Source organism: Adiantum capillus-veneris, chromosome 14 (genome assembly GCF_014529385.1).
Source record: "Adiantum capillus-veneris isolate H3 chromosome 14, ASM1452938v2, whole genome shotgun sequence".
NCBI lineage: Eukaryota > Viridiplantae > Streptophyta > Polypodiopsida > Polypodiales > Pteridaceae > Adiantum > Adiantum capillus-veneris.
In genome coordinates, this window is record NC_140944.1 from 98,654,675 (window position 1) to 98,726,763 (window position 72,089).

At 40.9% G+C, this 72,089-nt stretch overlaps 2 protein-coding genes across 2 annotated transcripts; both read right to left on the reverse strand.

Moving 5' to 3' along the window:
* Positions 1–42,053: 42,053 nt before the first annotated feature.
* Positions 42,054–45,653, reverse strand: LOC147442822 (ferric reduction oxidase 6-like). Its single transcript, XM_086529713.1, has 5 exons — positions 45,516–45,653; positions 44,955–45,291; positions 44,269–44,536; positions 42,902–43,692; positions 42,054–42,371 (listed from the first exon to the last, which is right to left on the reverse strand). Exons 1-5 carry the CDS (start codon positions 45,585–45,587, stop codon positions 42,193–42,195), a joined length of 1,647 nt encoding a protein of 548 aa, XP_086385839.1. The 5' UTR covers positions 45,588–45,653; the 3' UTR covers positions 42,054–42,192.
* A 338-nt stretch (positions 45,654–45,991) lies between these two features.
* LOC147442823 (uncharacterized) lies at positions 45,992–48,586 on the reverse strand. Its single transcript, XM_086529712.1, has 5 exons — positions 48,185–48,586; positions 47,530–47,762; positions 47,358–47,442; positions 46,506–46,533; positions 45,992–46,049 (listed from the first exon to the last, which is right to left on the reverse strand). The coding sequence occupies exons 2-5, from the start codon at positions 47,717–47,719 to the stop codon at positions 46,038–46,040; spliced, it is 315 nt and encodes a 104-aa protein (XP_086385838.1). The 5' UTR covers positions 47,720–47,762; positions 48,185–48,586; the 3' UTR covers positions 45,992–46,037.
* Positions 48,587–72,089: the final 23,503 nt, after the last annotated feature.

Here is a 72,089-nt window from a genome sequence, read left to right on the forward strand (position 1 = left end):
TGGATAAGGTCTACATATGACTTTTTATACATGGCACTTCCTTCATGGTGTGGGCTTGCATTTATATTAATAATCTTCATTGTAGTTTGATGGGAAAAATACTTCCTAAACATCATTACATGACTTCGGATCACCGACAAGCTATATCATATGTCACTGCACTTGGCATGGAGTATGATTGCATCCATGCATTTGTCAACGATTGAATACTATACTACAATGAGTACGCACATGCTACGTCATGTCCCGTGTGTGGGGAAGCATGCTAAAAGACCAAAGTGAGTGGGGTGAACCTACCCCGCAAGTTATTGAAACATTTTCCACGAATCCCTTGCATTCAACACATGTTCAAAAGAAAGTCTACAATGGAGATTCTCACATGCCATGCCAACCACAACTCAAATAATGGAATGATCCATGTCCCTACCAATTCACATGCATGGAGGCACATAGAGACTCAACTTGGCTAGAATTTTGGCTAGATACTTGTGTTACCATATACATGTGGTAGTGATGTGTGTGAACACACTAGGACCGCCGGGGCATTTTTTCCCTCTTTAGGGGTTTTTTCCCCCCGTGCATTGTGTATACACCCATCACTCTAGGGCTATCTATCTTTCCATTACACACTAAGTAATACACTCTCAGCTGTGTGCCTTGAGCTTCCTTCATCTTCTCCAAGCTGTGTGCGTTTCTCTGTAACCCTAATTCCAACAATTGGTATCAAAGCAGGTTGCATCCTCCTGGGCTTAGTTTCCAGCAGCTCTAGCACACACACCTGCTCAATTTCTCCAATTTTAGTGAGCTTTGGTGAGCGTTCGCAGGTCGATAAAAATTATGGGCACGTTCGTAGAGCTCTGTCTACTCAGATTTCTGATTCGTGCTTATTTCGGCCTCCGTTTTTACTACAGGCAGTATTGCTTAGGCTATTTTGTCATTTTGTGCAAAATTTCTGTCAATGCCGTTTTTTGCATAACAGGTCCTGTACAGTCTTTTGCAAGTTGCACTATATGGAACGTGCTAGTCTCACTTAGTTTCTCCTCATTTTGGGCAGTTTTCACATCAGGTACAGACATTTTTCATGGCTGACAACAACACAGATGTTTACAAGATGTTTGTTGTTGAGTACAGGCTGGATGGGGACAATTACCCTATGTGGGCTTACATGATGCAACATTTTCTTGTGTCAAAGGGCGTTTGGAATATTGTGCAGGGCATTGATGTATGTCCTGGATTTGAGGATGTAGGCGATATTGAGGATGTTGCAGGTCTTGTTGCAAGGATTGCTACTGTTAGAGTTGTTTTGCCTATGGGGGTAGAACAAGCTCGTTGGGATGTAAAGGATGTGCAGGCTTATGCATTGATTGTGCTGTCTGTGAAGCACACCATTACTCCTCACATTCATTCAGCGAATCTGCAAGACATGCTTGGAATATTCTAGCAGGTCTTTATGCAGATGGAATCAAAGATTATGCATGAGGAAGATGATATGGACACTTTCCTTGCTGGTGTTAAGGATACCAATGAGCAACTTATTTTTGTAGGTGAAGTCATTTCAAACAATTCCCTTGTGCGGACTGTTCTTGATGCCTTACCAGATTCTTACCAGACTTTGGCTAGTACTTGGAGACTTATGACCCAAGGAAATCCTGAAGTTGTCAAGTTTGATGCATTATGCATATTGATGCTGCAAGAGTCACTTTCTAGAGAAAACAGGCCTAGGAAGCGTGGAGTTGAACAAGCTTTTATTGATTCTCAAAGAAAGGGTGGTAATAGCAATGCAACCACTTCTTATGGTTCTGCTCCTGCGAGTGGCAAAACCTTTGTTCCTAATGCTTCTGCTGGCAGCAATTCGTCTGGAAATTCTGATGATAAGGGCAAAAAGAAAATGCATTTCCATTATTGTAAAGCTAATGATCACTTGATCAAGCAGTGTCCTAAGTTGAAGGCCAAAGAGGCTAAGAAGAAAGAGGGTGGTTCCACTACAAATGCTGGGTCCACTACAAATGTAGCCATTGTTGAGTCTTTTATGAAAGGAGATTGTGATGATGATGTTGATGCAGAACGGGATTTTAGTTTAGAGTCCACTTACAATCTTGTTGTCCATGATGCATGCATGTCAATTGCTGTAGATTCATAGGTGTGGTATTTTGACAGTGGTGCTACAAAGCACATTACCTCACATCATGAATTTTTCACCTTTCTCGAGTCTGTCCCTCATGGGAATTCAATCACTTGTGCCAACAATGCCTCTTATCTGATTCAGGGAGTTGGAAAGATTGTGCTTACTACTGCAAATGGCAGTTCCTTCACACTTGTTGATGCACTTTATGTACCTGGGATCAAGAAGAATCTTCTTTCTGTATCTGCACTTGCTAGACTTGGACTTGTAGTCAAATTTGTGGATGACAGATGTACATTTTATGATCTTATTTTTGGTGATGAAATTGTTGCATCTGGCCTTTTGTGTTGTGGGTTGTATAAGCTCAATTTGTATGACAAGTGTGGACAAAATTTTGCGAATGCAGTTGTAGATTCAACGGTTGTTTCAGATGCAAAACTGTAGCATGCATGTTTTGGGCATCCGAATTTTACCAGTTTGTTGCATTTGCAGAAATTTGATATGGTCCTTCTTTGCCGCCTCTTGAAGCACCTATCAAACATGTTTGTGAAGGCTATATTTTGGGTAAAATGCAGCGTTGTAGGTTTCCAAAGGATGGTTTAGCTAGGGCCACATGCAGGTTGTAGCTTCTGCATAATGATGTTTGTATACCCATGCAAACTCCATTCTTGGGCAATTACCTGTACTTCGTGACTTTCATTGCTGATTACTCCAAGCATGCATGGGTATTTCATCTTAAAGGTTGTAGCTTCTGCATAATGATGTTTGTATACCCATGCAAACTCCATTCTTGGGCAATTACCTGTACTTCGTGACTTTCATTGCTGATTACTCCAAGCATGCATGGGTATTTCATCTTAAAGCGAAGTTTGAATTTTTTAAGTGCTTCAAAACAATTTCCTGGCTATGGCAGAAAATGTCTTGAAATGTACTATGGGCACCCTCCGTTCCGATCGAAGGGAGGAGTATATGTCTCATGAATTTAATGCATTTCTCGCTAGTCACAGGATAAAACACCAATGTACATTGTTTTATATGCCTCATCAAAATGGTGTAGCTGAGAGGAAAAACGGGTTACTTACAGAAATTGCACGATGTATGGTCAAAAGTCAAGCTTTTCTGCATTCTTTTTGGCTTGAGGCCATCATGTGTGCCACTTATGTACTTAACAGGTGTCCTAAGAAAGCTTTGCAGTCTATTACTCCATATGAAGCATGGCATGATAAAAAGCCTTCTATTGAGCACATTCGTGTTTTTGGCTGTTTGGCATATGCTTTGGTGCCACAAACACAACATAGAAAACTGGATGATAAGGTTGTCAAATGTATTTTTTTTGGTTATAGTGCTGAAAGCAAAGGTTACAGGTTGTATTATCCACAAACAAAGTGTATTCTGGTTTCACGGGATGTAGTGTTTTGTGGAAGATTTTGTTCATCCCTTGCTGTCATGTACTAGAGATAATAATGTAAGCTCACAGGACATTTATTACACTTTGCTGCCTCTTTTGAGTGATGGAAGTTTGAATGTAAATTCCAATGAGGCAAATGTACAGCCTATGGTGGTTTCTTAAAATGTTACAGATCATCCTATTACTAATGTAGATGTACATGATGTACTTGATGAGGAAAGGGCTGAAAATGAGGAGGCTAGAGGTATGCCAAAATGGCTCGTGCATACATTGCGTGATAGTAAATTGAATTCACCTTTATCTAGCCATACTTGTTCAAGCTCTCACCATGCAACTTATGCATCATATTGTTATGCTTTGGCTACGTCTAGTTTACATGAAGTTGAGGAACCTCTATCTTTTGATGAAGCACAAAAATCAGAAAATTGGATGGCTACCATGCAATCAGAATATGATGCACTTATTGACACATGGACTTTATGTGATTTGCCTCCTGGCAAAAAGGCCATTTGTACAAAGTGGGTTTAAAAGTTGAAATGCAAGCCAGATGGTGAGGTTGATCGCCATAAGGCTCTACTTGTTGCAAAAGACTATGTGCAGCAAAAAGGCATAGATTATGAAGAAATTTTTTCTCCCACTTGTTGTATGACTATTGTTCGTTTTCTATGTGCATTGGCAGCTCATTTTGGTTGGGATGTACATCAATCTAACATTGTTACTGCTTTCTTGAATGGTGACATATTTGAGGAAGTTTATGTAACGCAGCCTCGCGGTTTTATCATGAAAGGACAAGAGGACAAAGTATGCAGTTGTAAGAAGGCTTTGTTGGGGTTGAAGCAATCTCCTCATGCTTGGTATGAGAAAGTTGACACTCATTTGGTCAAACAAGTCTTTCATAACAATCCAACAGAAAGCACATTGTATGTCAAGCATGAGGGCGATGTACTTCTCATTGTTGTTCTTTATGTGGATGATTTGCTTATCACTTATCCCAATGAGGCACATATTGGTGAATTTAAGGCTGATTTGAATGCTATTTTCAAGATCAAAGATTTGGGGCTATTGCATCATTATTTGGGCATACAATTTAAGCAATGTGATGGTGGTATTGCCTTGTGTCAAAAACGTTACATAGAGACATTGCTATGTAATTTTGGACTTGGGGATTGCAAACCTGTTGCCACTCCCATGGAAATAGGTTGGAAGTTGAGTCTACATGATGCTGGCGATCCTACTGATGTCACTCTTTACAAAACTCCTATTGGCTGCCTCACTTATGTATGAAACATGAGGCTAGATATTCAATTTGCAGTCTCACAAATCAGCAGATTTATGCATAGCCCAGGGTCTAAGCATTGGCAGGCTGTCAAGAGATTTTTTGCTAGCTTAGTGGCACTTTACATCTTGGCTTGTTTTATCCCAAGGGGGGATCATTGCCGCCAGACTTACATGCTCTTTTGGACTCAAATAGGGCTGGTTTTTTTGACACAAGAGTGTCAAAAAGTGGTTTTTGTTTCATGCCTAGCAGCTCTATGTCTCTCTCTCTCTCTAACAATCAATGATTCTCTCTCTCTCTCTCTCTCTCTCTCTCTCTCTCTCTCTCTCTCTCTCTCTCTCTCTCTCTCTCTCTCTCTCTCTCTCTCTCTCTCTCTCTCTCTCTATCTCCCTCTAACTGTCTATAAGATTGCACACTAACAATCTCTCTCTCTATCTATCCATCTCTCTCTCTCTCTCTCTCTCTCTCTCTCTCTCTCTCTCTCTCTCTCTCTCTCTCTCTCTCTCTCTCTCTCTCTCTCTCTCTCTCTCTCTCTCTCTCTCCGTGAGTAGCATTATGGCATGCGGGAATGATTTAGGGACTGATAGAATAAAATCCACACGCCATTGTGCACACATGGGCTCTAATTTAAATTACAACATTAATTTTTTTTTTATCACACATAGGAAAAAATTGTGATTATCGTGCGTGTAAGACATTTAGCTTAACTTAGAGATGTGTCCACACGCCATTGTGCAAACCAGGCAAATATTGGGAAGTTTGTTATTTTGGCTTGTGTATCAATCCCAATAACATACCATTTCGAGTGAAGCTTTCAAATATACACCAACAACACTACTCTTTGTCTCACCCTCATACCTGTAGGTATATGTGGATAGCAATACTTTCTATGCTTCTCTTTGAATTGTTGTCCTTCACTATCTCTCTCTCTCCTCCTATCTCTAGTGATAGATGCTTGCACTATCTTCTTCTCCGTCTCCCTTTCTCTCTCTCTCTCTCTCTCTCTCTCTCTCTCTCTCTCTCTCTCTCTCTCTCTCTCTCTCTCTCTCTCTCTCTCTCTCTCTCTCTCTCTCTCTCTCTCTCTCTCTCTAAGGTGCTACAATAAGCCTACCAACGAATATTGTGCAACCATTTAAGTGTGAAAGTGACATTTCAATCAAAAGTATACGATGCAATAAATGTGCAGTAGTTAGTTTTAGCCGTTTTCCACGTGTAAAGCATTTAGTTATTCTCTATGCATGTTGGCAATGGTAGTATGAATGATATGAGAGAGAGAGAGAGAGAGAGAGAGAGAGAGAGAGAGAGAGAGAGAGAGAGAGAGAGAATCATTTAGGTAGATTGCAAAATTTGTAAGCCTATTTGCACATAGAGAGAGAGAGAGAGAGAGAGAGGCAGAGGGATAGGGTGGTTGAGACACACACACACACACACACACACACATAGAGAGAGAGAGAGAGGTACACATAAATTGCATCATGAAGGTCGCCATGCCAAGCCCACAAAAAGGTACCCCTATGATTTTTCTTTTGTTTGAGAGAGAGAGAGAGAGAGAGAGAGAGAGAGAGAGAGAGAGAGAGACACAAAGAGAGAGAAAGAGAGAGAGAGAGAGAGGGAGAGAGAGAGAGGTACATAGAAATTGCATCATGAAGGTCTCCATGCCAAGCCCACAAAAAGGTAGCCCTATGATTTTTCTTTTGTTTGAGAGAGAGAGAGAGACAGAGAGAGAGAGAGAGAGAGAGAGAGAGAGAGAGAGAGATGTGACAATTGGGAGGACTTTTGGCACATGGAGTGGTCTTTTATGTAAGCCAATCGTCGTTTGCGCGCCGTGGCGAACTTAGTGGATATGTTTAGTGATAAGCAGTCATATAAGGCCAACACAGAGTGAGAGATAAGCCCATCCCTCTCTACTTGTTGTCCTATGGCACACATAAGTGTAGAATTGGTCTACCAATCATTCTTCGTGCACCGTGGAGCATATAAGGGGTAAGACAAAAGGGAGTTAGAGGAGTTTAAATCAAATAAAATGAGTTGCGCTAAGTAACCTCTATAAAAAAAAAACTTGTGAGACCAATTTTTCACACACACACACAATTGAACCAACCAACCTTGGCGATACTTACCAATACTTACCTTTTTTCCTTGTATTTTGTTTTTCTTAGGATTAAGATCCCATAGAATGAAGATACAGAGGGTGGATCCAGAAGTTGTCCTAGGTGAACAGGAAGCAGAAGAGAGACCACCTAAGTTACTGAGAGGATCTTTAAAGAGAGATGTGGACTGTGCTCTTGCTAAAGATACATTTCTTGGAGATGGTGTTGTGGGGACAGAGGAACCCCCCAATGAATTCAAAGCTTCAAAACAAGAAGAAGTGCCTATAAGCCAGAAGCTTCAAGTGACTAGCACCAAAAAGAGAAACATTGATCTTTCTTCTTCCAGTGAACCAGCTACAAAATGTAAGGAAGGGGTTGAAAATCCTGCATGTGTGGATGAAAGACTTTTTGATTTTGTAGTATCTGCAGGAGCTGCTGAAATGTTCGACAAGGTCTCTTTATCTTCAATGCCCCATTCATTCTGGATGACCTTATAGCTAAGCACAATGATTTCCTCAAGTCTGAAAGAGACAAGTTTGAGCTTGAGGTCCACAAGGGTAGGGTGGTTCTTGCTGACATGGTGGTGGTGCACTTAAAAGATTGTGATTCCACAAGAGGGTCATACAAGAAGTACTATCAACTACCCAATATCTTTAGACCCTCACGGTGTCCTATGCATGAATGAGATTGCAAGCTAATTAAAGAATACTTTGGGTTCCTTCTATTATTAAATTCTCTATCTGCTAGTCTATTGAAAGATCCTTTAGAGGTAATGGATGAGGAGGATCTACCACCCGATGAACAAGATGATGAGGACTTGGAGTCCAATGAGGTTCCTCAGATTGAGGAGGATATTAATCTTGAGGTAGAGGCTAAAGAGGTGCAACAAAGCAAAATACTTACAGTTAAAACATCTGATATCAAACTACCTTTAGATGTCTCTAGCTTTAATGAGAAACAAGTCACATTGATGCTTCGTGGACTGCCGGACTTCAAATTTGGTGAGAGATCTTACATTTTCCTCCATGACATTCAAAAGTATATTTTCTTTAAGGGAGGACTTTGCACTTGCAACACTCTCCAAATTTCAAGAGAGCAGCAGTGGATTTGTATCTGATGATAGCACTGATGACAAGACAATGGAAACCTCTAGTACCCCAATGGAGTGCCTCAAACTTTGCTTTGACAAGGCAAAAAAGTATAGAGAGACACTCCCAGATGAAGCCACATTCCAAGCTATTAGAAACAACCTCAGGCCATCAACTAGTACTCAGGAAGTAGAGGGCTAGTTTATGCGTCCCGCACAAGGGTCCACGAGGTCAATGGACCTATGGAAGGATGGCTTATTTATGCAAGATGAGAACTACATGGTAAGACCCCCCCCCCCCCCCCCCTCCTCACAAAAATAAAAAATAAAAAATGTAGACGACACTGTCTTTCTCTAACTCATACTTTTATGTACAGTCATGGATTGTTGAAAAGGATGACTTTCTTCACCGTCGGACAAGAGAGTTTCATGGAAGGGATGCAGCACTAGGATAATATCTTCCCAGACTCGGCGAGGCACCCATACTAGTATTTCACAATGGAATGTCCCAAGAGGGAAGTACTGCAACATTCGCCCTCAAGATGCTCTCGTGCTTCCTAGGTGGACCAATGCTACCATAGAATGCAAACAAAGTTATCCTTGTCGATAAAGTTTTTGCTACAAAATGTTTTGGGTATTGTCCAGGGTACACTGGTGATCGTGCAACTTATTATTACACATACATTGCAATGGCACTCACTTTGGGGAAACAAAACCCAAATGAACTATTAGATTATGGCAAACATTTAATGATCTGATACAAGGATAATGAGCCAAAAGATATCCACAATCTGTCATCAAGTTGAGAGGCTTGTGACTTGTACTGTATCTATTAGCTCATTAGGCATCTCTTGTACATGTTGTTACCTAAAATCAAAATCTCTTAATCCACCTATGGCTACCATATTGCATTGTCTCTCTCCACTTTCTCTGGCCTTCACGAGCAGTGGAGTTGTTGAATGTCTCTACTCGTTTCCGTTTCTTTTGTTGCAAATGCCTAATTGCTTATGATGTTTCCGAACAGTCTAATACATGTTTTTGCTGCAGTCGATGAAGGATTCTGCAACAAAACCACTGGAACAACTATTTCAAATTGTTTGCCTTATCTCGAGAGCCTCCATGACGTGTGTGTCTGAAATATGCATTCCTGACCATGTAATGAGACTTTTCCAACCCTTGGGTGTTCCATATGCCTGGGTTTCCATACTTTTGAATGAAGTATGGTAAGGATTGAAAATGATGTGCTGCAAATAAAACCAGTTGTCAGGAATTTTAAACAACCTTTTAGACCTTATCATTTAAAAGGGTTCGTTAACAATACCATGTAACGAGTAATCTGAGTTTCAGTTCAAGCTGATCTAAATGATTTTTTAGTAGCTGAAGGTTCTCCTTAAATTTGTTTAGATCATTTTGTGTCCACTCATCTTTGTCACACATCTCAAAGAGCACATCAATGGAATGCCACACTTCACCCTTGGCATTGCAAGTTGTGGGTTCCTGGTCCTTCACTACCATATGGAAATTCTTCCATTGCTGAAACTCAACTTTTCTGACATAAGTGGACTGATAAATCCTTCCTTGCTTGGTTAGCTTCTTATCTTTGATGCATGTTGGCTTTGATAAAAAAACGACGTGCCTTGACCTCACCAATAGATGGTTTTCAAGGTACATCTTTATCATTGGTTGACCTCTTCTCGTCCCACTGGATTTTCACATTGCCCCCATGGAGACCCATCTATGACAAAACTAGTTCAAGCGCCGCTATCGCAACCTTCTGTTCTTTTGAGTTCTTGATTTTCCAAGAAAACCCAATGTATAGATATACCAACTTCTCCACAATTGTGCAAAGAGCATGCATTGTACATGTGGACATTGGCAAGTGGAATATCTAGAACTGGGTGGAAATGAGGATCCTCATTGAGGCAAGTAGGTGCCTTTCTCCACCATTTTGGGTCCATGGTCTTTACAGGCTCCATACAATACAAGCATGGAGCCTTTACCATAGCGCCCATTCCACAATTATACATACACTTCAGTGTTTTAAGGTCACCTACAAGATGCCATTGGACCTGAAAGTCTCCTCTCCCATTGACAACCAGCACCTTTCCTTGATTCATTTGTTTGTCAATGATATCAAGGATATGGTTTAATGGAACACCCAATATAAAATGTCGTGGTCTTCTTTCTTTACCTTCAAGATTAAATCCGCATGAGAAGTTAAAGTACATATAAATTTAATCTCAAGAGGGCTCACCCAAGATGAAGAGAAAGTGGAAATGGAATACCTGAAAAGCACCAAGCCACCATATGTTTGTTTCTGATTCAACACTGAAGTATGAACGATCATCAGTGGGGCATTTTGAAAGAGCCTTATTCATACATGCTCTGTCCCCTCATCGGCAGTAGACATTTCAACATTCGTTGCGACTTGTTTGGTAGAAACACTTTTCTTTTTAGTTGCAAGAATTTGCTCTGATATGCGAGCGTACTTTGGCAATCTAGCATGAATATCTCTTGGTGGAGCCGTACACTCTGACACATTATCAGGGACTTTAAACATATGCTCTTTGATTCTGGTCGCATTACCATTGAACTCGTGTTTGAAGGTCTTGCATTTCAATCGAGATGTATTCTTCTCGGCACGCAACTTATGGATGTAACTCCACTCATGTCCTTTCACCATGATGACATATGAATTTAATTTGCTAGCAACAAAAAATCCAGCTGTCAATTTTGAGGTCAAAAACAATTCGAAGCAACAAACTACACAAGCAATGCTCTATCAATCAATATAATGATCAAAATCTATCCATATTATCAATTAGACTCACGTTACATTATCAATTAATAATAAGCAATGATAGTCTTATCGTTCTTCATGTATAAACTCATGTCAATCAAATTATCTTTCAAACGCAAAATAACTTCATCATTTAAAACAAAACATTTCAATCATAATGCTCACATTGCACTACATCGATTTATCTTAAGTGCAAGCTTTTGGCTTTCACAAATTACGATAATCAATAATTTTAATCACTTATTAAAAACAATATAAATACATCTCATCATCACATTGAACTATATCGATTTATCTAAAGTGCAAGCTTATGGCTTTCACACATTACAATAATCGATAATATTAATCAAGTATTGCAATTTATTCTCATTGTAACATGAGGATTAATTGCAAACCTTGACGATTGTCATATCTATCCGAAGTGCGAACATGAAGTTCCCACACTCCATGGTAGATCTTTGAGTGCTTATCTACCTGCAGTTGCTGCACGTGTACGATCACACAGTACGATAGACATAGCAATCCAAATATAGATAATTAAATATCAATGTATTTGGACATGAGATTTCTAAATTTTAATTCTAGTGAGAGCATAGTGTGATGGCTCTATAAAGGACAAAAAAAATTATACCTATGTTCACTTTGTGGTGAGAAAATATATGCACGTCAAAATCAAACATACCTAAATAAAAATGACCTCTATTCTATCATATTTTGCAGAGTGATTACCTTATTTTAGAGTACACTCTTCACACAATGACAACATCTAAATTATATCACTAATTCATTGGGCCATATGTCAGTAAATTGAGGACATAGCAAGTGACTCCTATAAAATAAACATTTTGTATGAGTGAGACTCTAAGCTCTACACAACATACAAGGGTGATGACATATATAGGTGGTACCAAAAACGAGTGTCTTGGACACCTCTTTTGGGAGGAGAGAGGGGAGAATAAGGCGGATTGTCAAAAGAAATTATAAATTCAAATATAAGCAAATGGCTCAACCTCTTTTCATTAATTCCAATTGAATATTCTAATTTCATTCTTCTTCACTCCTGGTACATGCCTCAGCTATCATCAGTATTGTGGATCTCTCTCTCTCTCTCTCTCTCTCTCTCTCTCTCTCTCTCTCTCTCTCTCTCTCTCTCTCTCTCTCTCTCTCTCTCTCTCTCTCTCTCTCTCTCTCTCTCTCTCTCTCTCTCTCTCAGTAGCCTCTACTTTTGAATTTCACAGCTCCATGCTTGTCTTCCCGCCTGAGGCATGGAGGGATGATGATTTTAATGAAGTCCATTCGACCATGACGGTTGCATCTTCTCCAGTAAACAGCTCATCACCTTCTCTCTCTCTCTCTCTCTCTCTCTCTCTCTCTCTCTCTCTCTCTCTCTCTCTCTCTCTCTCTCTCTCTCTCTCTCTCTCTCTCTCTCTCTCTCCCATGAGTACTATGGCTGTGTTTTGATGGTCCTCTATGCTATATCATCAGCATCATAACTTGCTCCAAATGGACCCTCATAGTGTTGAGAATGGCAGTATAGGCACCCATCTTCCTACAGTGTCTATTACACAACACATCTTGGGGTATCTTCTGCTCGGTCTATGAAACTACTGGGTTGAAAAGAAGAGGGAACAAAGAAGCATTGAGAAGAGGAGGACACAAGCCCGTGAGAATGATTACATTGGTGAGCGAGAGGCAAAGAAAATATGCAAGGTGGTTGCTAAGTGTTGGCGTAAACAAACAAACGCGCTTTTCGAGCCTCTTCAAATGAGGATTCTACAACAACTCCTCCTTCATCCAACCATCTCAGTTTTGCAACACACATCAAAGACATTTGAGAGAGTCATTTTCTCTAACATTCATCATATATTATATAAGGTGAAGTCACCCCATTCAAATAATGAGTTGTTTTTGAAACGGGCTACTATCATGGCATGCATAAATGGAGTGGGTGGTGATGATGATGATCCCTTAGATGCTTGTCACCATCAAGTGCATAGAGAAAGCATCACAATGACCGAAGTTAGGAAAATTGTGCATCTACTCAATTTGCCTCAGGTATATCACCCCAAAAATGTGAGAGTGTGTCATAATTCTTTATTCTGTGCTTGTAATCCCTTCCAAATTCTTTATCAACCTTAAAGGTGCCTCCAATTTCTTAATTGCTTTCATGTGTATGTTAGTCGAGTATAGTTTGTTGTACTTTCAAGTGCTTCTAAGTCTTTGAGTGTTTCCAAGTGCCTCCAAGCAGACACAGATTCTTATTAGTGAATTACTATACTTTACCAATATTTATGGTTTTTGATAGAGATTTTTAATGCTTGTCCGTGCATTAAAGCTCTTGCCCTTTCTCTATGGTGCTTGAGAGATGTTTGTAGGTGTTCACACGTGTTTCTCAGAATTGTAAGTGCTTTATGGTTTTTGAGAGGTTTATAAATGTTTACATGTGCCTCTAAGAGCTTGTAAGTGCTTTCAAGTGCCTCCAAGTGCTTTAGATATACTCATATTTTTAGAATGCTTCTGAGTGATTTCCACATATGTCAAGTGTTTAAAATGCTTTTAAATACTTCTAAGTGCTCTCAAGTGCTTCCAAAGGCTTTCTTCAAAATACTTATGAGTGCTTTCAAGAGGTCATAAGTGATCCCTGATGCTTTAGACTGCTTGTATGTGCTCATGGGTGATTTTGAGCTGGTCAAGTGCTTCAAACTGATTCCAAGTGCTTTTTAGTGCACTCCAAGTGTTTTCTAGTGCTTTCAAGTGATTCTAATTACTTTCAAGTGCTTGCGAAGGACTCTATGTTATTCTAAGTGCCTTTGAGAGATTGTAAGTGCTTTCAAGTGGCTTGGAGTGCTTTAAGTAATTTGTATTTTAGAATGCTTCTTAGTGCTCTCCACATCCTATTAATTGCTTCAGAATGCTTATAAATGATTTTGAGTGCTCTGAAGTGCTTCCAAAGGCATGCTTTAGAATAGTAATGAGTGCTTTTAAGAGGTCACAAGTGATCCCAAGTGCTTTAGAGTGCTTGTTTGTCCTCATGGATGATTCTAAGTTGGTCAAGTGCTTCAAAGTACTTTAAATTGCTTCCACGTGCTTTGTAGTGCAATTCAAGTGTTTTCTAGTCCTTCTAAGTGATTCTTATTTCTTTCAAGTGCTTGTGAGTGACTCTATGTGCTTCTAAGTGCCTTTGAGTGCTTCTAATTACTCTAATTGCTTTAGAAAGACTGCTTCAAAGTGATTCTATGAGTGATTTTTAGTAATTTGAAGTGCTCTAAAGTGCTTCCATGTTCTTCCACGTGTTGTCAATTACTTTTATGTGCTTGTGATTCACTCTGTGTGCTTTGACACACTTTTGAGGGCTTTCAATCACTTCCAAAAGCATGTCAGAGGTACCCAGACGTGTCGTACTATGTTTGCAGAGAGACTTCTACATGCGATTCCAGGAGGCTTATCCTAACATTGGGATCTCCCTCCTATGCTTTGAGGGTCTGAAGCCATACTTCGTACACAAGTTGAAGGACCGCAACATTTTCTGCTATGAATACCATGTTCAGATTTTCTACCTTAAGGAAACCTTCAATAAAATGTGACAGGGATGATGTGGGCTACATGGAAAGTCATGATTTTGTAGGTGCCTTGTTTGTAGCCACCATGGTGAAACAACACAGTGCATAGCATCAAGTGCCACATTTCCAAGTTTAACAGACCTATGGGAGTTTGTATTGTGCCCAAAGCCCATTGGCTGTGCTTATCACAATAGAAAATGTCTTTTGGGAACATGCCAACATAGTGGAATTGAAAGGATTTCATTGTGTCCAGGTAAACAGAGTGATGACATCTCTTTGATGACTGTGAAGCCTTTTGAGGAGGTTCCTATACAAGAAGTGGAAAAGACAAATGCAAGAAAAGATTGAAAAGACCTTGTGTTTTGCGAGATCAGTTCAATGAGTTTCATTTCCTTGATTCAAAGAAAATCGGGGAACTTTATCAAACACAACTACAAGTACAAATGGCAAGCTCAATAGTTCAAGGAGTGTTTGGATAACTTTTGTGACAATGTAGTGGTGTTTGTAGAAAATTACTCCTTCAAGGTGCAGAATGAGATTCAATCAATGCATTGGTATTCAACTCAGGTCACAATTTTGATTCAAATTTCATACTTACATGATGCGCTTGGTGTCATTCAGAAGACGACCCACTTCTACATTTCCAATGACAATATACATGACACTTTGTTTGTGTGCAACATTGTTTTTTGTTACACAATGACTGGCTGAAACCTCAAGGCTATAGTGTCAAGAGACAATGGGTTTGGTCTCATGGTGCTGCTTCATAGTTCAAAGCAAGATTGCCATTCTATTTGTAGTCCGCTACTTCAATATGACTGGCATCAAGATGATGCACAACTTCTTTGCGTCTGGCCATGGGAAGGGTGAACACGATGGGGCTGGTGCAGTGCTAAAAATAGCATTCACACAAGAGCAGCTAAAACTTGAGGGATAGGTGTTGCATAACGCTTCAACTGTGTTCGCATTCCTCAATGCAACCCTTCAAAAACAAGAATTGCAAACAATGAAGAAAGTTGATCCTTTATTCTGGGAGCTCAAGCTTGGTGATGTATATAGATACATAGAGTGGGATTGCATGCAAATCAAAGGGTCTTGATCTTTTCATTGTGTCAATGGATATAGCCAAGAAAGTATGTACGGGCTAAGGTGCAGAATATTGTCTAAAATTTTCCATCTGTGCATGAAAGGTCAATGGAGGAGATGCGCAAACAAAGACCATGTGGAGGGGTGGGAGTACTTGCAAATACAACCCATAGTCAGGGATGAAAATGATAGTGTAGAATCTAGTGATGATGAGTATGAATATGCCCCCATAAATATTGGCTGTGTGCGCTTTGTCATAGGTGTCGGAGGCTGGGAACTTGCCAAAACATTGTGTGCGAGCCACGAATGGTTGCAAGCACACAACTAGACAGTCCTAGCAAGCTCAAAGGGGCAATGGTGTGTTACTCACTGCTCAATGCTTCCGTTGTGAAGGATCCTGTGCTGCGAAGAAGAAGGAGCTACCGCCACCGCCACCGCGCTCAACCGCCTTGCCACTGTCAATGCCACCACAATGCTCAATTTCTCTCTCTCTCTCTCTCTCTCTCTCTCTCTCTCTCTCTCTCTCTCTCTCTCTCTCTCTCTCAAGCATACACACACACATACACACCTGAGCATACGAAGGAGGAGAAGATAGAGGTAGAGCAAGATCACTTCTTAGCTTGCACCTCCAAGAATGAGGATTTTGGGACAAAATAGATCTTTTATAACAATCTGACCCATTCACACATGGGCGCCTAGAGTGGCCGGTCATAGTAAAAATCATGTAAAAATGGGATAAGTGGTGCGCCTCTCATCGGCGATCACCTACACACCTATTGGAACAACAAGCCTGATCCATGACTCAAAGAAGTAATAAGGCATCTGTTGAAGGTGATAGGGTGTCCGTAAGTGTTAACATGCCCCCCTTCTTGATGTAGATTCCGTCCTCGAAAGCTGTTGAGATGAATCTTGTTCGTGGAGGTGGAAGAGCATCTGAGATTGAATGTCCTTAGCCTTCTGCAAACACTGCAAAATCAACCAAAAATGGCATAGTAATTGTATTCTTATGTACAATTAAAAAGCACATGCAGTGAGTAGGCACAAAAATTGATTGGTAACAGAATATTAAACAATTTGTTAACAGTAAAAAATTAAATTGTAATATAATCAAACGCATAAGCAGTTGTAACTTGGTAAAAAAACAATCAGGTCTAGGGTCGCTAATTTAACGATCAAGAGGTACTAGAGGTCAACCATTAATACCATGGGGAAGCTTCTCAATTCTCTCTGGTTAATTAAGCTGTTTAATCGTGAGAGCAAAGTATTTCATGTTTGAGGACTGACTAGAGGCTATACCTAAAAGACCTTCTAGTTAAGCTACGATAAAAGGAATTGCTTATGAAATCACCGCCTGACTTACTCCCTTTGTTTGACCCCCAAAGTTTTTCACACTGATTCAAATTTTTATGTGTGTGCTTATTTTGTATGCCTTGGGATTTTTGCTTTTCAAGAAAAAGCGACCACACTGAGAACCTCTAGGCCTCTAGTACCATAGACAATACATGTGAGTGAAGTACCAGATTAAGATTTTACGTTGTTGACACTTTTGTTTTTTGTTTGTTTGGTTTTCATTGCCTTTTAATTTTGTAACTTTGGGGGTCATATTGACACTATTATCCTCCCCAGACTCATCACAATAATAAATTCCCTTTATAATAGTTTTTCATTGCCTTTCAATTTTTCAACTTTGGGGGGTCATATTGACACTGTTACCCTCCCCAGACTCATCACAATAATATTCCCTTTATAATAGTTTTTCTAAAGGTCTATTGGGATTAAGCCCTCTAGAAAGCACTAGTACATTGCACACAATGCTGCCTAAATCATATTAAGAACCTAAAGTAACCTTTGACAATCAGGAATGCATTTCCCATGGTATTAAGAGAAGATCTCTAACACCTACCTTGGTCAAACTAGCTTAGTCAGCCTGCTTGATTCATAAACCTAGACAAGGGACTATGACATAAAATTATATTGAATCTAATGTTTAATACGAAGAAAATGTGTTGAATATTATGCTACCAATCACATTTAAAACAGACAATCATGGATGCTAAAAAAAACAACAAGAGGCAATGATAGTGGACAAGAAACACCTATTTGAGTTGATGATCGCACTCAATTCAAAGAGTGGACAATACAAAGATTCAATTAAGTTCAAAAAGAAACTACTTCAACGCATTCCTGTACACACTAGAAAACACAAGGAATACCTCTAAGAGACACATCATTGAGAAGAGGCACCAACCTTTATTGAACAGAATCAAACAACATAAAGAACCCTAACCTAATTATTTGCACTCCCCTAGAGAGTCAAGGGAATAGGATATTGAATAGATCGGTGGGTTGTTGAACCTGCACCAGATCAGTACTTGTAATTATGTTTAATCAATCAACTCTTAGTGAGTCGGATCTTAGTGAGTCGGAATTTTGATAAGTCGGATTTTGGTCAATCGGATGTAACAGTTATAACTGTCAGAAGTTCCTATTTAAAGGTCATGCTGGTTCACACGAGAATGTAATTTTTGTTGAAATGGAAGTTATCTTTGGTCTTCAGTCTGTTGTGTCGGAATTTGGTGAATGTTGAAATGCTGATGAGTTGAATGTGTTTGCCTTTGTTTAACTCTCTCTTTAGTGTGTGTGACATGTTTTCAACACTTAAGATCTGTGTGTGTTTAAGAACCCCAACACTTTGGAGATCCTGTTGTTGTGAATCTATGGAGAATCATGTATGTCACAACAAGAGAGGAGAGTAGGCAGAGTTTATTATACGAGGGCACGGGCGCGAGCAGGAAACCTTGATATTGATCCTTTTCATTATGATGATGTCTCTGATGGAGAGGAGGAGTTTGGTGACAGTGAACAGGAGTTAGTGAACAGGCACGTGAGGCAATTTTTTGGAGCACTTGCCTTGACAATGAGAGACGAAAATGCAAAAAATAGACCCAGTGGCCTCTACACCAAGACTATGCACAATGGCCTCATCATGGGAGGTACACAATAGGGGCACCACCTAGCAAGATATGCGGCTAGGACGCATACATATACACAATGAAACATGCCATGGAAAACAATTTCAAGATCCACGCCCAAAATGTGGAATGGGGTGGTCGGAGAATAAGGTGAGAGGAGTGGTGAGTGAGTGAGAAAGGGCTTGATACTCGTGCATATTAGTAAGGAAGATAATGAGGTAGGGGAAACATGCGAGTATGCTCACTTCTCATACAAAAGGCGGCGAATCTGCACACCTCAAGATGCAAGTAGCAAGATGATAGGAATATGAGAGGGAGAGAGAGTGTGTGTGTATGGTGGAAAATCCGCACACCTTAACATAAGCATAAAAAATGGCAAGGAACAATCATATACCATACTCACAATGAAATGTATCCAAAGCGACACAAGGTATGGCACCAAGATGGAGTGTGTTGATTGCTTGCAAAAGATGAATACAATAGGTAGCGTATGGCAAGAAGATGAGAAGGGAACAAGATCGTAGAAGGCATAATGGAGAGATGGGAGTTGATGGCGAGGAATATCATGAGTGTGTCCACCCTTCTTCTTCTTGAAATTGTGCCTTCAACCCTTAATTACAAGTGGTGTGGAGGTATGGTGCTCATCTTTTGTGCATGGTGATGGTGATGGTGATGGTGTTGTGATTATGTGATTAGGGTTCATGCTACAAGCATGTAGCACAAGGGTGTGTATGGATAGGTGTGTGTGTTTTTGTTTTCCAAGTGAGCTCTCATGGTCTCCTTATATAGGGAAGGAGGAGAGGATTTAGCAATATTTCTAATTGAAGTGAGTGTCCCACTCTGGTGACTAGGAAAATGGGGTGCATGTGACTGTGTCTCCCATCTTGTCTCCTCATTATTTAAAATACCAGAGTCAATAGAGAGAGAACAAGAGAGAATGTGGGTAGGATGTAGAGGATAGGAGATATTTACAATAGTCTAGCTTTGGCTAGACATAAGCTTATTAGGGAGAGAAGAGAGAGGTAAGAAATTTATAAGAGAGGTTGTCGAAGGTGGATAGTTGTTGATGAGGATGGATCCTCCAAAAATGGTGATAGAATCACTCTAGACTTTCCAAGACCTCATTAAAAGAGCCTTGTCTCTTGTAATCATGCTTGAAGACTTGTAGAACCATAGCCATTCTAGAGGGAAGAAAACTGGGGATGGGTGTCACCATTACACGAGAAAACTGGGGTCCACCACAAAAATCATAGCTCCCTATTCATAACTCCAAAAATTCTGAAAAAAAATTGAGCTAAAAGTTGAGCTCACGAGCTACAACTTTCATGTTGAACATTTCTTCAGATTCGGGATTCTTCTCTACTCAAAAATTCAGCCAAATAATGTATTTTTTGTGGCTGCAAAGGTCTATTGGTGGTCCTCTTTGAGTGGACTTCTCTCTTTCCTTCAAGTGTAAGCTCCTTCATGTGTATGAAAACATGACCTAGAGTGTTGAAAAGATTGGCAATCATCTAGATGGAGGTATTATTGAAATTTAAAAGTGGGGTTGAGGTTTGACAATGAAAACTAGTGAATAAAATATTTTATAGAGTGGAATAATATATATACATGAAAAATATATTAGAAAATAATAAAGATATATAATGTAATTTAGAATATATATATTTAATGCATAAGGTCAAAAGAGAGATCAACAAAGAAAGCTTACTTATTTATGCTACATCGTGATTGATTAGCATAAGTCTTATTTATTTAATAAAGGCAAAAACGTTTGTGAAAAAGGGAAGAAAAATCAAAAGTAACTTATATAATATGAAATATTTTTGGCAAAAGAGAAAAATATATGGGGGGTTCCCATGCATGGAAAAGCTTGCCTTATTAGCCCTCCCCCTAAGGCTAGAGGTATTCATGCCTCTAGCTCTGTACTTGATTCTTCTTCAATTGAGGTGGAGGAGTCTCCCTTCTCAGGGATTTTCATCATAGGTGCTTGATCAAACCTCAAAAGTTACTGCTTCAACCTCCATCCATTGACACGTGTTTTGTGGAGCATACCATCTGCATCCATCAATCGGTAACTGCCATTGGTGTGGAGCTTTCTAATGACAAATGGCCCTCCCACCTGGGTGAAAACTTTTTATCCTTCCTAGTGTCAAACATGTTATCATACCGTAGGACCAACATACCTTTCATGAGACCTTTTGCCCTAAGTCCCTTGTTGAAGGTAAGTCGACGTTGCTCTGCCTGTGCTGCATAATAGTTGATAGTATCTGCTCTATCTAGTTGAAGCCTCTCTAGATCAAGAATGTGGTTGTGGAGATGAGCATTAGGACATTCCATCTTCCCAGCTAGCACCCTGAGACTAGCCAATTGTACTTAAATGGGTAAAATGGCTTCCTTACCATACACCAAGTGATATGGTGTGAACCCAAGGGATGTGCGAAATGAAGTGCGATAAGCCCAAAGTGCAGCCATAAGATGCTTGTCCCAATCACTTTTGTGATTGTTTACATGTTTAGTGATGATCTTGCAGATCATACCATTTACCTTTTCCACCAAACCATTGCATTGTGGGTAGTAGGGAGTTGAGTGTCGTCGTGAGATAGTAGGGAGTTGAGTGTCGTTGTGAGATACCCAGCTTCTCCATCAGCTCTCCTACAAGGTTTCCTCTAAAACCTGGTCCCCTGTCAGAAATTATTTCAAGAGGAGTGCCAAAATGGCAACAAATGTTTTCAAATACGAACTTAGCCACTTCCTTAGCTGTAATCCGGGTGGTGGCAACTGCTTCAGCCCACCTGGTCATGTAGTCCACACCCATGATGATATACAATTTACTTGATTGGCTCCTTGGCAAAGGCCCAATAGCATCAATTCCCCATTTCTCAAATGGTCCATATGAGATTATAGGAGTATGTGGCTCATATGTGAGTCTCCTATCACCTGCCTTTTGACATTCCTTGCATGTTTTACACCAATGATGCACATCCCTATGTAAACTAGGCCATACAAACCCGGCTTGTAGAATATTTCTACTAGTGATGTCAAGTGCAAAGTGTCCTCCGCAAACACCATCATGGCAACTTGAAATGATTTCATTGATCTCTCTAGAGAGAGGTACACGCCTATGAATTTGATCCTTACCCTTGCAGTAGAGGTTGTCATTGATAAGGCGGTATTTTGTTACCTTGCACACAAGCCACTACTTTTGGCCCTTAGTAAGATCTTTAGGACACTCTCCTGTGTCCAAGAAACTCATGATGTCAGGCATAGCATCGCTACCTTGGAAGAGAGGAAGCTTCAACTTGATAGCACCCACCACTGAAACATCTTGCAGCTTCTCTCTAGCTAGAGCATCTGCTTCTTGATTTTTTGCTCGAGGGACATGATGTAATTGTACAACTTGAAATTTCCCTAAAAGTTCCTTAACTTTGTGCAAATGGCTTAGCAAGCTATGATTTTTACAAGCCCAAGTTCCTTGTATTTATTTTATTAAAAGCATGGCATCACCAAATACATTTAACCGTTGAATGCCTTGTGTCACACACCACTCTAACCCAAGAGTTAAGGCTGCATATTCTGCCTCATTGTTAGAGTGAGAATCCAAGAGATTCCCAATGGAGAAAACCTTATCCCCTTGCTCGTTGAAGATGAAAATGCCTGCTGCAGCTTTGTCCACTTTCCTCTTGTAGGCTCCATCAAAGAAAAGAGAGTGAGCCTCCTCTACCTTAGGGACTTCCAGCACAGGTGTAATCTCTTGATCATTTGGATTTATCTTTAGTTTCTTTTCATAGTGGCGATGAGTGAGAATACCTCCTAGACTGGCCCTTGTGGAGTTCTCCACTTGCATTGTGTAGTCAAACTCTGTGAGCCATTTGGAAATCCTAGAAGAAACATCCATGTGCTGCATTACATAAGGAAATACTTCTTCCATTGTTAAGATTATGAATGGTCTAGAAAATAAATACGAGCGAAATTTGGTGGTAGCAAACAATAATGCAAGCACCATGTACTCCACTGCCGTGTATCCCTTTTCTAATGGAGTCATCATTCGACTAGAGAAGTAGATAGGATGCATGAAAGAAGTTTGAGGATCCTTTTGCATCAATACAGCCCCAAGTGTGTCATTGCCCACACTAGGGTTTACATAAAATGGCTCGTCCCACTTTGGAGGTGCTATGGTGGGAAGTGAAGCTAGAATTTGTTTTACCTCATTGAATTGTTGTTCATTTTCTTCACTCCAAGTGAAGATCTCTTGATGGGTAACTTGTTGTAAAGGGAAAACCACTTGGAAAAGCAAGTGAATGAACCTACTCAAATACCTCACCTTTTGAAGAAAAGAGACCAACTGCTTTTTTGTGGTGGGAGAGGTCAAAGCCACCAAGGCTTGAACCTTTCTTGGGTCAGCTTCAATGCCTTTGGCCGAGATCACATGGCCAAGAAGAGTAACCTTGCTTTCACCAATGTGGCATTTCTCCACATTGAGTTGGCCACCCAAAGCTTGTAGCCTAGCTAGACCTTCATAAACTTTCTCCAAATGAAGAGAGCGAGAGATATAGATACAAAAGTCATCAATAAAAACATGGATTGATTTTCCAAAGAATGGCTGAAAAACAAATGTCACATATCGCTGAAAAGTGGCTGAAGCATTAGTGAGACCAAAAGGCATAACTCTGTAAGCAAAACATCCCCATGGTGTGATGATGGTTGTCTTCTTTTGATCTTCTTCAGCGATACTAATTTGGAAGTAGCCTGAGTAGCCATCACATACCGTGTAGTGCTCATGTCCTACTACCTCATTGAGTATTTCTTCTTGAAAAGGAAGAGGAAAATGGTCCCTCTTTGTGGATGCATTAAGAGGCTTGTAATCAACACAAACCCTCCACTTACCATTCTTCTTTGGTGTGACTACCACTGGAGAAACCCACTCCGAGTCTTCAACAGGATAGATAAAACCGTCTTCTAGCAATTTCCTCACCTCTTTGAGTAGAGCGTCTTGTTGAATTACTCCTAGCCGCCTGAGCTTCTGCACTACAGGTTTACTTCCCTCCTTGAGCTTAATGTGACGTTGAACTACTCTGATGCCAGTGATTTTATCATATTCATCAATGAACAATGTGGTAAAATTACTTAGCATCAAAATATAATCTTCACGCTCCTTTCCACACAACTCACTAGAGAGCATTTGATGTAGCTTACTTGCTTCTACCAGAGGTTGTATACCTGGTGTCTCCCCTTGGTTTGATGATGACGCATCAGGTTGCTCCATCTTATTAGGGTCCTTGAGAATGATCCCCATCACCTCAATGCTACTGTCACTTCCTTCACTTAGTGTTGACTCCTCCTCTGAAGTGGTTGAAGAGTCACCACTAGAAAACTCATCCTCGGAGGTTTCTAGATCCATGTCGCATTGTTGACCTATCTTCATGTCGTAAAGTATTGGCCTCCCTTTTGCATCCTTCATCTGGATTATGCCGGTGTCCCAGTCCTGCTTAGCTCTCATAGCCATAAGCCAAGGCCTCCCTAGAATGATAGGATAGCCCTACCCTTTGTGTGGCATGACAAAGATATCCACATCTACCTCGGTGTTGAATGCCTTTATCCTAACTGCATTTATGACACCAACACATTGAACTTTTAAATAATTTGCCATTTTGGCTCGGCATGGTGCCGGCCGACTCACCTCTTAACCCAAACGGTGCATCATTTTTTCACTCATGACGCATATTTGTGTGCCACCATCGATATAGATATTGGAGATATGTTTCCCTTTGATGTAAGCATCCATCACTGGTAGTATGTCATCTAGATTCCTCCCAGAGATAGCCCCAACTATCTTTAGATTTGGTCGTCTAGTGCTAACCATCTTTGTCCATTGTCTCCTCACCCTAGGTGCTAGGTGGAGTAACTGGGGCCAGGTGATTTTTGGGCCCTGCACAGAAACATCTTGAACCAAATCATATGGTTTAGAACATTCACCCAAAGAGAAATCTACAATGTCAATTTTACGTCGTGACTTGGACGGCTTTTTGCTAGATTCCCCTTTAGTCTTCATCTTTTCTTCCTTTTGGGAAGATTCACCATGCCTAGCGAGTTTTACCCCAATGGCATCTACTCCTTTAAACTTGGTCTTACCTTTTGCCACTCCCTTGATGTCCTGCTCCACTTTCTCCTTTCCCTTACCTTCAAGACTGATGACGCTTACTGTTTGATTGCCAACTAGTGGTGGAGGTAAGGTTGGAATGAGATATTGTGGTGGTGGTGGTGGTGGATGTGGTTGAATGAGTGATTGTAGGATTTGCACGGGTGGCACTTGTTGTGGTGCCCTCGATGGTGGTGGTCTTGCTCTCGGTGGTGAAACCTGGTTTTGCCTGGCTCCTCTGTTGAAATTCTGCCTCCTTGGGTGTGGACAGTATTACATGCCATGACCATCCTCCCCACAATTGTAGCAGTGGTATTCTTGGTTTTTCCTTCGTTGTCCTCTTCCTTGCTCTTGGTTGCGATTGTGTGCATGCTCTTGTTGTATCAAATGGACTGAGAGATTCTCAAGTTGATTGGTGATTCGATTGAGCAGGCCTTGCTGATCTTCAATTGGTTCTTGTGGTTGAATCCTCTGGGCGGCTATTGTTGTAGGTGGTGCTAGAGCTGGTCGGGTCCTAACGGCTTCCTCTTCATCGATGTTCCTGGCTTGTAGGCGCAACTTCTTGTCTTTAAGGCGGGCCACTTCAACTGCTAGCTCATACGTAGCGGGAAACCTTCCCTTCACCTTCTCTTTAAGAGTTGTCCATAACCCAGTCACAAACCAATCCTTCTTTAGGAAATCAGGTGCCCCCTCATCCTCTCTTAGCAATGCAACCCATCGCCCCCATAAATCTACAAACTTTGACTCATATGATGCGTATTCTAGCATACTGCCCTGCTTCAACTCTGTCAACAATTGCCATAGCTTCTCTGATGTTGTGCCCTCTCCAAAACGCTTGACAAAGGCTGCTCTTAATAAGTCCCACCGTTCCTTGGTTGCTTGTTCCAAGGCATTATACCATGATCTTGCCTCCACCTTCATTAGAAGTGGGAAGATGCGCAAGCGCGAAGCATCATTATCTCTCGCAAAGATGACACATGCTATTTTCAAGTTGTCTAGAAAGTCTACAGCATCCTCACCCTCTTTACCAGTAAAGGTTGGAAATGCTACACTTGCCATTGTGAGAGTGAGAAAATTAACTCGACTTAGAAATCTTTGAAAAAAAAAAAAAGAGATTCAATACATGGGTGCTCGGTAGATGGAAAACATACTATACAAGGATGAAAATAACTACATCAAAAGACACTTCATGATTAATCATAGGGAGGATAAAGGGTAGAGAAGAGGTGTTTATCTCTTGCAGTCATTCTCTACCAAACATGGTTGTAATGATCTGCTGATAAAACATCTTGCGGTCCAAGATTACTTTGATTGATTGAATTCATTGTGGTGCATAAGTTTGATTCCCTGCAAACCGTTGATGCGCTGGGTCCATCACATGATAATTCGGAAAGCCTCTCTCCTTTGTGGTGGAAGGTTATAGTCGGAGGTGTAGAGCTCTTGGTAGTCGAGGTCAAATTTATAGTACCACAGGACAAGGTTGTCTTCGTCTTCTAGCTCTAGGACTGCCTCTCTAGCAAGCTCTTGGAAAAGCTTGAACCCTCTCTCTTCGAGTAACTTCACTTTCCTGCAAGATAGAGTGCCATCTAGTGTATACACAGGTGTGATGAGGTAGGTGGTGAGTCTTACCACTTGTATTAATCCAAGTTGGATGGATACATAGCAAGCTGTAAAGTCATCATCATAGCCTTGATTCACAAGCAACACTCCTTGAAGGTGGAGGGTCTTGTCTTTCCGCCAAGAAAACCCTGTGTCAAAGACCTTGTCGATGACAAGCTCCGCCACTTCACTTGGTAGACGATGTGGACTCCATGCTGCTGTTTCTAGTTCCTGGCTCATGAGATGAGAGTGAGGTATAGAAAGACTTTGGAGGATTTACCCTTTGTTTTGGAGACGGGGTGATTGTCGGTGCTGGAAAACCCTTGAATCTTTTGGTGCAAGGGAGAGGGAGGGACCACGCGTTCGTAGTAACTTCCTCAAGTTGTGAAGGCTTTTTGTGGGCATAGGTGGAATAGGTGGCAAAGATGGGGACGTAGATGTAGAGAAGCCTGGTGCTACTTGAAAGCCTACTCATGTGAGAACGCCTATGCGGATGTCGAGGGAGAAAATGATGGCCTTTTCTTCACTTTGGGTTGCACTTATGGAGAAGGTGCGGTTTTTGGCTACAATGTGAGCATGATGCAGATTGTGCCTTGCTTTTACGCTTGCAGGGATGATGAGAAATGTAAACAATTTGAGTAGGGAAAGAGGGTCTTACCACCTCTTCTATGCTAACAATACAACACCCTGGCAAGAGTGTCTTGATGACTCGCGTCAAACCTTCTTGAAGCTCCTCCTCTTCAGTGGTCCAATTAGAGAATTCAAGAAGCCACTCGTCCATGAAGAGAAGTAAACATGTCAGCTTTGTAAACTAAAGGTTTCAAGAGCCCTCCTCAGTGGGGGCACCAAATGAGAGACGAAAATGCAAAAAATAGACCCGGTGGCCTCTACACCAAGACTATGCACAATGGCCTCATCATGGGAGGTACACAATAGGGGCACCACCTAGCAAGATATGCGGCTAGGACGCATACATATACACAATGAAACATGCCATGGAAAACAATTTCAAGATCCACGCCCAAAATGTGGAATGGGGTGGTCGGAGAATAAGGTGAGCTGAGTGGTGAGTGAGTGAGAAAGGGCTTGATACTCGTGCATATTAGTAAGGAAGATAATGAGGTAGGGGAAACATGCGAGTATGCTCACTTCTCATACAAGAGGCGGCGAATCTGCACACCTCAAGATGCAAGTAGCAAGATGATAGGAATATGAGAGGGAGAGAGAGTGTGTGTGTATGGTGGAAAATCCGCACACCTTAACATAAGCATAAAAAATGGCAAGGAACAATCATATACCATACTCACAATGAAATGTATCCAAAGCGACACAAGGTATGGCACCAAGATGGAGTGTGTTGATTGCTTGCAAAAGATGAATACAATAGGTAGCATATGGCAAGAAGATAAGAAGGGAACAAGATCGTAGAAGTCATAATGCAGAGATGGGAGTTGATGGTAAGGAATATCATGAGTGTGTCCACCCTTCTTCTTCTTGAAATTGTGCCTTCAACCCTTAATTACAAATGGTGTGGAGGTATGGTGCTCATCTTTTGTGCATGGTGATGGTGATGGTGTTGTGATTATGTGATTAGGCTTCATGCTACAAGCATGTAGCACAAGGGTGTGTATGGATAGAAGTGTGTGTTTTTGTTTCCCAAGTGAGCTCTCATGGTCCCCTTATATAGGGAAGGAGAAGAGGATTTATCAATATTTCTAATTGAAGTGAGTGTCCCACTATGGTGACTAGGAAAATGGGGTGCATGTGACTGTGGCTCCCATCTTGTCTCCTCATTATTTAAAATACCAGAGTCAATAGAGAGAGAACAAGAGAGAATGTGGGTAGGATGTAGAGGATAGGAGATATTTACAATAGTCTAGCTTTGGCTAGACATAAGCTTATTAGGGAGAGAAGAGAGAGGTAAGAAATTTATAAGAGAGGTTTTCGAAGGTGGATAGTTGTTGATGAGGATGGATCCTCCAAAAATGGTGATAGAATCACTCTAGACTTTCCAAGACCTCATTAAAAGAGCCTTGTCTCTTGTAATCATGCTTGAAGACTTGTAGAACCATAGTCATTCTAGAGGGAAGAAAACTGGGGATGGCCTGTGTCACCATTACACGAGAAAATTGGGTCCACTACAAAAATCATAGCTCCGCGTTCATAACTCCAAAAATTCTGAAAAAAAATTGAGCTAAAAGTTGAGCTCACGAGCTACAACTTTCATGTTGAACATTTCTTCAGATTCGGGATTCTTCTCTACGCAAAAATTTAGCCAAATAATCTATTATTTGTGGCTGCAAAGTTCTTTTGCTGGTCCCCTTTGAGTGGACTTCTCTCTTGCCTTCAAGTGTAAGCTCCTTCATGTGTATGAAAACATGACCTAGAGTGTTGAAAAGATTGGCAATCATCTAGATGGAGGTATTATTGAAATTTGAAAGTGGGGTTGAGGTTTGAAAATGAAAACTAGTGAATAAAATATTTGGTAGGGTGGAATAATATATATACATGAAAAATATATTAGAAAATACTAAAGATATATAATGTAATTTAGAATATATATATTTAATGCATAAGGTCAAAAGAGAGATCAACAAAGAAAGCTTACTTATTTATGCTACATCGTGATTGATTAGCATAAGTCTTATTTATTTAATAAAGACAAAAATGTTTGTGAAAAAGGGAAGAAAAATCAAAAGTAACTTATATAATAGAAAATATTTTTGGTAAAAGAGAAAAAATATATGGGGGGTTCCCATGCATGGAAAAGCTTGCCTCAATAGGAAGACCTGTAGGGACAAGAAGAAGGCTTCAGTTTGACCCACTACAGGGGGCTACCAGGCAAAGACCTAGGAGATCACCCAGAAATCCTCCCATGGGCCATCCAAACCCTACAGTGAAAGCAACCAAATTTAGAGGAAAAGTTGAAAGAATATGCTGACTGCCATGCTGCCCAGTTTGAAACAAAGTGGCAGGCTAGTGGTTATCAGGCCTTGCATAATGACCAAACAAAGATGGAGCAATTTGCAGCTACATTAGAAGGCAAAGCCATGAGTTGGTTTAGCCAATATGGTATAGCCCATTTTGCTACCTATAATGCTTTGAAAGCAGCCTTTTTACAGAGATTCAGAAAGGAGAAGAATCCTACAAACATTTTGAAGAAACTCAGGGTGATCAGACAAAGGGATATGGTGGTTGAATATTTTGCTCAAAAGTTCAGAGTTTTGGTTGAGAGACTTCAGGGCAATGAGAGGCCCACTGATGAGATGTTGGCAGGATATTTTTTGACAGGTTTGAGGAAAGATTTAAAGAATGTTGTGGCAAGTGTGGATATAGATCCAGGTTTTGCTGCACTAATTGATGGAGCAGTCAGAGTCGAGAAAAGACTTGGCAGACCCAAAATGAAGAGCAGGTCCAAAGAGGATGAGGATTCTGATGATCAGTCAGACTCCATTCATGCCCATGAAACTGATGAAGATGCTGATTCAGATGATGACACTGAGTCAAGTGATGTTGAAGAAAAGTCAAAGAGAAGAAGAAAAGCACAAAGAAGAAGTCCAAAAAGGATAAAGAAACTCAATAAGGGGAATTGGTGAGTAAATTAAAGAGCATTGGTTATTCAGTGTTGGCACCCAAAGCTAAGTTGTATTGTGAAATATGTGACAAAGAAGGACATGCCACCTCTAGGTGTTGGTTTAACCCTAGGAATAGGGAGCAGCCAAATACAGGAAGAGGTAGAGGTGAAGCTGCAGCAAATCAGGTAGCTCCAACAAGGAGAGCAACAGCAACCACAACATAATCAACCAGCTCAGGCCAATGTTATTTTGGTGGACATTCAGGAGCAGTAGGAACCAGAGCCAGTCATAGTACATCATGCTGAGCATAAGGAACATGAAGAAGGATGGTATTGTGATTGTTACCAATGTGGTCAGGTGGAAGAAGCTGACCACATTGTTACCAATGTGGTCAGGTGGAAGAAGCTGAAGCATTGGCAGTCACAAGAGAAAAAGATAAGGGACCAATTAATTGGAGAGAGCAGAAAGATGTGAGGGATAAGGTTCATGAAAAAGTGCAGAACGAGCAGGTTTAGTATGCAGAAAAGAAGAATGAAGAGTTGGAGGTATCCAAGAAGCAGCATAAGTTTGACAAGCGAGGTTTGATGCCAACAAAAGAAGACAAAGATTGGTTTGAGGTGCTTGTGAACTCTCCCTTGCAATTGTTATTGGATCAATTATTATGTATAGTTCTAGCCTTTAAAGAGAAGTTATTGAAGAAGCTTCAGGGTCAACAAGACCAAGTGTTGGCAAACCAATATCCTGAAGTAATGCTGCAGCAGATTGATCCAGCAGATGTGGATTTTGTAGTATCTGTTGTGGCAGTAATGTTTCAAGGCATGCTATTCAAAGAGGTGCTTTTGGATGGAGGATCAGGGGTGAATATACTTCCTGAGGAGGTTTATAGAAGATTGAAGTTAGGAGAAACATTAGCTCCAGCACCATTTTAAGTGAAGATGGCATACCAGAGGAGAGTCCAACCTTTAGGCATTCTCAAGCAGCAAGCAATTGAAATTGCAGGTATGGTTTTCTTTGTGAACTTTGTGGTACTTAGAATGAAGGATTCAGATTCTTCCTACAAGATGTTGTTGGGAAGACCCCGGTTTAGACAAGCTAGAGTTAAGCAGGATTGGGGAGAAAATGTTGTCATGATGAAAAAGGGGAAGCAGTCAGTAACCATATCAATGCAGGGAAGAAAACAAATCCCTCCAAAGACTAAACCATTATGTGCTCATACCATAAACTTGGTAGATGCAGTGGAAGATGATGAAGAGGATAATTTTTGAGAGCTAATCCCACTATTGTGCCTCTCTTTGAGGTTGATGTAGAAGTGATAATACAGAAGGTTGAAGATCAGGGTGAGGATGAAGTAGAAATAGTTCCAGGCCAGGAGATTGCTAGATCAGAAGTGTTGCAGATGATGGATCGGAATTCAGAGGTGCCTTAGAAAGAGCAGATTGATCAAGAGGAGAAGGAAGCAAGAGTAATGGCAGAAAAAATCTATGATAGAAGGTTTGGTACCTCCACCAGGGTAAAAGAGGATGAAGTTAAAGAGTTTAATTTGGGAACTGAAGAAGATCCCAGGATGGTCAGAATCAACATCCATGCTGAAGGTGAATTTTTGAAAGGTTTGATTCAGCTGTTGCAAGAGTATAAAGATGTATTTTCTTGGGATTATTCACAGGTAAAGGACATTGATCCTGAACTACATCAACATCACATTAATCTCAGAGAGGATGCTAAACCAATCATACAACAGAGATACAGAATGAACCCCAATTTTGCAAAGCAAGTAAAGCAGGAAATAGATAAGTTATTGGAAGTTGGATTCATGGTTGTCACCAATTATTGTTGTGCCAAAGAAGAATGGGAAGTTGAGGGTGTGTGTGGATTACAGGAAGTTAAATGCTGCAACTATTACTGATCCATTCCCTATGCCATTTTGTGATGCTGTGTTGGATGCAGTAGCTGGACATGAGATGTATAGCTTTCTTGATGGTTTTTCAGGTTACAATCAGATCAAGGTAGCTCTAGAAGACCAACACAAGTCAGACTTCATCACTGAGTGGGGAGCATTTGCGTATACAGTGATGAGTTTTGGTTTGAAGAATGGTCCACCGTCCTTCAACTTTGTGTCTCATAAGACATTTGAACCTTATCTGCAAGATTTTATGAGGATTTTTGTAGATGACTTTTCAGTATTTGGAAAGAAGGATCAGCATTTGGTTCACTTGAAGTTATGTTTGGAAAGATGCACACTATTTCACATGGCCTTCAATCCATATAAAAGTGTACTTGCAGTCAGGAGTGGTATTTTATTGGGACATGTAGTATTTGCTGATAGGATGGCCATTGATGCCAAAAAGATTGAAGCAATTCAGGAAGCCAAATCACCTCAGAATGTGAAGGAGCTTAGCAGGTTTGTGGGCCAGGTGAAGTGGCACTCAAGGTATATTAGATATTAGGCTAATATATGTGCACCTTTGACTCATCTTACAAATAAAGATGTTTCCTTTAAATGGGATGAACCACAGGAGACAGCCTTTCAGATGTTAAAGAAAATGCTATCAGTATAGCACCAATACTACAGCCTCCTGATTGGACATTGCCTTTTCATGTTTTTGTTGATGCATCGGATATTGCAATTGGAGCTGTGTTGATGCAGGAAAAGGCAACTTTGTCTTTAGTGAGTGTGACATGTTGTCAACACCTAGGTTCTGTGTGTGTTGAAGAACCCCAACATGGGTAGCCCTAGGTCTAAATCCCTATCCTCGTCATTGTTGAGAAAAATAAAGTCATCATACGTGAGACCATATGTGCCATCCGTGTAATCATGTAACTCTTCCTCATCATTAGAGGCACAAATGTTCACTAAGAATGTCACCAGATGTCTATAGTCATCTTGGTCAATAGGGTAAGCTTGTGCAAACAGAGAGATGTCCTCTACTAAGTATGGATCAGTTGTGGGGTCAAGAGATGTATCAGCCATTCTAATTCCTCAAAATTCTTATCACACGCTAGCGTATATGCCAAATCCCGTTCGTAGGCAAGCACCAGGAAGACTATGTGAAATACTTGTGAAAAGTAAAGAGGGTACCTCTCACACAAGGTAGGAGTGGATGACTATAGCGTACTAGCCATATCTGTACACAAAGATAGATGGTGGTTAGTTTGAAAACATTATAAGGGTCATGTCAAAATTTCGTGTCCTTGTGTATAATGTGTTATTATGATTTGTGGGTCCTGTACTATAATTTGTAGGTTTCCAGCTTTTCTTGAGTATAGGTCAAGGAGGAAGGTTAAGATCAAATCAAGTGAATGATGGAGGTCAGCAAACACTCCCCCCTTCCTTGGGTAGATCATACCTTTTGGAATGATGTCGCCACATTTTGAAACCAATTGTTCTAGGTTGTTATGGGTGAAGACTTTGACCAATAGTTTTTGACCACCCTAGGCATTTCATCTAATTGCAAGGGTGGTAAGGTACTCTCCCATGATTTTACTTGCAACATTGTTGTAGGTGGTCGAAAGATGTATCAGCCATTCTAATTTGTGGGTCCTGTACTATAATTTGTAGATTTCCAGCTTTTGTTTGGTGGCTCTTGCTCTTTTACTTTTTAATTTTTGTTTTCTTGAGTATAGGTCAGGGAGTAAGGTTAAGAGAAAAGCAAGTGAATGATGGAGGTCAGCAAACACTCCCCCCTTCCTTGGGTAGATCATACCTTTTGGAATGATGTTGTCACATTTTGAAACCAATTGTTCCAAGTTGTTATGGGTGAAGACTTTGACCAATAGTTTTTGACCGCCCTAGGCATTTCATCTAATTTCAAGGGTGGTAAGATACTCTCCCATGATTTTACTTGCAACATTGTTGTAGGTGGTGAACTTACAACAAGAGGTGCAAATTATTTCTTGTTTGTATGGATATTTACAATGGTAGGTGGAGGTTGTGTCGAAGCTTGTATTTCTATTGAAGAACTACATGAAGAGCAAGAAGCTTCATTTGTTTTTTCTATGTTTGAGCTAATCAAAACAAGCCTTTCTCGCTTGGGTACCCAAACTAGCTCCGGTTGAGGTGATAGTGTTCTATGATCTTTCTCTTCCCACAATCTTTAATCGGCTTCATCATTACAAGATTTGACTCACATGGGTCTATAGGTGATAGGTAAGAACAAAATTTATTTTTTGGCACCCAGGTTGGATCATTCCCTTCATAGTAGCCTTGGGCTTCCCCTAGTTGTTTAGGAATCCAACGCAACGTTTTCTTACATTTCTCGGAGCGAGTGGGACGTCTCTTACACGGCTCATGTTTTTAGCATAAAAAATTGTTGCTAAAGAAGCTTTAGGGACCCATTTGTATGTTTTATTTGTTATATCACAATGGGTCTTGTGTGTTTCAAGTTTTATTTCAGCTATAGAAGTTGAAGCTCTAGAGAGTTGGGCTATAGGTATAGATGGTTCAACCTCTTGGACATACAATGTTTTGGGTTGTATTTTCTCGTAAGGTGATATCTCAGGGACTATTGTTTGAGTGGCAGGACTAAGAGTTGTTTTTTGTGTTGTGACACTCCCAATCCCCCAATCAATAGTGCATTTGGTCGATATCATCCATGTGCATCCTAGGTTTATATTACCTTCCATAGTTCCAGCAGGCATGACGAAAAAGCCTTGAGCTACAATTCCATGGTCATAATAATTGCCATAAGTGTGCCAGATTTCAAAAATCATTTTTTTTTTCTTGTTGACACCCTTGACTTGGATAGTACTCTCAGATAGAGATGGTTCCTAACTGACACCACACCCCATATGATAGCAGATTATAATTAGCATCCGTGTCCAATAAGGTGTTATATAGCACTTTCCCATAGGCACTATTTAGCTTAATAGGATATCATAGAGATGTGTGAGAGTCCAACCAATCATCTTTTGTTTCAACGTGAAATTCATGTGTAACTCCAAGGTTGGCCTTTTGTTGGTGTCTTATATATTTTTGTCACTCCTTAGCCTCAGCTTAAGCTTGTATCTTTTTCAATTCTGCTTGTGCCTTGGCTGCCTTTTTTTATGGATGGCACATAGCTTCTCTTGGCTTAAAGGATCATAGTATCTTTTAAATTTTCTCCCATTGAGGAATCCAATGGTTTCAACTCCATCAAGAGTTTCCACACGAATGGTACCTTGTGGGGTGATTTTGCATACTCTATATGGTCCTTTTCTCGCATATTTCAACTTTTTCTTTCTGATACGCACTCCATACATAAGGACTTTATCTCCAACCTTGATATCCCTGTTCTTTAGATGATGTTCAAACCATTTCTTTCTCCTATCTTTCTCTACAAGTGTATTTTGCACAACCAATTGTCTTTCTTAGTCTAACCTCTCAAGGATAAATAAACGCTCAACTAAAGGGTTACCATCCCAAACTTCTTGTGAAGCTATCCGTAGACTAGGAATTACAAACTCCCATGGCATAATTGATTATTGGCCATATACCATTTTGAATGGTGTACAATTAATTACCACTTTTTAAGCAGTACGATAAGTCCATAGAGCTGATGTCAGCTTCAAATCCCAATCTGTGCAATGAGATTCCACTATTTTGGCCAAGATAGAAATTAAGGTCTTGTTAGTGCTCTCAGCTTGGCCATTTGCTTGTGGATAATAAGGCATGGACTTATGGTGGGATGTCATGAAGTTTGTCGTGAGTTCCTTTATCACCCCATTTATAAAATGAGGACCATTGTCACTCACAATCTCAAAGGCACAACCAAATCTTGTAATAATGTTCTCAAAGAGAAACTTGGCGCGGTTGACCTTGCATCAGCCTTGCGTGTCGCCCTGGCTTCCATCCACTTTGTCACATAGTCAGTGGAAACAATAATATATTGAGATTGAGCATTACGAGCTGCGCCCAAACTAATTGGGCCTACAAAGTCTAAACCCCATTTTTCAAATGGTTGAGTCACTTTAATAGGATGTAAGGGTATCTTATCCTTTTGTTGTGTGATCTTCTAACGTTGGCATTCATCACACCCTTTTGCAAAAAGTGATGCATCCTTGAATAAGGTAGGCCACCAATAGTCTGATTGCAACACCTTTCTAGCAGTTAGTTCCCCTAAGAAATGTCCTCCGACTATATCCATGTGGGATTCTTGTAGTATCTACAAGTTGTTAGGTTTAATGGCCATGTGGCCAACCGCCCATCACTAATTGCTACTAACCCTAAGTGTACAGCTATACACTTGTGTGAGCCACTAACACTAAGTAGAGTGTGTATTGTGCCTAAGTGCATAAGATGGAGAAGAAAGAAAGGGAGCACACAATGTGTCGGCTCTCCCTCTCCAACCTGTGTGTGTGTGGCTATGGAGGTGTGTGTGTGAGTGTGTGTGCGTATTCCTCTTCCTCTTCCGCTATGCTCCCAACTCCTCTCCTTCATCTGGTATCAGAGCGGTTTCATTCCCAAAATTGCATCCACGCGTGCTCCCACTTTCAAGAGTGTAAACAGGGTTTCAACTTTGGTATTGACAAATTCATCATTCGAAGAGTGTTTCCAGTAGATGTGTTGCAGTTTTATCCCCCTTTCGGAGCCATTCATACCATGAGAAACCTCATTTGAGCTATGGTTTAGGAGCTTCATTTTGCAGCTCTCTACAGGTGATTTTCTCTTTGGTGTGTGGTAACTCGAGTAGGATGACAAACCATCTCACTACTCTTCTTGTATTGATACAAAAAAATTTATCCCTTTGTATGAAGGAGTCAGCTAGTGTTGCCAGTCATATCAATGATTTTGATTCTCTTTTTGCTCAGATTCCTACACAGCGCATGATCATTGATGATGAGATGAAAGTAATCATTGTTCTTTGTTCGTTGCCACCCCCTTGGGATATCTTTTGCACAGCTGTTTTAGTAACTCTGCTCCTAATGGTACGCTAAAATACGATGATGTTATTAGTATACTTTTGTCATAGGAGATGTATCAAAAGACCATGACTAGGTTGCATTATCAGGGCAAAGCTCATTATGTGCAAAGGGATGATAAGCAATGTAAGGGCCATTCTTCACAAAACGTGATCGAGTTCAAGAAAGAGGAAAATAGAGATGCATCAAAGGGTAGATCAAAGTCTCATGGTCGCCGCATTGTTCAATGCCATTATTGTGATAAGTTTGGCCACATAAAGAAGGATTGTTATGCTTGGAAGCGTAACAAGGAGAAGGGCAAAGGTAAAGGCAAAGATAATGATAATAAAGAGGAGAAACCAGAGATTTTGGTTAAGATTGAAGAGCTGAACATAGTTCAGGATGACAGTGATGCGCAAGACATTAATATGTTGACTAAAAATAATGATGTCTTTAATGATGCACAAGAAACTCTATCTTTGCAGTGTTTTATGCCAGTTGAACTCCTTGTTAGTGGTGAAGTATTCCATACATGGATTCTTGATTTGGATCCTTCGTTGCATGTCACACCTCATAGGCATTGGTTTACTAAATACGATGAAACCATTGGATCTGTTACACTTGGTGACAGTTACTCTTGTGATATTGTTGGCATAGGTGATGTTGCCATGGTTATGGCAAATGGGGTGAAGTTTATCATCCATAATGTGCATCATGTTCTAGCCTTGACACGTAATCTAATTTTGGTTGGACGTTTTGATGACTTGGGTTACAAAGTCACTTTTCATCAACAATCTTGGCGTGTTGCAAAAGGTCATCTTATTATAGCCCATGATTCTAAAGTTGATTCACTTTATCCTCTTTATGTATTTGATAAAAACAGTGTTCTTTCTTAACCAAGATGCCAACCGCTGCTTTGTGGCATAGCTAGTTAGTACATATGTCAAAGAAGGGAATGGAGACACTCTCTCGTTTGGGCTACTTATCGTCTTTGTCATTTTGTGATTTCCCCTTTTGTGAGCACGGTCAATTTGTTGGTTGTAGTATAATTCATACACAGCAGCATGGTGTAAAGGTCGACATTTTAGGGTGGAACGGATCAACAAAAAGCGTTTTACTCAAGATTGTGAAATCATGGCAAAATTTGAACTCTCTCTCTCTCTCTCTCTCTCTCTCTCTCTCTACTTGTCCATGTTTTCTTCTCCATTGAATATTAAGATTAAATGTTCGTGTGTCTAATGCAGGTAGGATGATGATGAGTTTCTTTTTTCTTTGTCACCCCAGCAGAGGCAGTGGTACGAGGATCGTCATCGCTCCGTAGCACCATCACATCGTTCTACTCCTTTAGCGTCTCCCTCTGTTTCAGAGCATTCAGCACGCTCCGAAGCTTCGGTGTCGACGAGACGGTCTTCACACTTGTCTAGGCACCGACACTCTAGTGGTGGCAGCGGCGGTTGTTGTGGGGATGCCGCCGTTGATGTCTCGACACCGCCTAGTGTTTGACGAGGCTCTTTACCATCCCCTTATTTGCCCGCTCCCACACCAACCACGGCATCGCCATCTACGCCAGGTTTTGCACGGCTACCGATCGTTCCTGGCTACACACCACTACCTACTCCTCCGGAGTCACCCGAGTCGACACTCCTCGCTTCGGGGCACAGACTTCAGTGGAGACACCTGATGTCCGTATCCCCATCGACACGCCGCTAGAGACCCCTATCGGGACACCCAGGTTCACGCGTCACAGGCGAGAGGGCTTGTCGTACTTCGTCGACTTCAGCGCGGCATCATCTTAGATGATGAAGGCAAGAAGTTGATCTCGCGCATGCGCGGTCTTTGCTCTCAAGTGTTTAGACACTACATACTAAACATCGAGAGTGAAGTACCAAGTGAATTAAAAGGTAGAGTCATCAGCATGCTGCATGACGAGTTTTCCGTGTCAACATAGGATGATCGCTTCAATGAAGACCTGATGAAGATTCGAATGCGTGAATACTGCAAGCACAAGCGTTCTGAAGTGCAAAACGCAATAAAGCATGGGTGGAACAGACCAGATTGGCTGGCCAAAGAAGATTGGAAGAATGCGAAGCGAGCAGCGTGCGAGAATCTTGAAAAGTGGAAGCAATAAAAGGAGGGAGCCAAGCGCGAGTAGAGGTAAGGAGCTCGCACCACTTGGGAAGCGGAGGGTGGGCATCATTTGAGGTCGATTTAGTAAGTGTTTTCGCATTGCTCTTTAGGTTTGGCAATTACGTCTATTTGTACTTTTAAATTCTAACATAATGGATTCTTTGTATGTTTTTGAGGACGTGACCCCACACCGTACGAGCGTGAGTATGCAGGCAGAAAGGGCTTAAACGCCCTGATGGACATTGGAGTTCTTGCGGCGGCATGGTTAGTATTAGGGTTTACTCTTTTCTATTTGTTGTATTGTTTTGTAAATTATATGTTTATACTTACAGGAAGCTGTCTTAGTGTTTTCTTTTTGCAGAATCCGACAGATATGTCGCTTGGACGCGATGAGACGTTTGATTAGAGGACGTCAATCTAACCGTAGCTAGATAGCACAAGCATGTATACGTCTTTTTGTAACTATTGGAAAACCATGTATATCTTCTCAATAATGACAATGGTGTTGTAACTACTACATTTGCAAAGCTTAACAATCAAGTGATTTTGCCTGTGATGTGTACAATTTTCATTGATTTACTTTCATCAATTTACTTTTGTCAGTTTTTGTATATTTATTCTGCAAACAATACTATGGATGATGGAGTTAATGGTTATATTGTCTTTTGGGTGAATACTTTGGGTCTATATCTTGCACTTTCTTCAAAGGTAAATCTGGGCTTATCTTGGATTCATTTAGGTTTACTCTATTATTGAAACATTCAATATGGTTGATGGATGGCAGGGCATTCAATACCTTGCCACCAAAAAAATTTACTCTCGGGCATCGCCATAAGCGTCGCTATATAAGGCTTTGCAACGTCGCTATAGGTAGCCTGTAAGCATAGCTATATGCGTCGCTATATAGCGACGATTATAACGACACACATAGCGACGGTCTTAGTGACACCGGGGAGTATAAAAACCCAATGTATTTCCTCGCTAAAAACGTCACAAGTGCACACAACCTCTTGTAGTGATGTACAGCTTGCATGCTTTTATAATAACTTAATACCCTTGAAAATATATTTTTCCTCTCATACCATTTTTAAATTTGAAAAACACTCAAGTTGCCTCCTCTTGTGGGCTATTAGGGGGCTATTGGTGGTACCACCAAAAGGTACCAAAAGTGGTACCTCCGGCCTATACATGTCATCACCCACAAAGCTTACACAATTTGATCCTAAAAAAGAAAATTCAATCAAATTCTATTAAAAATTTAAATTGATTTTAAACAAAAATAGTTTTAAGTTATTCTAGATTTCAAATGATTCTTGAATCATATATTTTTTTTCTCACTTTATGACATATAATACCTTTTGTGATGAATAGCGATCTCAACAAGGCGCGCTACCGCTATATACAATTTTTTTTCGATCAACAAATTCTTTGATTGAAAAATACTTTGTACAAAGAACTTTTCAGTCGAAGTTGTTTTCGATTGAAAAACTAAGAAAACATACAGTTGCCCGTTTTTGGTGATGTGGCACCGTATAATATGTCCATATAATATAGGGTAATAAAACATGTATGGGTGAAAGCATGTTAATCTGTCGCGCTTTTTGTGCTAGTTAGCAGTTTCAAGTTAGCACATCTTCAAAAAGTTGGGCGTCCGGTAAATTTTTTACAAATAATATTAAAATTTGTCGGAGGTTGTACATTTGGATTCTTTGTTTCAAGTGCTTTCTATTGATATATCATATGTCATAGATCTTGGAGATGTAGCTCAAGTTATTGTACTAGTTAGCATATGTCAAAATTGTGCTAATTAGCATTGTCCGGGACATGAAAAATTATGACAGGTTAACATGCTTTCACCTGTATCTCGTACTACGGGGGGTAGGTCAGCAGTTTGTGACATCCCCCCTTCTTGAAAGAAGAGTAATCGCTTGCAATTTTAGCATATCTACAAAACAACCCAAGTTAGCTCAAAAATATTTTCAAGGGAGTACGCTCATTTTTTCCATTCCATTTTGGAGCTCTTGATGTTCTTGCGTAGCAAAATTTTTATAGATTGTAAGTACATAGTAAAACTAGCACAAAGTAATTCTTCTTCTTCTGTTGCTTCTAGGGTTTAGGCCACTCGGTCGAGATCTACAGGTTGGCTATTGTTAGGCTCGGGGAGCCCTAACCCGGTCGGATCTTCAATGACTAGACACGTCAACAGCTGGTGACATCCTCCCTTCTTGAAAGAAGAGTAATTCGTTCACAATCACAACATATCTACAAAACAACTCAAGTTAGCTCAAAAATATTTCCAAGGGACAACGCTCATTTTTCTCATTGCATATCATGAGAGCTCTTGATATTCTGATGTAGCAAAATCTCACATGGATGATCTTTAATGGGTGTCTTGATGCACTAAAATTACATACCCAGACAATCTCACCTTGTTAGGTATATTGTGTGGTTGGCATATCACAATGCAACACAAATGCTCACATATGCATGTTACAAGACACAACAAATAGGGTCGCTGAGCACTCCTCCAAGACAAAGCGTTTGCGGCAGAAGCTACGCGTCAACTATCTGATATTTTTAGAGCATGGTATACAGAGCTACTTATGGAAAATCATTTTGAACAAAATTTTGTGTTAAAACTACAATTATTTTGTGTTTTCCAGTGACATGGGGTAGGATGCTAACATAATTTGATGGCAAAGTTGTACTATTGTTGAATCAACTCAACTTCAGCTTATCTAAAGAAAGCAAAACCAAAAAACAAAAGAGAGGAACCACTAAACATTATGGAAATGGTCCCTTGATTGTTCATGAAGACACCTAGCAATGTACACAACACACACACACACACACACACACAGTTCAAATATCTTTCTGACGAGTCGTGAACTTATGATCGAGAGAATCAACAATTAAGATCAGTAACATATTCGAAGTTTTAATATCATTAGTTTTCATTTGGAGTTTAAAGACTACCCATTATTAGTCATTTCTCTCATATTGTCTCAGCCCATTACATTATGCATGCTATATATTATGGTTAATATTTTCTAATTGGAACTACACACTAAAAGGATTGAGCTTTTCATTGTAAGAACCACCATCCCATTATCATGAGCACTAAGACTGTTGCAGTGACCAATCTACCACACTCAAATATCAAAGGTTGTGTGTGTGTGTGTGTGTGTGTGTGTGTGTGTGTGTGAGAGAGAGAGAGAGAGAGAGAGAGAGATTTCTAGTTTGCGTGTCGAAATTTAAAAGTTGCCGATTTTACACTGAATGTTTAATATTCTACTCAAGGCTAGATGAGATGACGTTGGAATCTTGGCAATTAGCTGTAGAGACATTGGAACATTCTCTTTTTGAAATAACTCTGTACATTAATGCAATGAATACATGCAGACATCCTATCAAATCTGATCTTTATTTTGAATTCACATTATTTCTCACTGGTTTTAAAAATGAATAATCTAAGTTGATCCTAAAACTGAAAGCTTACAGAATGATAATCAAATGCAACAGTTGTTGCATCAATGGGCAACAAGAATGTGGAGTGTCGGTGGCACTGACGTGCAACGTCCTCTTGCATGTTTTGAGTCCCAGACACTAGCACACCCACATTTTGCCCCTTGTATTTGTTGGAGAGATCATCAAATATCTCTGCATTGACCAAGCAAAGTCAGTTTCTCATTGCATACACATACATGGATCATTACAATTGCTTTTAAACGATTCCAGACTGCATGCATTTGTTTAATTATTAATCTGTTCAATGTCTGAAAAATGACTCAACCAGATCATTTGGTGTGATTGCAAAGGAGCATCATGGGCATGCAGCTCATGATGCTCTTGTGGGTGCCGCGCTTGTGCGGCGGATGTACTAGACAAAGGGGAGGTCGACGGCCATGAGCACGCTGGCGGTGTGGATATTGTGAACGATGAAGGATTTGTGGAGCTTTGAGATCAAGACAGGGAGCATGAGGAGCTCATCCCAGGAGGGATTCTAGCCATGAGTACTTTGAGGGCTCTTTATGTCTGTGTGTGTGTGTGTGTGTGTGTGTGTGTGTGTGTGTGTGTGTGTGTGAGAGAGAGAGAGAGAGTACATATAACGTGATGTGTGTGAGAGTGAGTGAGGTGTGTGGGTGTGTGTGTGTGTGTGAGAGAGAGAGAGAGAGAGAGAGAGATCACACCTTCCCAATTTGGTCGACAACTAAGATGGAGATCACCATTCCAAGGAGATCTTCTTGTACTATCAACATTTGCTTCCTGGTCATACAACTCTAGTTGGCCAAGGTATACATTTGGAGAAGAGTTTCTTGAGTTGTTGCCCTTTGTCTGATCAAGATAGGATTCCTTTGCTTGCGTGAGTCTCTTTGTATAATATGACCAAATCATGAGGACACCACCACCAAATAGAAGTATCCCTAGAAGCATGCATCCAACCACCATGTGCGCGCGGCTATAATTAGGAAAAGGCCCATTTGTAGTCTTCACAATGTAGAGGTAAGACAAACCAGACAGCACAAAGTAGCCAAGGATTGAAAGGATGGTGATGCTTGCTATCCATTTTGTGTCTCCGATCGCGGCAAAACTAGAGATTCCTTGCGGTTTTGTGTAAGCAGTGGGAGAAATGGTTCTAATTGTTGAATTCCAATTTGCACCATCCCACTCAGTTAAGTCAAGTGCAGCATTGCTTTCACCTTTGTTTGCAAGAGTTGCGTCTATTTGTTTAGAGGTAACGTAGGCATGCACTCGAATGTTTAGGCCCAACTTCTCATAGTTGGGAAATATGTGATTGGGGTCTATGTTATTCAAAACACAAAGCTCTTCTGTGGTCCGCACCAAATGGTACACTTCAATTGATGTAGGAAGATGCATGAATTGACCATCGGCTCGCTTATGTCGATGCAATATGTCTTGCAAAATAGCCAGAATGGGGGTCACACCTATGCCTCCAGAAACTAGGACCAATGTTTCATATCTGATCATGGAAATAACAATAGGACAAAAAAGTTAGAAAAGTCTTACAAGTATAATAGAATCTCCCTATCAGTTGCTCTTACACAAGAAGATCTAGCATGTAGGAGAGCGGAGTCCTTTTTAGTGTTTTTCATACAATGCATAAACATCATAAGCTTCTGCTCGAGAGGCACCACATACCTAGCTAGGTACAATTGGGGGCAGGGGACCACCGGCCCCCCCACCGGGCCAGCAGTCCCCTTCCCCCAATCATTACCTAGCTAGGTATGCGGTGCCTTTCTCACAGAAACTCATGATGTTGAGGTAAGTCACAGTGTGGGAATTATTGTGAAAATTTGTGCAAAACTTCTTGTGTTACAAATGAAGATTTTCCCAACTATAATCTTCTTAGTAAACTTTTACGAGGAATGGTTTGCATTGTTAATGGCTATGAGAATGAAAAAAGGACCAATTTGTTCCTTGTGACTGAAGGGTCTTTCTTCTTTGGGTTGTCCAAGCCAATTATTACTTTCAAAATCCATAAGTAAAGTGTTGGAACATTTTCCATATGGAGAGAGAGAGACAGAGAGAGAGATACTTCAAATAGAAATCCGACTCGTCTCCATATGGTCCCTCAACTCTTGCCTTGAAGGAGAAAGGGCAACTTGATGATCCTCGCATGCTCTCAATAGATGATTTCACCTGGTTATGTAATTTCCTTGTCCATGCACCCAACGGCTTGATAACAATCGATAGCTCCCTATCCCCTTGTCCTGGAGTAGAGGTTGCACTAAAGAAGTGCCATTGTAGCTTGGATATGGATGGGATTTGAATGCACCAAGTAGTAAGTGCATGAAAAACAAAGCCTACCAATTCACCACAAAATTAGTGAGGACAAACATCATGCTATTTTTGAGACTTTACCACTCTGTATGAGGAAAAAATATATTCGCACAAGAGCAAAAAAGTGTTGTAGATAGACAAAAAATAAAAAAGATGAAAACTAAACATGATATTACACAAGAAGTTTGGGACAGATTCTCACAATAATTCTCACATTGTGACTTACCTCAACATCATGAGCTTCGGCGAGGGAGGCACCGCATACCTAACTAGGTACGATTGGGGGCAGGGGACCGCCGGCCCCCCCCTGCCCCCAATCGTACCTAGCTAGGTATGCGGTGCCTGTCGAGCAGAAGCTCATGATGTATGCATTGTATGAAAAACAATGAAAAAGACTCACATTTTCCTACATGAGAAAATTTCTAAATCTTCTTGTGTTACCATCCTGATTGTTCCTTGCAAGTTTGAGCTCAACCGCTCCCGACTCCAAAACTCTTGCTGAAAGCACATCAACAAGTTGTTTGGACTGAAACATGCGCAATAATCGATCCACAAAGAAGAAGAGGAGAGGGATCACGAAGTAGCGATAGGTCCAAACCACATGGTATAGCCAGAAGAGGGCAAAGACAATGTAGAGGTGATGCGCACCAAAAAAGAACTCATAGCACCGTCTACGAAACAATGATAAAGATGTTATCCAAATAATCAACCCGGAAATCCATGCAACCAACCCTGCTAGTATTGCACATCCATTTCCTCTAGTTGCCCAGCTTGTGATCTACTACAATAAGGAAAGTAATTAGAGAAAATCACACACACAAATGCGAAAACAAAAATTGAGCGCTACACTATTGCGGGATATAGATGAAGACAACATAGGCCTAGCTAGGATTTTATTTGCAACAAGCCATCAGAGTTTCATTTTTAAAACTTAGATTGACAAATGCATGCATACAGGTAGGATAATTAGCTGATCCTTGAAGGGAGAAAGAGAAAGGATACCTTGTCATGTTGGTGGGTGCCCAAGTAGTAAGCGATGAATCCAATGCTGTGCAAGGATACCAAGGTGAGCATCAGATTAGCAAGCCATATGTGGTACTTCACTGCATGCTCAAAGGGGAGACCGATGAAGCGTAAAAATGGGGAGCCTCTTGACACCGGAATCCAAAGCAATGAGAAGGGAATTAGGGCTACTGTGCCAAAGTAATATGCTGCGTTTTTCCATGACCTGCAAAAGGAACTCTCCACAATAGCATATCACAACCCTATCTAGAGGGGACAAGAGACCTAATTTAGGATCCAATATCAACCATCTTTCTTTTTGAGATCGAGGAGGACTAAACAAAAGAAAAATTCCATTTAATATATAGAAAAACAATATAATGTAATGTAAATCAAACTATAACATGAAAATCTGAAATGTCCTCCTAGGTAAAAGTGTCCTCCGAGGCAAGGAATTTTAAAAAGGCATAAGACGAACCTTCTATGTGTTTCTTTTCAAGTGAGAAATTTTATTGAATATCTTTAAATTTTTTTCTGCAAAACACATACAATGAAAATCAACTTAATTAATTTTAGGAAAAATCAAGACTATTCGCTCAATGTAGACGTGAAAACTATTTGCTAGTATATATTATGCTTAAAAAGTCAATGTAGATGTGAAAACTATTTGACGGTACTCCTCAAAGCCAATGCATAAACTCATGGTTACCTATCAATTCTTGCTCATAATGCATAAATTAAAAGCAAAAGCAAAAAATCTACTTACACAGACATGAATTTTCCATAATGTGAATGCGTTCTTCGATCAATCTCTTTGAACGAGAAATAGTTAACTCTTTATCAGAAAGAAATTGTTAGCCTACTTGTACATGCTTCAAGATTTTAAGGTGAGATTATGCGACTTCAATTTATAACCTCAGAAATAATATATTTTTTAACAAGGCAAAAAGCACCTACATAAATGAATACATGACATTAGTAAAAATATACCTTTATAGAGCTAGATGGAGTTCTTTTCCTGCAAAAGAAAGAATCTAAATAAGTATGAAAACAATAAAAGTTTAACAAAACAAAATTAGGATTCAAATATAGAATTGTCCACATGGACATTATTATGTTATGGACTATCTATTTAGACATATTCATAAAACCAAAAGTTAAATAGATGCTCGAGTAACATAGCCTATCACAAGAATCTTTGGACAAATTCTCACAATAATTCCCACATTGTGACTTACCTCAACATCATGAGCTTCTGTGAGGGAGGCACCGCATACCTAGCTAGGTACGATTGGGGGTAGGGGACCACCGGCCCCCCCACCGGGCCGGTGGTCCCCTGCCCCCAATCGTACCTAGCTAGGTATGTGATGCCTCTCGAGCAGAAGCTCATGATGTTATTCATTGTATGAAAAACATTGGAAAAAACTCCGTTTTCCTACATGAGAAAATTTCTATATCTTCTTGTGTATAATGGTGGCTCATGACGATGACGATAGTTGCGATAGACGTGGAGGTCATGGTAATAAAAATTGTGGTGCATACGGTGTCTCCACACAACAATCAAATACATTCAGGTAGGTTAAAAAACACAAACAAAAGCGCCTCTAATCTAGTAAATATGGTTATGTTTGGTAGCCCAATCCTCACCACTACCATATCTATTTGCACTCTACAGGGTCATTATGTATGAAAACTAAAACGTGCTTTTGTGCTTTTATACAAAAGCAAAGTGAAAACAACTAGCTTTTAATGAAGGACCTAATCCTAGAGTTTATGTGTTGAATCCATGTCTTTAACTTGGCAACTAGAATACGTGTAGCATGGAAGAACTACCGCATGTACCTTAGGAAAGCCCTTAGCCCAATGACCAGAAAACTTAAAATGGCGATAATTATAAACGGTATGGTTTGATATAAAAGGGCAAACCCTGCAAAATAAACCATGCATGTACCTTGTGTTAGAGATTTCATGATCAATGAATGAAGAATAAAACACACACACACATAGAACGAACCTTCCATTCCATCAGTTATAAAGAAACGAGAGTGAACGTTGAGAGAGAGTTGTTTTGCGTTGGTACGAGGCTCTGTCGAAACTAACCAGTAGAGCATCCAAAAGAGAGAGGCCGTCACTATCGCGGCCTCTGCCACCGCCTTAGCCACCTTTGCGATACACAATTGCACCTTCACCATCTCCATCATCATGGTGATAATTGCAGCTGATCTCGATCACATAAATGCAGCAAGCCTGCATGTAAATTCAAACAATGGGCTATAGATGAAATTTTCTATGGGCTAGAGATGAAGCTAACCTGCAATACCTAAAATATACTCCTTGCTTTGGCTACAAGATACACAAGAAGTTTTGGACAAATTTTCACAATATCTCCCACATTGTGACTTACCTCACCATCATGAGCTTTTGTGAGGGAGGTGTCGCATACCTAGCTAGGTACGATTGGGGGCAGGGGACCGCCGGCCGGTGGGGGGGGCCGGCGGTCCACTGCCCCCAATCGTACCTAGCTAGCTATGCAGTGCCTCTCGAGCAGAAGCTCATGATGTTATGCATTGTATGAAAAACATTGAGAAAGACTCTGTTTTCCTACATGAGAAAATTTCTGAATCTTCTTGTGATATAAGATAGCATGCATGTATCAAAAAGATACCCACTTATTATATATATACTTTGTTGCTGCGAGGCTGTTCTGCTACCCATCCCAAAACGGGATACCTTACACACAGCGTCAACGCTGCCTCCTTCGTGGGTGTGCACCTACGCCGATTGGTTCAACGGCTCAGCTGTGAAGCGCGCGTCCAATCATCAACTGAGTTCAGTTACGGCCGCCCAAGCTGGTCTTCACTTGCCCAGCTCCTTAATGTCCACCCCTGTACCGTGCAGCCCCCTTTGGAGTCCATGCACGCACACGTACCCGAAGCCCAAGTTCGGGCTTGACAGACCAGAGAGAGAGAGAGAGAGAGAGAAGCTACCTCGAGGAGCTGGCGAAGATTACGGCAAGAGACGATGCAGAGGGAGCTAGCGGCGTGTGTATAAAAGCAGGGGGTTAACGTAGCACGCTGAATGTCAGCCTTCCGTCTGATGGAAAAAGCAGGGGATGTTAAAAAAGAGGGGTAGAAAGCAGCAACCTGAGACCTCTCGTTACTCTCTCTCTCTCTCTCTCACCCAAGTGTGGTAAATTGGTTACGCCATTTCCCTCTTGCATACCTACCTGAGACCTCCCTTTACTCTCTCTCTCTCTCTCTCTCTCTCTCTTTCACCCAAGTGTGGTAGATTGGTTACGCCATTTCCTTCTTGCATACCTTGCATACCTGAGACCTCCCTTTACTCACTCTCTCTCTCTCTCTCTCTCTCTCTCTCTCACTCACTCTCACCCAAGTGTGGTAGATTGGTTACGCCATTTCCCTGAGTTCAACTCTCCTGATCTATCTCTCCTGATTGGATAGATCAGATTCCCACTACGTTAAAACAATCTTCTTCTTCCTCTCTCTCTCTCTCTCTCTCTCTCTCTCTCTCTCTCTCTCATCTGTCAAGCCCGAACTTAGGCTTCGGGTACAGATCTTGAGTTCAACTCTCCTCATCGGATAGGTCTTTAAGGTCTCTTGGGATAGTTTCCTACAACGTTAAAATACTCTTCTTCTTCTTCTTCTTCTTCTCTATCTCTCTCTCTCTGCAATCACCAAATAAGCGGGGGGTCATCTTCGGAGATGCTAAAGAGTTTCAAACAACATTGTTCCCATACTATAACTCCTAAAATCTTGTCGGTTTTCTTCATGGCAAGGGCAGAATCTAGCCGAGATTCTAAAATTTTAGCATGCTGAAAATACACCCATGGGGGCAACACTCAAACTTTGTATAAATGAGGACTCACGAGGGAAACATAGAAGCTCCAGAGAGGTGGAGCTAGTCCTTCAGAGCTAGTGCTCTAAAAGTCATGATGGCAGCTAAGTAATAACTCCAAGGGCTATAGTGTGGGAGCAAAGGAGCAGGCAAGGTTGCAATAGCTAATGTCCTAGTTGACATAGTGCTCGTCGATGAGACGGTAGAGCTGCCACACGGATGATGGGAAACCAAATGCTTAAACAAATGCCAAATAACAAGGAGAATGAGGGTGCCAAGCAACTATTCACATACCCATTGGTACCAAGACAAGCGGTTGCAAGGGGATGGAAACCCCTACCAATCTACGGCTTTCTTAGTACAAGTCAAATTAGTTGGTTAAAGAACATAGTGAGACTATTTAATGGGCATCATAGGGGTTGGCTTCAGATGGTACTTAGGCAAGAGTGATGGAAGGGGGCACTTTTTCCATGGGAGCCAACAACTTTGGCTAGCTACCATCATATATCAAGCCGCGTTAATTGTTTTGAATTATATAGGAAACCTTCCCCCTCGTCTTCCCCTCATCTTCATTGCATCAACCAAAGTTAGATTCTTGAGAAGGTGAAGGATCTTATTCAACATACCAAAGCTCCATATAAAATACTACCGTCGAAAAACCACAATGAACTACATCAGAAAAAATGGTAGTATTAGTCCTTAAAAACCAAACCATTTTACTGTGTTTATGTGTTATTTCCAATCGTTGAAGATGGGTTGAGTTGCTCAACAATGAACTACATCAGAAAAAATGGCAGTATTAGTCCTTAAAAAACAAACCATTTTATTGTGTTTATGTGTCATTTCCAATCAAACCTAACTGTTTTTTGTTGAGTATATGCATGAATAGATGGTACACTAGCTACCTATTTTTGGGGCTGGTAGCAAGGGGGGGTGGGATGTCTGGTAGCTAGGTGATCGAGAAACCATAATTATTTGAATATTTTTAAAGAATTGAATCAAAAGATTTATTCTTTTGAAACTGTCTACAAAACTTCACTAAGTGTGTGAAAGTAGTGGGGTCGGCACCTTACTATGCAATCATGAAGCCTGCTCGTCGACGCATTTGCAGAGAGAAGGCAACACTGGTGGCCACGCGTCTCCCCCAAATGAAGCAAAGGAAAGAAAGTCAACAGAGAGGAGGAGAAAAACCCGTTTTGCATCTCCCTCTCCTCCACCCTCAAACTCCCCTTTGTCCACACCATCGACATTTCTTGCCAAGAAGAGGACAAAGAAGGTGTTCACTACTCCTTCACACAAGGCCTCCACTCCTTCAAAGATACCATATGTTGTCACTTCCAACACAGAGGTACTACTGCAATAATTCATGTGTTTTACTAAACGCATGTTGATGTTGATGTTGATGTTGTGACCTTTGAGACTGCATATTAGTGTTGGTTGTCTCTGCGCATAGGACATTGTTGTTTCCAAGGTCCATAAGCTTATAATCTTGCTTTGAAGAAAACTTGGGTTAGAGGCTAGATGTCGATGCATTCATTCAAGCTCCATGAGCTTATATGGATTCATTCAAGCTTGCATTTTAAACCCGGGGTAAAGGCATGAAATCATACATGTCTGTGCTACATGTTTGTGCATTCGATCATGCATTTTTAGTTTAAATTTTATTGGTTGGTTGCCCATGTTTTCATATCTTAGCTTTTTCCGTGTTTCTTACACGGCAGGATGCATTGGTACACTCTTTATGTGCCTTTTCAAAGGAAGACAATTTTTTCCATGAACAATGTCCAAGCACATGAAGTATAAAACCTTCCCGACTCCGGAGTGGATGCACGATCCCTGATTGAGGTAGATTTCATGAACAAAGACTGGTTGAAATCCTTCAAGGAGGTGCCAAAGCAAGTGCCAAAGAGGGGCAGTAAAGTAAAATGTAGAGATGTGAAGTCAGAGTTCTGGAACACGTCTTATACATTGTTCACATATGTGTATCAAGAACCTCCAACCAATCATGGTATGAATGTGACTAAAGCATTTTCTAGGGGCTTTCTATACGAGCAACTCAAGGAACAAGTCGATTGGGATTTGTTTTCAGAGAGTATGATCACACATAGGGATGCACCCAAATTGTAGGCAAAGAAGTAGAGATGGAAATTTTTCCATTCCTCCTTTGCTGCTCAGAGTCCTCGGCAAATGACGAGGACTTTGGATCACTTGGAGGCAGGAAAAGAAACTCCGATCTCTAGAGTGGATGATGTGCGAAAAATGTTTTTAATTGTTCCACCATCTCTTGCAAATATAGATACTATTTACATCATGGTTGAAAGCAGGCATGCTTTGACATTGTCAGATTGTAATGCAGCTATATAAAACAACATGGATGATGTGGATGCAGTGCATGTGGAGCAGCTTAGAAATAATATGGGCAGGTTTTCCCAATTTTATTTTATGGTACCCTAGTTCTGTATGTGAAAATGTGGGAAAAATGAAATTTAATAACCCCTTTTGTTGCACTCACGTGATAGTCACAAAATTCTTAGGTGACCCCCCTGAGGGCGTAAGTTGAGGCTATGGCTAGGACTCAAGTGGAAAGAGATTTAGCACACGAAATGGAGGAGTGTACACATGCACATATGAGTGTACACACGCACATATGGGTTTTGTGAGAAGCATGCAGGTCATAAGAAGCATAGTATTGTTGTCTACATCTCATTAGGAGATTTTGGAGGTCATTTGGAGGGCCCTCTAAGAAATTCTGTTTCTCTCTCTAGAAAATATTCTTAAAATGCACTTGCACTTATTGAGTACATCCAAAAGGACAACTAGAGAGTTTGAAAAGTGAACCTAACTTTCAACGATCCTTGAAAATGGTCACCTTTTCATTAAATGCGAGTGTCTTTTTCATAAGGTAGGTGCCACTCATTTTGTATAGCTTTCGTAATCACTGAAATGAAAAAAAAAATCACAAAATTGTTAACTAGTGTTAGAATTTGAAGATTTTGACACCACTTGTGCAAGCACCCAAAAACCTAAAAAACGAATGTCTACTTGCTCTTTTCTGACACCCAGAGAGGGAGAAAAGGCCAATAAACCCCTGAAAAGGGTGTTTGGTCTTTGTCTTATGAACGCAATGGAGGTGTCACAATCTTCAAATTCTTACACTGGCTACCAGTGATAGGGTGGTAGCTACCTTTGGAAGATAATGTAGCTACCACTATGGGACTAGTACCTACCTACCATGATTACATTGGTAGCTTCTAGTGGTTAGACTGTCCACTCAATTGTCCAATGCCTAGACTAATAGCCACTAGTACTGTAATGGTAGGTACTAGCCTCATACCAGTAGATGCCATGCTATCCCTGAAAAAGGTAGCTACCAATATGATAGTGGAACCTATTATTCTGCCATGGAATTTTTTATGGTAGCAATGTAGCTACCACTTTCAGCTTAGTAGTTTCCAAGAACACTCTCAGCACAAAGTGGTGGCTACCAGTCTCCTACCAGTGTTAGGGTGGTAGCTACATTTGGTAGAAAATGAGCTACAATTATGAAACTGATACCTACCAGGATCACATTGGTAGCTAGTAGTGGTTAGATTATCCATTGCCTAAACTAGTAGCCACTAGACATGACTGGTAGCTACCAACCTCATAGTGGTATCTACCATGCTATTACTAGTAAAGATAGCTACTAGTATAGTAATGGTAGCTACCATAATGGTAGCTACCACACTCATAGTGGTAGCTGTCATGCTATTACTAGTAAAGATAACTACTAGTATAGTAGTGGTAGCTGCCATATTGGTAGCTACCAACCTCATAGTGGTAGCCTCATTGATATTATTGGTAAAGATAGCTACCAGTTTAGTAGTGGTAGGTACCGGTGTGGTAGTGATAGCTATCGTGCAAGTAGCTACCAGCCTTCGATAGTGGTAGTAGTTGTCATGCTATTATTGGTAAAGATAGCTACCAATTTAGTAGTGGTATCTACCAGTATGGTAGTGGTAGCTACCATTTTCAAACTACATACCATTCTCCCATGGAAGTCCTACTGGTAGCAAGGTAGTTACCATTGTCAGGAAGGTAGCTACTAGTGTTATAGTGGTAGCTACCCTTATGGTACTAGTAGCCACTATTACACTGAGGGCTACCAAGGTGATAATGGTAGCTACTACTCTATCATTGATAGAGTAATATAAACCACTACTAGCATGGTAGCCACCTTTACACAATTAGTTGTCATGCTACTCCTTGGAAAGATTACTCCTAGGCTCCAATTATGTTAACTGCCGCTATCACCCTAGCAGAAACTAAACTAGCCAACTTACCTAGTCAACTACCAAAATATGATTGGTAGCTATCACAATATGATTGGTAGCTTCCAGGATAGCATTGGTAGCTACCTGCAAGTACTGGTAGCTCCATTAGGAGAAAGTTGGACTCACTTTTGGGCCTTTCAGTTCTAGAGAGAGTGGTGCTCGACCAATGAAGAAGAGGCTTACGTTATTTGAGAATCGACATTTTGGAGCCAAGCTCTTTTAGAAAAAAGGGAGAAAATATTATTTTTGTTCATCAAATTGCACAATTTCATGCTTTCAAAGCATAAACGCCATAAGTTATACTAACTCTGTACCGACGAATTTTAGAACTTTCATTGAAGACTCTAGTATCTATGTTCTCGCCCAAATATTACTTTGAGTAGCTCTACTTCCATCTCAAAACTTTCTTCCCTTTTTCATATTTGCGCTAACTTTTTTGTGTATTCTAGTGCACACCATGACTACTTCTCGAAAGCCTACCGCTACCATTGACTTTGTTAGCATTTTTAACAGTTATACTACGTACATATGATCAAGCATGGATACCACTATCGGAAGTTGGGTACTACTGCAAACTAGAAGGAAGAAGAGGAGGCAACACAATGATTTCATGGAGCTTTCAAGGGACACGTTAAAGAGTTTAAAGTGTGTGCACAAAGCAAGCGGGTGAAAGAGGTCCTCATACAACATGCTTTTCAACATGAAGACTTAAGGTTGCAAACATCTCCTTTAAGTTTTCCACGTCATTGACCCAACTGTAAGTTACTTTGAGCATCTCACTTAGTGCATGATTATATTCAAAGGTTAAGTGCTGGATATCATCATTGGTAGGTTTCAGATATTTATCCATCGAAATATAGGACGGTCTGGCAACCAGTTGAGAGCATACTTGGGATTTTTGATGCTTCCCATGCATTTGTTTGTGAGCAAATGTACCGAGGAAGACAACACAAGGAACCTGCAGATAATGGAATATTCTTATATGATATGTCATATTTAGAACCGAGAACTTCCTTTGGTTGGGGTCATGTAACTCCTTTGTTACTTCCATCCTTTGACAGCAAGAATTGGTCTTTGCCAGCTTCGCAAACTAGTGAAAGCTTTAGAAATAGGTTGTTTCAGAATATACAAAAGTCCCTCAAGTATTCAATTGCCACAAAAATAGTTCGGCTCGCACTATTTATGTCTCTTGAAGTGTTTGTAGATTTCTTCTTTGATAAGCAAATAAGAACTACCGCAACAACGTTCATTTGCAAGTCTGAGAGCTGTTTGGACTTTAATTTTAGATGATAATTGGGATAGGAAACAGTCTCACAAGGCAAAATTTGTATTTTGCAAAAGAAGTCCATAATTTGCAAGTTTATTATAAGCTCTCAAAATTTCATAGTGTCATTTTACTATTTTAGATATCATCTTCTGAGTAGGCAGCTTATTCCATTGGACTAAGATATAGAGTCTAGCCCTGAGAACAAACCATTATCAATGGAGCTCTACTTTCGAGACAACCTACTTACTGTGATGGAGACAATGTCAAGCACAACTCTTGCACAGCTCAAGGTAGATCTTACATGTGAAGAACTTTCACTTTTGCAGGAATTGTATGCATTCAGTCTCAACAATAGAAAGGTGCTTACTAAATGGATGAATTTTGGTTGTCTTTAATACATTGAGACATAGAATCTAATTATTTCTTCTTCTGAGATTCCAAGATGCAAGGAGAAAACAACATTGTGCAAGGAGTCCCTCTCAAATACACTTCACTTAATTGCTTTCACCGGAATATAGGTCACATACATTGTGCACGTAATGAGCTTTGATGCCATGAAAACCATGATGTACTCTTCAAAATGACTAATACAGAGACATTTTGTGCCGCTCAAACAATGTTTAAAAAATGTGCACTTTTCATTGTCTCAAAACTTTACAAATTGTGTTGTTTCTATCAAGATGTATATAAAGAGAGGTAGTTATTTCTCCCTTCCCCTACTACTGCTCCCCTGTCCTCTCCCCCGGTTGGTGCCACTGGTTCCCTGCCCTCTCCCTTGGTTGCTGCCACTGCTCCCCTGTCCGCTTCCCCGGTTGCTGCTTCTTCTCCCTCGGGGGATGCTGGTCTTGGGCATCCTTTCACGTCGTTCGAAATCATGGGCCTCTTCCATGGATTCCCATGCATCTTGCACCTATGAAGCTTCCCTCAGTTCTTGCTGTTGCCGCTGACATGTAGCCTATTCCTCTACTTTTGTGGCGTTCGCATAATATTGATTGATTGCTTCTTGCATATTCGAACCTCATCTTGAGTCTCTGGTAGCACTGTGTCATTTCGTCAATGCGAGCTTGTTCAAACCCCTCAGCTCTCACGCTTTCCTCTCTTGGTCGTCTGTTTACCGAGATTATAATATGATGGATGGCCATTACAAAAAAACGTCGCACATCGTTGGGGGTGTAGTTATGTAGTTGAAGTTCCCGCAGAAGCATGATAATAAGAAAGTAAGTAAAGATGTTGCTTCTTTTAATACAAACGTTGCAACAAACAAGCAATGAAACAACACGACTACTTACATTTGGTACATCCAAAATTTGACTAAGGAGCAATAAGGCATTCGAACACGTTTGCTAGCCACCACAGCTATAATCATCAACCTGCGTGGGCACGATGACCGGTTCGTTAGTCCCTAGATCATGTTCTAACAAAACATGCTCTACACAGCATATAAATTTTTTCACGGCACTACATATGTAACTACTTGAATCAGTAACACATTACAAAGAGATACTACATCCAAATGTATCCAGATGTGCCTTACGTGTTTACACGCCCATGAAACAAACTGGTTTGCCCGGAGTTTGCGTAATAGACAATCTTATCTTCAAGGTCAAATAACAACAGACTCCAATGATCACTACAGCAAAACCATCAAGGATGAGGAGAAAGAAGATCCTAAATCCAACATGGTTTTTAGAAGGCAAGAAGAAACTCACGATTGATTGTATGCAGTGACCAGAAAACGGGCTAGATCAAAATTGACTCTGCTAAACCAACCCAATAGAGCCAAAAAGGAAACTCCGTTGTTCTGAATCATAGGCGAGATCAACGGATCTATTACGTATATTTTGTTTTGAACATCAGCGCGGGCAGAAGCGAGATAGCGTGCCTAACATGAATCAATGGCAGAGATTAGACTTTTCAGCGGGCTGTCACTGCCACAAACACATGGGTCAATACTGAGTGATTGGGGCACCTATTAAATTCCATAAGCCACTGACCTGCTTGGTATTGACCCATGTCTTAACGGTAGTGAGACATTTAATGAACCAAGATTGACTCATAAAGAGCTTGAGACGTACCACATAGCAATGTTGATGACTGTCGCAAAGACATGGGTCAATACCGAGCGAGTTGTGTACCTATCAAATTCCAAAAACCACTGACTCGCTTGGTATTCACCCATGGCTTAGAGGTAGTGAGCCCTCTAATGAACCAAGAGTGAAATATAAAGAAAAGCTTGAGATGTAACACATAGCAATGTTGACAACTACCACAAAGACACAGGTCAATACCGAGCTAGTGGTCTAACTATCCAATTCCATAAGCCACTGACTTGCTTGGTATTGACCCGTGTCTTAGCGAAAGTGAGCCATTTAATGAACGGCAAGCGTGACATATAAAGAGCTTGAGAAGTACCACATAGCAATGTTGTTGACCGCATATGTTGTGTTGGAGTTGGAGAAACTGCGCATGCACACGAAGTCTTGTTGATCAAGGTTGAAAATGCAAGACTCCTCTGACCTTCCAGGCAGTAGTATATGTGCATGCAAAGGCATTGAGCTGATCAAAACTTGCAATTCCTCTTCGTTTTCTTTGTTGATTTTCTCTAAAATACTCTAGTCCTCTGGTAAAGGCTCCTCGTTGGATGGCCCTCATGAAGCAAAGGCTTCCCCTTGCCTTTCTTGAGCTTTATACATCTTCTTCCTTACTAGAACAGGCTCCTCCCTAAGTAGCTCATTCTTGCCCATAACTGGCTCCAGATTCTCCATGCCTTGCTCATTTTGCTTTCTAGTTGGTTCCTCCCTAACAGGTTCACGCTCTTCCATAACTCTCTCTGTTTCTTCCATGACTGCCTTAGGGTCCACCTTGGCTTGCTCAGGCCCCTCTGCGGCGACTGGCTCAGCCTGTCCATTTGTGTCATTTCTCTTGACCCATGATCGTGTCCTTCTGCTATTTTGAGCCCTAGAAGTCTCTTTCTGTTGTGCAGGAGGATGGAGAGGGGGGATGTTAAGAATATCCATGGTTCTACTATCTCGGATAGGTACTGACTAAAGCAACCCGTCGTAGCGGAAGTGTAGCCTCCGAAGAGTGTCAAAATCTCCTGGCATGATAGTAATGAAGTGTGCATGGGCAGCCATGATATATCCATCACTGAAGAATTCAACGAGGCAGTCTTCTATAATTTCTTTCAGGCAGAGAAGTGCACTACTGGCCCATGGCATGCCCACTCTCCAATGCTCGCAAATCTCTCGTACTATTCGCTGGAAAGGAAGACGTGGAATGGCCGGTTGCATGTGTCATTCGATCCTTCGCAGCTCTTGCAGGACACCTCTGCTATCAAATTCCAAAAACCACTGACGTACTTGGTATTGACCCATGGCTTAGGGGCACTGATCCATCTAATGAACCAAGCATGAATTATAAAGAAAATCTTGAGATGTAACACATAGCTTGAGATGTTGACAACTACCACAAAGACACAGGTCAATACCGAGCGAGTGGTCTAACTATCCAATTACATAAGCCAATGAATCGCTTGGTATTGACCCATGTCTTAGCGGAAGTGAGCCATTTAATGAACCAAGCGTGACTTATAAAGAGCTTGAGAAGTACCACATAGCAATGTTGATGAACGCATATGTTGTGTTGGAGTTGGAGAAACTGCACATGCATAGGAAGTCTTGTTGATCGAGGTTGAAAATGCAGGACTCTTCTGACCTTCCAGGCAGTAGTATATGTCCATGTAGAGGCACTGAGTTGATCAAAACTTGCAATTCCTCTTCGTTTTCTTTCTTGATTTTCTCTAAAATACTCCAGTCCTCTAGTAAAGGCTCCTCATTGGATGGCCCTCGTGAAGCAGAGGCTTTCCCTTGCCTTTCTTGAGCTTTATACATCTCCTCCCATACTGGCACATGCTCCTCCCTAACTGGCTCATTTTCACCCAAAACTGGCTCCGGATCCTCCATGCCTTGCTCGCATGCATGTCTTGGCCTGAGCTATAGGGATTAGGCATTGGGAAACCCTCCATGACGTCGTAGTCAGAGGAAGAGTCACTAGCCGCTATGCTTGGGTCTTGGTTTGTACTACCTTGGGTCCCCGCCGAGGGCTGCTTTCTAGCTGGTTCCTCCCTAACAGGTTTACGCTCTTCCATAATTGTCTCTATTTCTTCCATAACTACCTTAGGGTCCACCTTGGCCTGCTCATGCCCCTCTGCGGGCGACTGGCTCAGCGTGTCGTTTCTCTTGACCCATGATTGTGTCCTTCTGCTATTTTGAGCCCTAGAAGTCTCTTTCTGTTTTGCAGGAGGATGGAGAGGGGGGATGTTAAGAATATCCATGGTTCTACTATCTCGGATAGGTACCGACTAAAGCAGCCCATCGTAGCGGAAGCGTAGCCTCTGAAGAGTGTCAAAATCTCCTGGCATGATAGTAATGAAGTGTGCATGGGCAGCCATGATATATCCATCATTGAAGAATTCAACCAGGTAGTCTTCTACAAATTCTTGCAGGTAGAGAAGTGCACTACTGGCCCATCGCATGCCAACTCTCCAATGCTCGCAAATCTCTCGCACTACTCGATCGAAAGGAAGACGTGGAATGGCCGGTTGCATGTGTCATTTGATCCTTCGCAGCTCTTGCAGGACACCTCTGGTATCAAATTCCAAAAACCACTGACTCGCTTGGTATTGACCCATGGCTTAGCAGTAGTGAGCCATCTAATGAACCAAGCATGAATTATAAAGAAAAGCTTGAGATGTAACACATAGCAATGTTGACAACTACCGCAAAGACATAGGTCAATACCAAGTGAGTGGTCTAACTATCCAATTCCATAAGCCAATGACTCGCTTGGTATTGACCCATGTCTTAGCGAAAGTGAGCCATTTAATGAACCAAGCGTGACTTATAAAGAGCTTGAGAAGTACCACATAGCAATGTTGATGATCGCATATGTTGCATTGGAGTTGGAGAAACTGCGCATGCACAGGATGTCTTGTTGATCAAGGTTGAAAATGCAGGACTCCTCTGACCTTCCAAGCAATAGCATATGTGCATGCAGAGGCACTGAGCTGATCAAAACTTGCAATTCCTCTTCGTTTTCTTTGTTGATTTGCTCTAAAATACTCCAGTCCTATGGTAAAGGCTCCTCGTTGGATGGCCCTCGTGAAGCAGAGGCTTCCCTCGCCCATAACTGGCTCTGGATCCTCCATGCCTTGCTCGTTTTTCTTTCTAGTTGGTTCCTCCATAACAGGTTCACGCTCTTCCATAATTGTCTATGTTTCTTTCATGACTACCTTAGGGTCCACCTTGGCCTGCTCATGCCCCTCTGCGGTTGGCTCTGCCTGTCGATTTGTGTCGTTTCTCTTGACCCATGATCATGTCCTTCTGCTATTTTGAGCCCTAGAAGACTCTGTCTATTGTGTAGGAGGATGGAGAGGGGGTATGTTAAGAATATATATGGTTCTACTATCCCGGATAGGTACCGACTGAAGCAGCCCATCTTAGCGGAAGTGTACCCTCCGAAGAGTGTCAAAATCTCCTAGCATGATAGTAATGCAATGTGCATGGGCAGCCAGGATATATCCATCACTGAAGAATTCAACAAGGTAGTCTTTTACAATTTCTTTCAGGTAGAGAAGTGTACTATTGGCCCATCGCATGCCCTCTCTCTAGTGCTCGCAAATCTCTTGCACTACTCGCTGGAAAGGAAGACGTGGAATGGCCGGTTGCATGTGTCATTCGATCCTTCGCAGCTCTTGCAGGACACCTCTGGTATCAAATTCCAAAAACCACTGACTCACTTGGTATTGATCAATGGCTTAGCAGTAGTGAGCCATCTAATGAACCAAGCATGGAAAAGCTTGAGATGTAACACATAGCAATGTTGACAACTACCGCAAAGACACAGGTCAGTACCGAGCGAGTGGTCTAACTATCCAATTCCATAAGCCAATGACTCGCTTGGTATCGACCCATGTATTAGTGTAAGTGAGCCATTTAATGAACCAAGCATGACTTATAAAGAGCTTGAGAAGTACCACATAGCAATGTTCATGACCGCATATGTTGCGTTGGAGCTGGAGAAACTGCGCATGTAGAGGAAGTCTTGTTGATCAAGGTTGAAAATGCAGGACTCCTCTGACCTTCCAGGCAATAGTATATGTGCATGCAGAGGCACCGAGTTGATCAAAACTTGCAATTCCTCTTTGTTTTCTTTGTTGATTTGCTCTAAAATACTCCAATCCTCTGGTAAAGGCTCCTTGTTGGATGGCCCTTGTGAAGCAGAGGCTTCCCCTTGCCTTTCTTGGGCTTTATACATCTCCTCCCTTACTGGTACAAGCTCCTCCCTAACTGGATCGTTCTTGCCCATAACTGGCTCCGGATCCTCCATGCCTTGCTCATTTTGCTTTCTAGTTGGTTCCTCCCTCATAGGTTCACGCTCTTCCATAACTGTCTCTGTTTCTTCCATGACTGCCTTAGGGTCCACCTTGGCCTGCTCATGCCCCTTTGCGGCGCCTACCTCAACCAATCCATTTGTGTCGTTTAGCTTGACCCATGATCGTGTCCTTCTGCTATTTTGAGCCCTAGAAGTCTCTGTCTGTTGTGCAGGAGAATGGAGAGGGGGGATGTTAAGAATATTCATGGTTCTAATATTCATATTCATCGTAGCGGAAGCGTAGCCTCCGAAGAGTGTCAAAATCTCCTGCCATGATAGTAATGAAGTGTGCATGGGAAGCCAGGATATATCCATCATTGAAGAATTCAATGAGGTAGTCTTCTACAATTCTTGCAGATAGATAAGTGCACTACTGGCCCATCGCATGCCTACTCTCCAATGCTTGCAAATCTCTCGCACTACTTGCTGGAAAGGAAGATGTGGAATGGCCAATTGCATGTGTCATTCAATCCTTTGCAGCTCTTGCAGGACACCTCTGTGGACCTCGTATCAATGTCTTCTTGCTTGAGCATGCAAATAGTCACATGTTGCCCTTGTAGGCTTGGCCTTTGCACGAGGCATCTCTAAAATGCCAAGAGGCATCTCTACAAATAGCTTAACAGAAAATGACACGTCATTATTAGCGAATGTCATTTGTTGCACAAGGGACTTAAGCTTTCTAAGGTCAACACAAACCGAAGAAGTGCACCAAATACGGTTGTATTGCCTCTACTCGCTTGGCACTGACCTCATAAAAGCATAATAGCATACCTCTATAGTGTGTTTTGAAATGGTGTTTTTGGTTTGCTCGCAAACACTCTCCTAGGTCTGGTGCTTTCACGAGCTTTCTGTACAAACATCATTAATAAATACTTGAGCCATATTTTGTGATCAAATATCCCTTGCGCAATAGGTGCTCCGAGCAACGATGGTTAGTACCAAGCGAATAGGTGAAATGAACAGAGCTTGCCTTCCCTTATTCGCTTGGTGTTGACCTCACAAAATAAAAGTGCACAAAAGTGTAGTCGCATACCTCTTCACTGTGTGTAGAGATTTGTGTCCCTAAAGTGCACAACAGGAGTCCAAAAAAGCAATGGGAGCACTAGAGAGTAAGAGGAGGATGCGCAAAAAGGGTTGGGAGCACAAAAGATATGACCTTCTCTCACTGCGTAGCGTCGATGGGGGCATAGTTAAAACTCTTGGCGGTAGAGGATGTGAAAAGAGGTAGAAGAGCGCTTAAGATTTTACTATTTTCTCACTGCATGAGCGCTCATCTGGGGCGAGGGTATATTTAAAATGTTTGGCGGGGGTACTACCTCTAAACTTTGGTAGATCGTACTCCATGGGAATCTGAGCCGGTTTATTACTCCCAAACTAGTTGTCCTTGTGAGCACAATCCATGTGCCTTTTTTGAGTGACCGTTTAGATTCAGACGTCGATCGTCATTGCAGTCGCCATCTCCATGTCCAAGTAGAACACAGACCACCCTTGCCTTTGCCTTTTCTGCACTCTTTCCCTTGACCACCTCTTACAATCCTGGATTGAGCGACCTCCACTGGTTTGAGTCCTTTATTGTCATGTTGCCATCGCCCTTGCCTTCGCCTTTTTGTCCTCTTCCCCCTTGGCCACCTTTTGGTTCTTTCTCTCAGCAACCTGCAACATCACCATCCACCTTGGCGCCATTGGATATTGCAGATACATGTTCTCTCTCTCTATCTCTCTCTCTCTCTCTCTCTCTCTCTCTCTCTCTCTCTCCCGGGTCGCTCTTCTCTGCCTGTGTGTTGTTAACTATGTGCGCACCAAAGCCACTGTGTTACAGGGTTAGGACACAAGGGGAGCAACACTCCAAGGTCCAAGAGTGGTCATTAGGTAAGATTAGAAGTCTCGCAACCTCAAGATTGGCATAGTTACAAATCGTACGTATTAGTTGAGATTTTCCATGCAACGTTGCGAGGTGCAATGCATGGTTGGAATAATGACTCCTTATGTGACCATGCTTGAGTTGTTTTTCAATGCTATGTTTGGGCATAGTGGGTGAGTAGGCCTACATATCTTTTACTGATAACATTAAATGCTCTATTCCAATCCACCTATTTTGAATGGACGTGGGTACAACGTAAATTCAACTTGGGTTAGAACCAAGTGAATAGGGCCCTTCGGAGATTCTTGGGGCCCCTATTTGCCTGGTTTTGACTCTAGTCACGTCACCTATTATGACATTAGTGCACGGGACAAAACCAAGCGAATAGAGACCTTGACGGATACTCCAGGCCCAATATTCACTTGGTTATCACACCAAATATAGACTAAGTTTAATAGTAGTTTTGGCTTGCTTTTTCTTTCAGACATGGGGATCATAGTCCTCGAGACATACGATGTGGGCGAGGATACATGTGAAGAAAAAATATACACGTTCTTATACAATGCCCGTGCTCATCACCGTGCACCAGAACTATTAGGAATGTTTAATGCAGAGTTTTCTATACAGAGGATCATTGATTTCTCATTTGAGTACCTACAAACCCATTTGCAATAGTATGAGGTAGTCATTTGTGACAATTGATGGCATGGGATATGTGCACACAACCGACCTTGACCCTGACAAGAGTGTGGCAAGGAGACTGAATCGTTGTCTAGAAAGTGTCCCTCCAATGCACTACTTGTACAAGGCAGGTGTATGAAGCACTTAAAAAAGTGTCACTTAGTGGAATTCAACCACATGTTTGTCTGTTACTTGTATTTGTATAAGGATGGTGAGTTAGAGACTTCCTAGTCATCAACTTTTGGTAGTTTCCCATTGGCACCGGAGGAAGAGGTAGAGCATGTGGAGGTGCACTTTGACCCAGAAGAAGAGCGGGTAGAGGTATTAAAGGAAACGTTTGATGCGGGCTTAACTCTTGCTTCTCTTGCAAATGCAGCATTAGGATTCAAGCAAGAAAGACCAAACAAGGAAGTTTTCTTGCCCAAATAAGGAAGTGACTTTGCCTCTGAATTGCGCTCCCAGCTTTGCTATGGCGGGCGACACCCACTACATTCTGCTCACAGATATCATGCATGAGCTGAATATACAAGAGGACTATTGCCTAGCTGCAATTGCAATTTTTTGTGAGGCAAACATGGATTTGTGGATGATAATGGAGTGGACTAACATCTTCTTGCTGACACAACTATCCATGACTCACAGTTCACGTTAGGGTGGCAAATGATCGAAGATACATTCAATGAAGTGAAGTCTAGAGAGGCCAATTTGCCAACAAATGAGTAGTTCCAATCGACAACAAAACAACTCGGCTTGGAAAGCATGGGTAGGCCTATGGCACCAAGAGCTCAGGTACTGAATAGTCAGTCTATTCACTTGTGGGGAAGGTCGATGCTGGAAATGGACGAGAATCAGATGGTAATTTTTAAAGGCATTCACATGGTATTGGAGATGGTCCAGTGATGAAATATCATGATCAATTTTTTTGTTGACAGGTGCTAGTGCATGACAATAGTTTCCTTAGAAGAGCGGGAGGCTCATGGCAAGGGCTTGTCACTGGAGTACAAGGCAAGGATGTAGTGTTGTCTCACTACATCGGGCGTTTCATCCACAAAAAGGTTTGTAGAAACAATTCAAGTACTTGGCAATTGTACTCATCCCACTTACGGCCCATAAATGTTTTAATATTGTTTTGTAGATCATAATATACCACAAGGAATACTCCGAGGACAATGCAAAGTTTTACATTGTTTGCAATGAAAGCTATTACAAGATTTTGTGGTGGGAACCCCCTCCCACTAAACGCAGAAAGACTAATTCTGATCGAGAAACAGTTTGCTCTACCCGTCTTTGGAATTGGGTATGGGTGCCAAGAAATTAGAGCCCTCTATTTCATGTCCTACATAGCTCAGGCTCTGGCTATAGAGGTTGAAGACACAGAGAGCTTAGATCCATACAACAAGTGGCTGTTTATGAGGGAAAGAAGACGCATGATGCTCGTGGGGATGCTTCCATCAACAGAGGATCTCGTCTACGGAGCTTGCACATTGAAGAGGTACAGAGTGATGAAGAAGGATGTGCATCGAAGAGAATATAAAAGACGGGCTCAGGTCCATCTTTTCCCGCTCTTTACTCGTTACTGTCTCCACCTCGCATGGCGCTCCCCCGCATTTTAATTTCCCCAAGCCATTTGTTTCTTCTCTTTGCGGATGTGTTGTAAAGACCGTGTAATTTCTGAACTCTTAAGAAGGTCCTTCTGCCTTGCTCTATGAATAAGTCGTCTATAAGTCCATTGGTGTAACTCTAATAGGCTATTGGTATTATCCTTTCCTCCCCCATGTCTAGTGTGTTTAAAGTAACGTGTCTTGCCATGTAGTGGGTTTTTTCCATGCCTTGTGTGGACCATATTGATAGTGCTTCGTATGTCTTGGCAAAATATAGACCATGGTTGAACAATGTGTACTGCATTGAAATAAAATAAAATGGTGAGTAGAGTACAATTTTAAATTTTGTTTGTATACATAGCATGCTAACCCACCATGTAATGTGTGATATGTTTCCCACCCCACCCTGTAAGGAAGCCTTCTTCCAATCCAACAAGGCTGCTTGAAATAATGTGAGCTTACTTTGGTCCCAAGAATGCTGCTCAACGTAGTGGAAAATTTTATCTAGTGATTTCCACACGTTTGCTTTGTGATTTTGGATTGCCCCACCACTAGCATTTCCTTTAACCACTTTGTGTAACTGTTTCCATTTGTTGAGCAGGTTTCTCCTCTCTTCTCTATCTGAATCTTTGAGACTAAACCGAAGAAACCTTCTGGCCTTCACGCCGCCTATCGATGCTTTCCTAGGTACCTTGTAACAACTTTGAAACATCTTAGGGTCCTCTTTGATTTTGGCATTGCCTCCATGCAAACTAATGTCCGAGAGCACTCCCTCTAATGCTTTGATCACTCTTTTTGACTCACTCTCTGGCTTTAATGTCCATGCAAAACATATGAACCACCTTTTCAATTATTCAATAGAGTGCATGAAGTGTACAAACGTGAACTATACTTAGAGGAATATCAAGCATTGGCCTAAATTTTTTATCTTGAAGATGTTTGTTGGGAGCTTTATTCCATTGCACACTCTCAAGAGATTATGCATGCTATGCAATATAAGCATGTATTTGCCACATCTACACTGTGTATTATGTTGTACATACACTTAAGAGTCTTTAGGTCACCTACCATGTAACATTCCACTGTACAGTCACCAAATTCTTCCACTGAAAGTACGACTCCATTTCTTTGTTCACTGATGATAGAAGGAATTTGGGTTTGACTAAAAACCCAATCGAGGATTTCAAAATCTTCCTTATCAACGTGCAATGATAAAATCAACAATCAAATAATCAATACTTTTGTTATTATAGAGTGAACTAAGTATAGTTGACATGATCCTAGAGTTAGAATGTTGTTTTCAGATTGCATGCTGAAGTATCGTGTATCCTCTTGTTTTATTGATGGATCCAGATCTCTGTTCATGAGGGTAATGGTGACTCTCTCCAGCTTCTTGTTCTTCAAGACCTTGCACTCGTCGAGCTTCAAAACAAACTTGAGAACGCCACCGCACTCCTCTCGACTGATGTCAAAGAACTGAACTGCATATCTTTGCAATTCTTCAAGATCAAGTAAGAGGTTGTTGTGATCGTTAAACTGTACCTCTCTGCCGCCCTTGCCTAAGAACATTGCTTCAATATGGAATGGTGAGCCAAGTTTCTGAAACACCTCATATGTGCCGGCGAGCAGCCTTTACATGTGATGGCTTTGGCAGTGATGGTCCTCTCTGTAGTTTATTTTGAGACTTTTTAGCTAATGCTTTGAAGAGTGCCCTGTATCCCATCTGCAAGATTCCACTCTCATCAAGTATTGCTTGCACTTCCATTGGCCAACTGATTCTCGTTCATGAAGGAGGTAAGGAGCCTCCCTTTCAACTTATGAAATTTTTTATGAGTTATCATCTCTTCAACTACTTCTTTTGGAACTAGATGGCTGTAGTGCACTCCGACATTGAAGCCTACACCGTTTGAGTTTGGATGCAGCAAAGACCTGCAAAAAAAACACCATGAATTATGATCATGTATAGGAAAGTGTATCCGTTTCTTAGTGAATCAAATTGAAGATACAAAAGCCGAAACAAACTTCGAGTTACCTTAAAGCTCGTATTCGTTTTTTCAAGCCACCACTACCAATCTTCATATTCTCTATGTTGCACAGATCTTGTTTTCTTTTTCGACTACCAAGCACGGTGTATTTCTCTTGCAAACTTGTGATCTTCTTTTCAAGGATTTGGATTGTCTCTTTGTTTGATGAAATCTTTTGAGAGATTTCTTCATTAAGTTTTTTGAGTTGCATGTTCTCCATCTCCAGGAGGTTTCTTTGCTTTTCCGCATTCAATCCTCTCATTTCCAAATGTTCGGTGTATCCCAATAGTTTATCCTTGCCATCCCCTGTGAAATGTAAGAGGTTAGTGATATTAACAAAGGGAGGTGGCACATTTGCCGTAGGATCCTTTGGATAAATAAACCCATCGGTCCACAAATCCAAATGATGTTTCTTTTTTTCTTAAAGTTCTTTCTCCCGTGGAGATAAGAAAGACTCCCTCCTACATTTTTGCAATAGTGCGTACTCTTGCAATACATCAACATGAAGATGATGTGTGTTCTTTCTTTGGGTAAGTGTTGAAGATGATGCGGTTGAGGATTGCAAGTTCAAATTGGTGTTTTCATCAAGAAAAGAAGCGTTCTCCATTCCTAGAGTTGATAGAGAAATAGAGAGACACTTGAAACTCATGAAATATCTCAAGTTTTGGGAGGGAAGGCCATATTCTCATGTTTAGAGTTGATAGAGTTCCTGTGGCTTATGTTTCTGGAGGGAACACTTGTAAGTTGGCATTCAAATCATTAGTCATACGGTTAGTTGGATTCTTGATAAGAGAACGAAGGATAAGAATGATGAAGACGGCGGTTACCTACCAAAGAATGTCATTTTGGCTTTTTGTTGGTGCAGAAAAGTATCACATAAAATGCACAATTTAACATTTTTATTTTCTCTCTCTAAGCCGGCATGGAACTTCTTACAGGACCCAAAAGTGAGTCCAACTTTCTCCTAATGTCAGTGCTATCTTGCTAGCTACCATTGTCATGTGGTATCCATATGTAACTTGAGGCAGTGTCCTTAATTCCTTAATACTTGTCATGACTACAAAGGTTGAGCTTGTCCAAAAACTAGTGATTGTAGGAGATAAAAATTGTAAAGAGTAATTTTTGGGGGCACACATACAAGTTGAGAAGGAAAGTGTGTGAGACAAAGATGGTTCTATTTTATCCTTAAGACATACAATAATGTTTAAAGTTGAATCCTGCTCATTTTTGCTTCTTTCTTGCACATGAAGCTACTAGAATGCCTATAGAGGATGGAAAAGGGCCAAGAGAGACATTGAAGGACCACGCGGAGAAAGAAGCAACATAAAATCTTTCCAAAGAGGTTGTAAGAAAAAGTGCTACTTCCATAGTCAAACCCCATTCTTGGCATTTTTCCTAAATGTTGTCACCCATTTTTGTCTTTGTAATAGTTTACCATTGTGCCTATGTATTTTGAAAGACGAACTTCAACTTTTATGTCCTGTCTATCATTGTTTTTTATCTCTTTACTTTTTTTTATGCTCAGATGCTGCCACTAGCCTCGATAACAATCTAGATCACATAATCTACGTGGTAGTAAAGGATACAATAAAAGACTATGGTAATTGTGAAGAACAATTTGTGGAGGTGCATGTACATGTTGAGAAGGAAGGTCTGTTAGATAAGGGAAAGAAAGAAAAAGGTCATAGGTGGTAATTTTGGTTCTACTTTGTCCTTGAGGGGGTCACTTAATAATTATGTGACTATCACGTGATTGCAGCAAAAGGGGTTATAAATTTATATTTTTTCTCACATTTTCACATACAGAAGGTTACCATAAAATGTTATTAGAGAAACATTTTACAAATTGAATAAGAAAAGAGTGTATTTTATTTGTAAAAAAATTTCATAGATAAGGAGTTTAAAAATAGTCATCGAATGCACGTGATATACACAATTTATACATAGTGACCCCCCCTGAGATTTTGTTCTTAAGACGTATAATAATATTTAAAATTCAATCTTGGTCATTGCTGCTTCTTCCTTGTAGACTAGGCTACTAGCAAGCCTATAGAGAATGTAGAAGTAAGAACAAAGATATCAAAGGAATAAAGCTAATCACAACAAAGGGTGATACAACCCCAAGATGGAGACCTTGATTTCTTCTACAAAAACAAGTCTTTTACAACGATAATAGTCAAATATGGATACCAGAGCCTAGTAACCATCAAGTCATAGAGTGAAATTAGCAAATGCAAATGACAATCACACAAAGACCACAAATAAGATGGGCTCCAAAATTTCTATTGGAAACTCAATCACAAAGAACCCACAAACATCTACAACCATTTTTCATGGGAGATAAAGAAAAGCCTCTATCAGCCCCTACTCAACCGTAGAACCTGATTCACAAAGTATATCGACATACAAAAAACAAATCAAGAAGAGAAAAAGTATACCAACCTATTGAGAAAAATGGTGTATCTAAAGACCAAAAAAATGAAAAAAAATAAATCTTAAGAACCTATGGAATTGGGTTTCCGGCCTTGAATAGGTACATCCGAGTTTCCATTACAAATACATGGCATAAGAGTCAGAGTCCGATAGCTAATCCATTAAATGAGTGAGATGTTAGTCCCAAATCTTCAAGTATTATTTTCTATGGTCTAAGAGTCTTATCTACTCTAGGTACTACTGAACCTGGAAGAGTTGAGTATATTTACATTGAGTCACTCATGCTGGTATAGGTGAGTGTAAGAGTCAAAGTCTATGTATTTTGAGTCTGGTGAAGTGAAGGAGGAAGTCCAAAAGACACTCATGCACTGAGCACAGTCAGATATGAGTGGGAAAGCTTCTACATCAAAAACCATTCTTGGAAACATGGAAGCTATTGCGACATCCTTTGATTTCACATGTTCTAAATTTGTTTATTGAAGCACCTATCAATTCCATCTTTCATGCTGCATGATTTTATTTCACAAGTTTTTTGTATGCATATAGAGTGTCCCATGATTGACACTTCTATTAGACACTATTCCTTGTCTCTCACAAGCACTCACCTTGCATGAGCACATACTTTAAGTCCAATTACTCAACTCCAATAAGAGTGTATACCAAAGATACTATTTTTCCACCGTGTTTTTTCCCTTTGGTTATCTAGGTTTTAGACCCTAATCTAGAAACACTCATCACTATCCTCGTGTATATATTCTTGCTAGATCCAATAAAGAAATGGTTACCCATATCATTCATCAAAGAATCGAAGCAGGAACTGCATGTCTCCCCATGCTTGTCGAGAGCAAATGTTATCGCCGAAGACAACAACAAAGCTCCATTCAACAATGGCAATTCAAAGAATGACATACAAAAACAACTAACAAACAATGACACATTCAACAAGAGATCTATCAACAACAATCATAAGGAGTTCACACAGTGCTTCAAAGTTGGTGACATTAGGATAAATATGGACTTTCCATGGGCTTTGTAAGGAATCCTAATTTTAAGGATTTAAGCTAATGTTGTGTACGGTAAAGGAGACAAGGACATTCAAGAAGCTAGTTTTGAGTAGACTTTTCTAGCCTTTTTTTTGACACATGTAGGATGTGGACCTAAGAGATCACTTTCTCTCTCTAGATTTTTGAAAGTGAAGGGAGTAAAGGGGTTGTGGCCACATCATCAAAAACGTGGGTCACTAAGAGCCAAAATTTGACTTTTTTTCAAAAAAATAATTTTTATACTTTTTTTAACTTTAAACTCCCCCCAACATATATACATATCAAAAAATCATGTTTTGACCTTTTTTTAATCTACAAGCATTGAAAGTCCACTTTTGCAAAATCTTCCCCTCCCCCCCCTTCCCAAAAAAAAAAAATCTTTGTTCTCTCCTCCTCTTTCCTCCTCTCTCCCTCTCCTCTCCCTCCCTACACCCTTCTCTCCTCCTTCTTCCCTATCTCTCCCTCTCCTTCCTTGTCTCCTTCTCTCCTCCCATCTTCCTCTCTCTCCCTCCGCCATCACTCTTTTCATCCTTTGCTTCCTCACACAATAGCTGTCATGGTGCTCACGAACATAATAAAATGTGTGCCTCCACCACCACGTACTCTGCACACCAAAAGCTTACATATTCGCTTGTCCATAGCATTTGCACCGAAGGCCGCACATGAGGATGAGAAAAGGTCATCCCAAGAACATTGTACCATTGGTGAGACGAATGTTGACATTTGGATGGATAGCCATTTGTACCCTTACGATCCTATAAGCCGCTTTCATCCATCCTTTCATAGCATTTTGACGGTTCTTCAATATATTGGAGGGGAGAACCATGCTTGTTAGGCTATTGCAAGAGGTTGTGTATGGGTGTAGGTGCTTTTTTGAATTCGTGGTGGATGCACGAATTTCAAGCTCTTTAGCTCAAAACAATGGCATTATAAGAAATTATTGCCTCTTCAAAAGGGGAGGTTGAAACTCTCCAACAACAAATGCAATAAAAGGATGTCCACATTATGAAGTTTGCCAACACTATCACATATTTGAACAATATACTTCTTACTTTTGGTTGTGT

What these genes read in the sequence shown, in the direction of transcription:
- LOC147442822 (XM_086529713.1), bottom strand. Translation starts at nt 45,587, where the DNA reads ATGCTCACCTTGGTATCCTTGCACAGCATTGGATTCATCGCTTACTAC. An exon ending in GAGTCGGATTTCTATTTGAA is followed by an intron (nt 43,693 to 44,268) that starts GTATCTCTCTCT and finishes TTCCATGATCAG; the next exon opens with ATATGAAACATTGGTCCTAG. An exon ending in TTGTCGACCAAATTGGGAAG is followed by an intron (nt 42,372 to 42,901) that starts GTGTGATCTCTC and finishes TGGTCAATGCAG; the next exon opens with AGATATTTGATGATCTCTCC.
- LOC147442823 (XM_086529712.1), bottom strand. Translation starts at nt 47,719, where the DNA reads ATGATGATGGAGATGGTGAAGGTGCAATTGTGTATCGCAAAGGTGGCT. An exon ending in TATAACTGATGGAATGGAAG is followed by an intron (nt 47,443 to 47,529) that starts GTTCGTTCTATG and finishes TTTATTTTGCAG; the next exon opens with GGTTTGCCCTTTTATATCAA. An exon ending in GGGCTAAGGGCTTTCCTAAG is followed by an intron (nt 46,534 to 47,357) that starts GTACATGCGGTA and finishes TTTCTTTTGCAG; the next exon opens with GAAAAGAACTCCATCTAGCT.